Here is a 71,608-nt window from a genome sequence, read left to right as displayed (position 1 = left end):
AGAGGAGAACAGGGCAAAAGGGACTTAATAAGATGTCAAAGATTAGCAAAGTGAAGCTGGAGGGGTCTTTTTAAATTATACCAAGAACAAGTGCAAACTGGCCAAAAAACAAACACAATGTTGCAAATGAATACACATCAGAGAGACTTCGCATACTCTCTACACAGCACTCATAATGGCTTAAAAGAAATATTAACACGGGCATAAATGCTGGACTCATTAACAACAAGGGCTGCAGTGAAGAGAATACACAACAGCAAAGACATCTTACATTTAAGACCTGATGAAAAATGTGTTTTACTAATTTTTACAACATGCAGCATACGTGTGTTGTGAAAACCAAAAGCCTCAGTGCACATACACTACAGTGAGAATAGAACTCTCATTAAAGTAGGAAATATCTTGTGTTAAGCTGTTTTTAACAATGAAAAACGGAAAGTTTTGTTTTGTTTACGACCGCCTGCCTTCGATGTCGTGCATTTGGGTCTTCTCTTTTTATTTGAAAACACACAACACTGTGGAGTCAAAGGTGTGCAACCTCTCACTTCCCACCTCCAGCATGGTGCACAAACAATTAAAACTACCTTACTGTAGTTACTCAGAGTAAATACAGTGAACGGTATGAATAGTACCAATAATTAGGTTAAAAGAATATATCAGTAACTTTAAGGTATCTTCAACATTAAACTATTCAGTCGACCATCAGGTTATGTGACTGAATACACAGAGGGAGAGGGGATCCTGCATAATTTCATCTGCAGGATATGAATCCAACGCAGCTTTCAGCTGTTTTTCTATTTGACCTTTTGCCTATAGCTGAAAGTAATTTCCAGTGCAGGTCATTTATGTCAGAGTTGTGATGTGAAGACGTGAGAGGAGGTGAAAAGGTCATAGGTAGAGAGAGAGGACGGAGATAAGGAGGAGGATACAATTGTGATTTATTGATGTGTTGTCCCCACGGTAAAATAGACATGAGAATAACCATGGAAACCAACAAGCATATGAGCCAGGAGGAGCAACATTTGGATGGGGACTGGGCAAAGATTGGATGAGGTTTCAAATGTTATCAAAGGCTATAAAGCAAGCAAGAGGGAAATTATTGTTGTTTGAATCACCAGCGCAGGATTTATTTTCAAAATCGGAAGTTGGAAACCATGGTTCGATTATCATATTTCTTGTTATTTGCCAGATAAATATGTTTTAGTCAGAAGTGGGACTGAGGGAATTCAATTCTGATCTGCTCCTCTTTTTCATTTTTATTCCTGCTGAGTCAATTTCAATAAATAAACTAGTCCATGCTGACAAGTTGCAGGGAGATTGGATTTATTTTTATATTTTCTTAGTTTGAAGAATCAGTTTGTCTAAAACGACAACCTCTGGAGAGATTTTGACAAAATGCATGCTGGGAAATCTTGCTACTACTGAGTCTCAGCGTGAATGTACTATTCAGTCTTCTTCAAGCCAAAAGACACATTTATATAATTATGTTAGATTAGTTGAGTCAACAAACATCCTGTCCTGCTTGATCTTTCACAGAGTTCAGTTTTTTTTTAAAAACCCTACCATTGTTTAATGTTTAATGTAACGCTGAACGCACGTTTAACTGTCGTATTATCAGCAGTCAATGTTGGAAGAAGCTTCTCGTGTAGCATACACGTCTGGCATTTGACAGTGATGATGTCACTCTGGCATCACTTTATGACATGTGGAGTTCGAACTCAGAAAAGAGGAATGTTGTTGATATTTTCTTTGTCTGTTACAGCTGCCATTCACGACTAGATGACACGCTGAAGCATGCAATACATCATTTTTTGCTTTTGCTTAAATATAACCCAAACAATGAAATATGCACATAGATTGAAATAGTAATATACTGTGGAATATATATGTCAAACATACATTTATAAGGCAGCACTTTTAGAGATTAGACTGTATTTTAGAGATATTAAATTGTACACTTTACTTCTTTTCACAAAGGTGGATGTAAAATGTTGATATAAAATCTATAAATACACACCTGACAGCTGAAGTATGAAGCTAAGCACGGTGAGCAATAAAACCACTCTTCTTTCATTATTATGAAGGAGTCTTAGAACAGGATGTGACACACATCTGCTTAATCAGTTGATATTTACGTAATATAACAAGCCTCTAAGAAATGTCACATAAATAATAAATCAACTGCATCTTTAAAACACTTTGTGCACAGATAATCATATCCTTAATCAATTCCTTAAGGCACCATCCAGAAAAAAAAAACGTTCTCGTTTGCAGAAACTTAATCATCTTAATGAGAAACTTGCCAAGGATTTTTTTTTGGGTGGCAGAAAAGCTCTGCCGTAAACACTTGACCGAAACATTGTCCAATTTAAACCATCACAAACCAACATTTCAAGGAGACTGTAAATCCCGTCACCAAAACTACACAGAGGAAATGTTGCGTTTCACTGATACAACAGCTCAGTGTACATGCTGAGTCGGATGGACAATACCGGAAGATTTATCTGAAATATAACACAAATACTCACTGGCACACCAGTATTTCCTCCACTGTCATGTTCTTCTTTAGTGTATCTGGTTTCCTCTTGGAGAATAATTCCATCACTAAAATATATGGTACCAATAATCCAGCCAGGAGTGCTGCGGGAGGGCAAAAGATGAATGGCCCGATCCATATTTACAATGTGACAAAAAAGAATTCCTTGTAAAAACTTAAAGAGGTGTCAGTTTTTAGTATGTGACATTAAGTGAGGGATTGCAGTAGATAAAGCAATGTTATATTCCAATGGACTGGAGTCTAGCATCAATGCCATTTATTATAACCTGTATCTCTAAACTATTAATTCAAACGAAAAAATACCTCCACTCCTAAATTGAGAAACTGTTTCACTGTGAAGAGTTTCAGATAAATTGTAAAAGTTTGGGATGTTTGTAACACAAGTTTTTGGAGGATGCAGTTTTCAAACTCATGTCGAGCGCAATGGAAATAATTTTGTCAAAATTGACCTTCGGTGCTAACTGTAGCTGGCTATTGTGTTTTCAGGTCCCATTCTCACGTTATCTGAAGGACACCCTGATGGAATTCCTTCAAATTTGGCACAGACGTTCACTTGGTACTGAGGATGAACGGAATAGATTTCGGGGGTCAAAGGTCAATGTTACTGTGTCTCACATCCATCCCATCCCCCTGCTTCATATCCGTCCCATTCTGACAATCAAAATATACAACATAAAATATAACATGAAACAAAAACAAAAATCCACAGTAAAGCAGCTAATTAAACACTTTAGCCTCCCAAGAAAGACAACTACGTCTCATTCGCCACATTCTTTATGATACACTTCAAATTTTTCATTGGATATAAATGAATCTAATTTCAGATCTTTCTCCACATTATTCTAAAAGTAACCAGGAGCGTAACTTGTAATTACTCCAGCCAATGCAGAACAGTGTACAGTTTCAGGCTGGGGGTTTGTCTTATATCACTTGATAGATAAAAAAATAACTTAATATAAGCAGAATACCCATATCAGACTATTACATGAAATTGTTGTTTAAGAAAAGTTTTAAAGTTTCTGTCTTGCAGAGAGATATGCAGGAAAAGATGCTGAAAGACTCTAAATATGATATAATGATATGATAAAAAAAAAATAATATAAGACTTTAGAAAGTCCTTTTCTAAATGTGAATTTTCCATAAATGACCATATCTGACATTTTGCATCAGGAAAGAAAATTCTGACGTTTATCTCAAATGATCATCTTCTAAATTTGGTAATTAGCCACAAGCAGATTGGAAGCATCATTAATCTGGAAAACTGCTGTGGATTTTCAAGTGTCTCTCGTAGACTCAAAGAATGATGAATTTCATGCACAGCTTCGCAGCAATGAAAATAAATGATTTTATGTTGTTTTAAGGAGGAGACCCTAAGAGAGAGCTGGGAAAACAGAGGTAGTGTGAAAATGTGTGTGTGTGTGTGTGTGTGTGTGTGTGTGTGTGTGTGTGTGTGTGTGTGTGTGTGTGTGTGTGTGTGTGTGTGTGTGTGTGTGTGTGTGTGTGTGTGTGTCTGCTGATATTGATGCTGCTGCAGCACCCAAACAAGTGTTGACATTTCAATAATAAATGATGAGATGACAACTGCAAAGCACTGACCCGTCAAACTTTACTGCAAAACGTAGCTGTATATCACCGATGTCAAATGAAAAAATTTCCATCTTCAAAATGTCAAGTAAAAAAAAAAAAAAAGAAACGACGTATACCTTTAGGACCAAAACAAAAAACCCACACATCACTGAAGAGTTTGCATAAATGTCAACAACAACATTGTCCGGAAATAGAATTTGATGTATGTCTTTACATTTCAATGTTGGACTTTCCCTCCAGGCATAGCGTTCACCTGCCTGTTTTTTGTTATTGCACCAATTGTTTGGAAGTAAAGTTGCTTCACAATCTGCCTTTGTGTTGTTTCACCGTTGTGACAGCAGCCACTTTTATCTTTTGTTATTTGTGGGGTCTCTCTGCCCTCAGTCAGGTCTTCAGCCAGTGAAATGCAGTCCGAATAATATCCACTGACACGGCCAGTCTAAGATATTCCACCTGAATGTCAACAATCATTGTCCTGCTGTCTTATAAAACGTCATCCAAAGAGATTTGATGCGTTTGCACAAACTCTGAGCACCCAGAATCCTCCTGTATACGTCTAGATGAATTCATTTGCTTCTGTTAGCAGTAAAATCATCAACAGATAACCGTGTCTCAGTTGTATCGGCAGCCATACATGCCCATAACAGAAGCAGCATATTTGACAGACGAGCTGCTTTGGGTTTTTCCCTTTTTTTTTCCTCCACATCACGTCTCTCCATCATTTTGATAGAGATTGATCTTTGTTTCATCAGTTGGTAGAACTCTGTCAGTCATGAAGTCTTTTTGATCTTCGACAGGGGAACATGTATCCTGGAGAGAACTTTTGATTTGCTCTGCAGTCATTAAAAGGTTTGATTTTTCAATCATCCACAAGACCGCCAGTTTCTCTGTTCAAACCTGCTTTTTTTTTATTTTAGCCCTATGACTTTCACAACCAACTAACTTTACCTCGTTGATTTTTGCTCTTTTGAGCCTCATTAGTATCTTTTTTACTTGCACGGTCATGTCCTTAGTCTTCATATTGACACAGTCAACTCCACAACATTCAAACTCTTAATCAACTCTGAGCCTCGTGTATGCTCTTTTGTCCATCAGCACGCAGCGTTTAGCAACCTTAGTGTCCGATTAATTTTGAACCCTTGCAGGTTAGACACTGTTTGGTAAAAAAGCTCCATCTCACATATTGAAATAAACCCATTCAAATTCATGCTGAGACTCCCCCTCCACTCAAACATTTGTTTTTCATTTTTGTTTCCATACTTTGATGTTTAAGATTCTCTCTGCAGAATTATGTGCAGAGTTTAAAAGAGCTGAGTTGAAACACATTCATCTGCTGAGGGAGAAAGTTTCTCTGCGCTCACGGAAAATCCGATTTTAAGGGGCGGGCCTACAGTCATGATTTGTGACATCACAAATTGTTCGAAAGCCGATCCTGGTCCAATTTTCAATTTAAACAAGTATTATGTGGAAACCTGAAAGTTCCAGTGCACACACACACTGACAATGGATTTACATTGAAGTACGAGTCTTCCAGTATCCAGCAGTTAAACTTTAGTAATGGAATATATTTGCATATATATATTCAGGAAATTTGAATAAGTGAAAAGGACGAGCCTTTAACAACAGGATCTGTATAGTAGTTCTGTACTGTTCTAACAGTGATGCTGTTTTCACACAATGTGATGTGTGTCTTTCAGTTGATAATAGCTCTATATAAGTAAATGCTTAAATTCAATTAAATTTAGTTGATAATAAGACATATTGAACCTTCTGCTGAAGCTGTTCCAGGAGTCCTTTGTGTGCATCTCTGAATGTTTTGTCTACAGGTCACGTACCTGGTTGTTAATAAAGTTATATGTGCCGAGAGAAACACTTAATTTCAGGGCACGACTACCGGTCTGTTTTAATGGCTGTGGTGACTGAGAGCACGAGCCTTTAGAGAAATATGTCCAATTAAATGTGAAACACGGCGCACACAGTGGATTTATTTTCAAAAAAATCTGAACTTGAACTGTACCGGCCGAGGTCCATTTCCACAGAAACTCATTTCAAATTCTGACAGTGCTTTTTTTTCCCTCTTCCTTCCACTTCAGAGGCGAGTTGGGTGAAATATGCTGTATTCATCCTCAACACCTCTCAGAGTAAATCCAGTTCTCATGTGGGCTTACACTCTGACCGAGCACCTAATGTTTGGAGACTCACTTATCTTCCTGTGTGTTTCAGCCTGAAAAACAATTAACTTTTTATCGTATTACTGGAAATGCTGAGAAGGTCTTTGTTAATTCTATCAATTAGCCATATGTTCCAGTGAGATTTTGAAACACCATTAAAATAATAAGCCTTAGTTTTAGCATCGTAAAAACGTATTAATGACTTGTGTTTCGGTGGCACAGTGGTCAAGTGGTCAGCACTGTTGCCTCGCAGCGAGAAGGTTGAGGGTTCAATCATGGGTAAAATGGGTATAAATAATGGATATATTCTATATCTGCTTGCTGCTGCTTTATATTTTAAACCTCGAAATTTAACAATGCAGAAACCTTTCGTGGACGAATACTCACTGATATAGGACCCGTCAGATGCTTTTCCTATTTGAAAAATGCTTCAGGGTTGGAGATTATTTTTCTTTTGCACTAGATTCTCCTTCTTATCTCCCTCTGACTATCAGTCTCTCAGAAACATGCTGCACCTTTACTGTATCATTCGTAATACAATATTCATCATAGCTGCCTGCTCGAAGCAGAGAAAGAATAGGAAAACAAAGTATAATAAAAGAAGTTTGCGCTTATTTTCTAGCATCAATGATTCTTTAATAATCTCTCTTTGTTGCAAAGATCATCTACAGCAGATGTGCAGGCCATTCCCATGACTCTCACATACTGAAATGATACGCTCCTTATAATTAATAATACATTGATAATGTAAAGAAGACATAAAACAGCTGTATTAATGCACCTGTAGCCAGGCATGTTTTGATGAATCCGCTTTGACAGTCAGGCCTCAGGAAAGCAGTGGAGTGACAACAAAGTGATAAAAGAAGCCTTGTTTAAAACAAATTTTTAAAAAAGGGAATTTTTTTTTGTTAGTGACATATAGAGATTGCTGGATTTTATACTATTTGCTCCGAGCTAATCAACAAGGTCATATGTTATCGTGATGTTGCGAATTGTGTAGATTGTCACAAAAGTTTCACTTCTAAGATGATTTAAACCTTTGTGATGTTTTATAGTAGTTATTTTAACTATTTTGGTGCCTACATCTGAGGCAGTGTTCTCCGTATCCAAGTCAAATTTGAAAAATAACCGGCCTTCATTAAGTGAATGCTGATTCAGCATTTCTGACTTTTTCCACACGTTTTTTCTTTGGTCGCTAACTGCTTGTGCACACTCACTGATTTCAACCATTCAAATTTTTTTAAGTGTTCAACTCTTTCAGGACATTTATGCTAACACTCAACTTTTTCAAACATTTAGCATTTTCAAAATATTTAGCATTTCTTAACATATTTGTAACATTTGAGTGAATAAGGAGATTCTCCTCTAAAACTTTCTGTCATTGTCACAACAGCAGCACAGACATCATCTCGCTCAGATTCCTCATGTTTCCCGTTTCCGGTGTTTCTTTGTCTGACTCTGATTATTTGTCCAACGTGGGCCGGGCCGTCCTCTCCTGAGTCGCAGCTCCGCCTCACCGGCTCCTGATCACAAGTGACAAAACTGCAATCAGTGTACTCATCAGCTTCTCCTGCTGAAATTATCTGGTCCTTCAGCAACTCTATGCCAAATGAAGTCATGCTAGGTGGTAGTTTCAGTCTTTGTGTACCTTGCTTAACTTATTTTTTTGTTGTTGCATCCTGGATTGCAGCCTGTTCAGTCATCAACTCCTGTCTGCCTCACCTCATATGCGTCTTTTGTTAAGTTTGATTATAAAAATGCATTTCTTTTTGTTAAATCCCTGGTGTGCTTCGTCTTTGCTGTGGCCAAGAACCGGGCCATAACACAAAATATACAAAATTATATAAAATACTCGTCAAAACATTTCAACATTTTAGGTTTTGACATAAACAGCAACAGAATTCCTCATAATGCTTGTAGGTAAGATTGGAGGGATTTAATTTTAGAGCAAAACTTCTTTGTCATTTAAACTATCAGTAGTTGTAATGCTAATCCTTTCCTTCCAGTGTCCTTTTTACCATTAGTCACAGGTTGGTGTTGAAGTGACCTTTCACCACACTTTGCAGAACGCTTGCCCAAATCAGCTTCTGTGGACACGATCTTAACTCTCCTGTTTCCCAGCGAGTGATTTATCCCACCGCTATCTCACAAGGCCTTGAGTGAAGGGCTGAACCACAATCTTTGATTGGATTGTTTGGTGTTCTTGCTATCGTTTCATTAGATTAGAAGGAAAGGTTTTTTTTGTTGTTGTCATTTTTACATTTTCTAATACATTTTTACACTTTGTTGATTTTACTCAAATCCCACAAAGCACCAGAAAGGACTTAATGTCGCAGAGCAGGTTCCTGCTTTCAAGATGTTTACACCAGGAAATGAGGGCGTTGTTTTGGTCATCTGCATCATGTTGGCTGAGGTTGAGTGATGTGACTGACAGCTGTTCTCCAAGATTTGGTATCAGTGTCATCAAAGCATGTATTTAACCGATTGGTATCGGCTATACTAAACTGCACTCTGCTCCTTTGTTTTACGTCAAGTCTCATGAACAGAGAGCACAATTTGTGGCAGCATGCAGAAGTGTACTCTGCATTGTGACATGTTCAGCTAACGTGTGCAATGAAGGAAACTGATGTCTTAATGTCACTCTCATGCTTGTGGTGACTTAAGGTGGATTACTTACAGTTTACGGTTGCAAAATGCCATAATACAAAACGACATACGGTATATCCATTACTGTCCATTTAAAGTATAAGCACGACTGTGCAGAAGTGAACATTATAAACCTAATAACTGTTGAGATGTTTGCTGTTTCAGGTGTAAATCTCTGTGGTAAGGGTTTCAAGGTAAGATAAGAAAAGTGAGAGACAGAAGACTTGTGGGGAGTCCAGTGAAGCTGAACTGAAAAAAAAAAGCTGGAAAATGTAATAGCTCTGTAGTTGCTAGCTCTATATGTTCCAGTTGTGCTTTGACTGCTGTCATTAACTTGGTGACTTACAAAGATCTGTGTGCTCTGTGGTTGAAGGCTGACCTTCTTGACACAATACTCTAAATGTTTGCTAAACAGTGATTGCATGGACATTGTTTGATTCTGGGCCATTGCAGTATATATGCGGAGACTTGGTTCTTTGCAGACGAAACAGTCGTTTGATCATGGAGGCCTATTATCTTACGAACTGATATGAGATAAGACTGATATACTGATAAGAGGCGGGACAAAGGACACTTCCTGTGACCAATGGGGCCACCTGATTGATCGAAATCAGAAAAGGGGCAGGGCTTAGGATCATAAATCAATCAATGAAGTCATCAATCATCAATCTGACAGGTTGTAGGGCATACCTCTCTGTCTGCGCTGAAGCGAGCAGAAGCATAATGGAAACCTTCTTTATAAGAGAGCTAAAATTATATTTCCATTTCCCCGTGGAAATGAACGTATTGTATCTCTGAAAGACATGAATAGAACAAACTGTGCCTGTGATTCTAACATGATTCAGGATGCTATTTGAAGCGCAGCAGTTTGGAGATGGTCAGTAATGTAGAAGATTTTTCTCGAGGACGTTGAGACTGACTCAGATTTACTGAGACGTTCGTGCCTGTTCTTCAGGTGCAGATATGACACACTGTTTTTGTCAAACAGACACAAAAAGTTGTAGTTTGCATTACATTTGTTTGAGTGTCTGAAAAGTACATCTCTCTCCTTATTTTATACGCATATAAGGGAATCCAGGAAATAAGGAGGAGGTTGTCAGCGGGGAAAACATATTGTATTCTGCTGAAAGGTCCTGCAATTTTGAATACATTACATACCACAGAACCTTTGGCAAAGTACCCACAGATCTAATGGTACAATCATGTATTACACGGTGTTCTGCAGCAGAAAATCTTTGGAAATAAGAAATATCCTTTTACCACTCGCAGTTCAGAAGCAGAATGCAAAATGATCTGCTGTCCTTGTAAATCAGGAGCTAAATACACATAGATTGCAGTTATACATCCATTGAGAACCGCCATTTTCCCAAACACCATTTTCTTAGTAAATTTGGCCCTGCGTGTCTTAATAAACTGGATGTGTTTAACAGCTTGTCAAAATCTACTGTAAATGTCTGCTGGGTACGACGTGTGCATGCTGATGTCCAGCAGGTAATGTTTACCCCGTTCACCATCTTAGTTGAGCTTGTTAACATTTGCTGATTTCCTGATGTTGATGCTAAGTTATTAAAACAGCACAACATTTAATGGCAATTTATCTTATAGTTGTTGAGATAGTTCAGAACCAAAGTGGACTGACTGACACTTCAGTCCCCAGAAGCACACTGCTAGTTCCGCTAAGAAGAATCATTCACTTTTTGTAAAAATCTAGGTTTTGAGAGGTAAAAGAAGTCGAACTGAATAGGATGAGAAAATAAGTGTCGAAGAAGACGTTCAGCTACTGCAAGTCACCATGTTAAGGTGCTTGAAAGAGAGTCCAACCTTTGAAGCAGCATTGAAGTACATGTTATTGAAGATAAATAAAGTGCTGTGAATGCTGTTTGAAAAATATATAGCAGGCGTTATCATATATATTACATTTCTTAGCTCTTAATCTAGACCGAAATCAAATCTCCTTTGATCTTGTTTATGAACTCAACCAGGTAAAGTTGTTTTCCCCAGAGTGACCTGAGTGCGCACACACACAGGAGAAGCCAGACGCTCTTCTCCTGTTCTGAGCTATTGGTTTTACCAGGCCTGTTATGTTTGTGTAAATGTGCATTCAGCCCTCATTCTTTCTCTGTGAGACTCTCAGACTCTCAGACAGGTACCATAACTATGACTGCCGGCTCCGGCATCTGCCCCGCCACGAACGTCCATCTGTCATTCAGCTCCTCTCTTCCTCTCTTCGTCTCCCCGCTGACCCTCACACACACACACACACACACACACACACACACACACACACACACACACACACACACACACACACACAAACACACTCAGGATACATGCAGCAGTCAAACAAATTATCTCCAGAAGAGTCCCAGGTGGCTGTCTGGGCTCAGCTCGACAAATCACACAAAGCACACGATGACCACAGGGTGACAGATAAACTGCAGGTGCGTCCTGGAGTGGAGATGCTACTGGGGTCTGCAGGTTACGGTCTGGTTGAAAGTAAACAAATTGTCTTTTTTTTTTTTTTTTTAGCCTTGCTGGCTGAATGAGTCCATAGAAGGCAAAGTTGGCCTGCGGCTTCATCCAACACGGACTGAAATTAGACGAGGTTAGATTCACCTTCGTGGTCATCGCACAAGTGCTGAGACAAACACATGAAACTCGGTATCTAGCAAGAGGTGCAAATCGAAGCAAACGTTACCGCCTTGTTGTTTTCCCTCCGCCAACCAGTGAAGTTGCACGGGAGCAGCTTTGTGCCTTAGCTTAACTTTCACAGTGCTGCAGACATTGCTATGCATGCTGCTGGAAGGCGGGGTGAAAAGCGGGTCATCACAGAGAGAGGCAGACTTGACAATTGTTTAAATACGGGTGATACTGATGTTCATTTTCACACCTGGAAAATGTGCTTCTTTGTTCATGTTCACAGGCCCGGACAGTCGCCACATTATGTAGGTGTAAATGTCAAACTGCCCGCCTTGGAAAGTTGCTGAAATTTTTGCACACAGCCGTGCCCTGAAGGCAGTCTGACAGGCAGCTCTGTTGAAGCGCAGCGGGCTCCTTGATATCCCTCCACGGATAACTTGCACACTCACGTTTCGTCTCATCACAATCCATTACACCTAGAGCATATGACATTAAGATTCACAGACGCGTTTGTACATGCAGGTTCGTCTTAAACACACACTTGTCTGGGTTATTTTTTTTTTTTATTTCACTTTATTAATCCCCGAGGGGAAATTTCTTTATTTGACGCTGCTAGCTTTCTTCACTGCTGGATAATTTATACGCCTGTTTGAGAGCCGTGATGACGCAGAGTGGCGCTTTGGTAGCTCATCTTGACCTTTTCGCATGCAAATCAGGGCAGTCGTCCCCAGCATGAGAAGAAAACAGGAGTTGATCGAGGGCACTTTGGATCCTCATTAATGATCCGACAATGTCAAGGAACACACACATGTTCCATCTTGGCCTCCCTGACTTGCTCTTTTCATTATTCTCCCTCTAGAGAGTCCCAGTTCCTCATATCTAAATACTGATGCATGAAGATGGGTGACTGCCAGACAGTAAATCGATAAATCAAATGCATCCATTCCAGTCACATTTCCACGCAGCGCTCACGTCAGTATACTTCTTCTTTATGCGCTCTTGTGTTTTATTGTGGGAACATAAAGGGTGAGCTATGAGCCTCTAATTGTTAAGTGTTGTCATTTTTGTTCACAGGGTGTTAACAAGTAGACACACAGCTGCATCAAAAAAAGGCGTGTGTGTGTGTGTGTGTGTGTGTGTGTGTGTGTGTGTGTGTGTGTGTGTGTGTGTGTGTGTGTGAGAGAGAGAGAGAGAGAGAGAGAGAGAGAGAGCAGAGTTTTGGTGCCCCCCTGTGTTAACATCAGGAAAATATATTTACTGAGTCTCACTGGATTATGTGCTTCATGCTGCGGGATGGGCATTTATTGACTGAAACATCCAATAAAAAAAATAAAGTAAATCACCGAGAGACACCAAGAAGAATGCTTTGAGCAACGACTATTAAAAAGATGACAGAAGCTATAGAATAACTTGACTTAAGTCGTCTGGGTCTCTGATCCTATACAGCCGAGATAAATGAGTCAATGGGTCAGCGGAAACTGCATTCAGCTGTTTGTGATTTTCAAATTATAAGTGTAATTATCACCCTTCATCTGTCCCTGTTTCTCGTCGAGTTCTACATCAACTTCCCGCAAGCTGTGAAAAATAAGTTAGAGTCATTGCTGTTTGACCTCAAATAAAATGATTCCCTGTTTAAAATGCCTGAAGGAAAATGTGCTTTCATCTGTGGAGTGTCAATATGACATTATAACATTTTCGATTAAACACAGGTACAGTCTCAAACTGACTGGAGTTATTCGCAGTCCTCTGCAAGCTATTCTGTTGTATAGGTGGAGAAACCACGCAATTATTAAGAAGCCCTGAGGCTGTATACATCTGCTCATAAACGTCCACTAATCATAGACTGGCGATATGTGGTAAGAATACCAGATATATATGCATCACAAAGTCTAAAATCACTGTATTGCATTAACAATAGCCATCAGTAATAGTAAGCTGCACTGCATATTAAAACACAGATTTTTTTTTTTATTATTATTATTGATTCTATTAATTGATTTGATATGACATTTAAAAAAAAAAAAAAAAAAAGTTTTTGTAACATGACTGAAGTAACGATTTCAGACAGAAATTGCTGATAGGAAAGTTTAATTCTTTACAGGTTTGTAACCTGAGGATACATCTGGAAGAAAACTTACTGTGAGCGCCTTTCTTTAAGTGCACTCACTCACTCCTTGTAGTGTGCGCGTCTGTGCGCGCGCGCGTGCGTGGGCGTGTGTGTGTGTGTGTGTGTGTGTGTGTGTGTGCGTGCGCGCGTGGCAGTGCATCTTCTCACTAACTGCAGCCACAGAGCAACGGTGGCAGCGCGCCTGCGCAGTGCATCCAGGGGCTCGGCGGCGTTCGGTGCTGAAGTGGGGCGGATGGCAGAAAAACAGCGGCGATGGACGTTACACCGCGGGATCCCCGCGTACGATGTCGTTAAATGAGCATCGGGACATCGCGTTTTCACACCCGTCACCCTCGGACGCTGACAGCCCGACACAAAAGGGGTAAGACGCCGATTCTTTCTGGCGCTAAGTGCTCCGCACGGGGCTGGCTTAGCCGACGTTAGCACGGCGCTAGCTGTTGCTCGGCTGCCGCCGCCGCCGCCGCCTCTCGCAGCGGCAGATAGCGGATCTCCGGTTGTCGGCTAACGCTAGCGAGAAGAAAGTGGGTGGTGGTGTTTGATTTGTGGGGAGAGAGAGAGAGAGAAAAACAAACAAAAAAAAAATGTCTGCGCGACAGTTAGCACTGCGCAGCCCTCTTGTCTAATTGCGTTATCATCCCTCGGTGGTGTCAGCTGGGAGGGGATCCCCCCCCCCCCCCCCTCTCTCTCTCTCCCTCCCCCCCCCTCCCTCTCTCTCTCCCGGCTGGACGGACCTGCAGCAGCGGGCTCGGATGGTTCGGCCAGCTGCAGAAGAAACCATGCAACAACAACAAATAATAAAAAAAATAAAAATAAAAATAAAAAAAACCCACAAGCCCAGCCCGAGCAGTTAGCCAGCAGAGGCTAGTGTCTTTACTTCTTTATCTGGAGATACGCACGGGCCTTCGGGCAGATGCAACAGATCCAGTGTTTGCGGCAGTGCATCCACCATCTGACGACTTCCTCACTTTGAAGAGCACCCTGCATCTGCCGAGACTTTTTTTTGTTTGGTTTTTTGTTTGGGGGGGGGGGGAGCACCCTCACACTGCAGTCTCCCATGGGTGTGTTGAGTCAGAGGAGGGTCCAGGTTGTGTTGCAGCTACATCCTGGGAGACTTCCTGATTAATCGCATTAAAGCTGCTTCATACAAGGTGGTGGTGGGGGGGGGGGTTAACACGATAACAGCTGGTCTTATCAACATGGTGCTGATGGATGTTATCTGCTGGTTGGACGGAGGATGTTCAGTACACTTCAAGCAGCACCGGTTTGTACGTTTGAAGCAACATTTGAAAGACCCCTGTGAGCATTGAGTGATGTATTGTGGGCTCCCAGCTGCTTTTACATTTTTAAATAAACAATAACACCATTTGATTATCTACTTTTTAGTAAAAAAAATAAAATTCTCTGGTTCAATCTAAGCCTGCAAATAAAAATGACTTCCGTTACCGATTATCAGCCAACTATTGTCTCGATTAATTGATCAGCATTTTAGCCAATTCATTGTTAGACATTTGTAAAAAAAAAAAAAAAAATCCAGCTTTAAGTCTTCAAATATCTTGTATTGTGTGTTCAACCGTTACAAACCCAAATAAATAACATTTTCATTGATTTAAAGCTGATAAAGACTCGATAACTTGCTTAAAATTAACTTGACAGATATATTCCTTTTCAATATAGTTAAAGATTAGTTTGCCTCCAGTTGACCAATCGATTAATCAGCATGACAGGCGTCCGAAAGATGCCACTTTCATGCCAATCCTGTAATCATTTTCTTTTTTTTTTAATTTTAGGAGGCACTTTATTAAAGTTACTGCGTGGCCGTCTCAGTCCTGGGAAGAGGCAGCGGAAAATCTCCCAAGTACAACGCAAAAGCCTTATCTTTGCACACAGCTACGCAAAATCATTTTTCATAGCAGTTTGATATACAAGGGAAACTTTTGTTTTCAGACCAGTTTAAACTGGCACGATCCGATGCTGGTGCTCTCCCTCACCGAGTGACTAGTTTTACAGCAGCGCAGCGCTGAGCCGAGCCAGTGTGTTGGGTCATATGGGGAGGGATGGTCACGACACGTGAACTCTCGGTTTTGTTTCGCGCTGCGATTTGTCTCGTTCGACGGCAACAGGGTGGAAATGAGCTGCAGCGTGTTGAGACAGAAATGAAGGATAATTCAAACAGGGCATTACACAAACATAAGTGGCTGCAAATCGACTATCTACAAGGATGTTTGAGGCAGCTGTAATAGATTTGATTAGTTGATTTAGAGAATATCTGTTGCTCTTCTGTTTTTTTAACTTGCTAATTTGAGTGTCTTAAGCTGCAACAGACTAGTGATGGCTCGCAACATAAAGAGTCTCCAGGGTTGAGGTCAGCATGTGAACACTTCTAAGCTCGCTGTTATGAGTAAGCACTTTGTTGGAACAGTAATTCCTGTATGAAAAACAGGCAGCGTGAGGGCAACCAGGGAGGCTCTGCAGCCATGAAGCTTCCTTCAGGGACACAATCCAGCATACGGCATCTGACTGTAAATGAGTGTTTCCGTAAGCAGCTCCAATGATGAGCCGGATACTTTCCAGGATGAATGTTTAAACTAAATGTATTGATGATCCGTTGTTTTCTGCATTCTGTTCATTTCCTGGTTTTTGTTTTTGTTTTCTCGTCTTATTTTGACCACATCCCTTTGCTTATCACAGTTCAATATCCGTGTGGATTTTGGCTGCTGAAGTGTCGAAAATATGTTTGAGGTACTCGGATGATTTAAAAAAAAAAATATTATTATTATTATTATTATTGATTAATACTGTGTCAGTTTTCAAATACATTCACTATTGATTTAGTTTGGAGATAGTTTTCCAAAGCATATGGAAATGTCTTAAATTAACTTAAATGTATCCAATTTCCAAAGATATAAAACTACCAAATCTTCAAATTTTTACCAGAAATAAATGGAGAAATAACTTTAATATTTAACTGATGACGACTTTGTCCACAATAATGTTTTTGTCAATCAACTACTCGATTAATCAGCAATTTATTTTAGCCCTTAAACAGTGTGCCTTCTGCACAGTTAGTCCACTAGAGAGCATTTTGTTTGAAAAGTCGGTACATACAGTATCTCTATCACAATTCTGGTGAAAGAAAAGATATTATGGGATTCTCATCCAAAATGTTTTTAATACGTGATATTTGGCTGTTACATTATTATTAGTTTGTTTTAAACTGTTGAATATTTAAATAATATAAATTAAAAAAAAAAAAAACACTGTTGTTGGAGCTATAAATCTCACTTTATAAATCTGGTCAGATGACATTAAGTTTTTCGAAACTCACTGTAGCATTTGCCACTGTGCGCTTGTGTTATTATGTAAGATGTATTTCTCACCAAAGATAATAATCTTTGTTACTTTGCGTATAAATTGATTCTGTTCTCTGACCGTGAAGCCTGTTTTTCTTCGCCCTGTGTGTTTTTCAGATGCTGTACTTTCACTGCACCCTGTACACTGAAGTCCATAAATGACCCTTTCACCGAGACCCGAGAAAGCCTAGGAGGCCACAGCGAGAGAAGCAACAGGAGCGAGTGAATTAAGGAAACGAGGGAAGGAAGTAATTTCATCTCACCTCAGCTCTCTGGTCCCTTTCTGTGCCAGTCGGTCAGGGATGGTGACAGCAGTAACCTCTCTTCCCTGTGGTGAAAACAACCTCCTCGCCTTGTCCTGCTTCTCCAGCACGCCAACAGTCAGTCCGTCAGCCAAACAGACACTCGGACAGTCCACCAGTCAGTCACCTCGTCAACCAGCCTGCACTCATCCAGCAACCTATTACCTCACACCATGACTGCTTTGTCTGACCTGTGTTTAGGAACTCACTAATTCATGGTAAGTTTGACGTCCATCCAGTATGATTGTTGTCAATACCCGTGTGCCTTAAGGTGCAATACCACTGATGGTCACTAGGGGCTGTCATTCACTAAGTGTTCTGGTGGTCCGTCGGAAAATAATTCCACAATTACATATTAGGCCTCAAAGAGAGGTATGTTTGAGGGCGTGTGTGGTCTGACTGACATGCTTGGGATGCAGTCAGGTTTCGGGTACATTCAATTCAATTTATTTGTATTAATATAGCCCCAAAGCACAACATGAGTCATTTCAGGGCACTTAACACAGTAAGGTCCTTTACAACAAATTCTTACATGAGCAACAGCCGTAAGGAAAAACTTCCTTTAATCAGCAAGAAACCTCAGACCGAACCAGATTCAGAGGGAGGGTTGGGTTGAGGGGAGAGCAGAGAGAGAAAAGAACAGCATAGAGAGACAACAAACTGTGTCGTGGCCGTAGGGTTCTCTGTCAGATTTAGTCTGACAGATCCAGCGGTTCAAGTCGCAGCTTGCATGTTGCAAAGCTCATAAAACGAACCCCTACGGGCCGGGGGCGGTTTTGCACTATGAGGCACTTCTGCATTGGTTTAACTTTTCAGACCCGAAAACTACATCCACTTTTATATACAGTCTATGGATCGTATGCAAACTTGAGAGAGGCTGTTGAACTTGCAAACGTGTCTACAACTTGCTATTTTTGAAATGAAACATTTGATGGTGAGGCGAAGTGAAGTCTTCAACGTAGAGCCAGTGATTGGATGACATCCTTTAAGTTGGTAGCTTAAATCTTACGTTACTCTCCACATGAAACATGAAGGAGGTCATCTGAATACTTTACAAAACCACTGGATGTATGGCAGATGTTGTCGCTCTCTTTTTCCTTATGTCTTTTTGTTCCCTGTCATCTCATTGTGTTTGTATTTCCACTCCATATTTGCATGTCCTGTCAATGCGGCCTCCTTCTCTGGGTTTAGAACAAAGCCGTACCCTCGCTGTCGTTTTGCATCTAGCTGCCCTTTTTTTTTTTTTTTTTTTTTCCGCCGGTACGACCTATTTGCTGAATAACTGACGTGCCGATCCGCTGGTCAGGCGTCAACATTTGCATACCATGTGCGTCCTTACCCTGCCATGTGTCATCATTGTAGAAAATAACTACATGTGTGACAGAGTAGGACATAAAAGAACGAGCGCTCCTCTGATGGTACTGAAGCGCAGTTATTTTCATTTTACATTTTTTTGTTCTTAAATGAGACTTTTAATTTGAACCATGACTGTACAGGTAAGAGTTCTGTTTCATTAATTCTACTTAGTTATACCAAGACTGCAATTAATCAGGGCATTTTTCATGCTACAACCCTCGGTGAAATAAAAGCTGAAATGCCCCAAACTGTGGAGTGCAGTCTGTGGTAACAAAAGAAGAATTTGTTCTGATACGGCGTCCTCGTCTCAGCTGATCTTTGAAGTGTTTCCTGGTGTAGATTTTGGCTGTTGAAGGAGCTGGTATAGTTTCAGCCTATACTGCACTGTGGGATACAGGTTTTCCCGGCCTGTTAAGCTCATGAGAAGCGTGATTAGAGGAAGATGATAAAGGGCACTGCTAGACTCTACTGTATGTTACTGTTTCAGGCATCAGAATGAGTTCTTAGAGAGTGGTGTTTTTATTTAGACTAGCCTAAATGGTTTTAAAGCACTATGAAAGACTGGTGTGTTGGTAAAGTGTTTCTTCTCACCGCTTCTACCGACAAGGGCGACGCTACTGGTACGTTCACCGTCAAACTGTCTCTAAAGGCTTAGATGACCAGCTCAGGATTGTCCATGATGACTTTAAGGCAGAAAAAGATGGTACTGTGTAGTTATTGGTGCACAGTTCTGCTACCCGAGGTTGAGAAGTACAACTGCAATGGCAGAGAAAGAAGTCTTGCATGGTTTGTACCCAGGTTTGTTGAAACTTAGTAGCCGAGTGATATTTTATGAAATCATAACAAATAGTTTTTCCCTGCTCACATTTTAGAACGATATTGGTCCTCTCTTTTTATTCAGTAACATTATTGATCTTTTAGGTAGAAAAGTGTCCTAATGAAATATGGTGAGAGTGAGGTTTAAAGTTGAGATGAGTCGTCAACCAACTGAAAATGTATTTGCCTACTATTCTGATAATCAATTGATCATTTTAGTCATTTTCAAGTAATTGTTATTTTTTTTTTACTATATTTTGATATTTTATTGACCAAACAATTCATGGATTCATCGAGAAAATAACTGGCAGGTTAACAACAGCAGACTCGGAGGATTCGATTCAGTCAAATCATAAGATTCAACAATCAAAAGTCATTTTAAGCAGACCAGCAGTGTGGATCGGCATTAAATTCAGTCATTTGGACGCTTATGATCCCAAGACGATGTATCTTTAATGATTTTGGTGTACACCAGAGAGTCGTGAGTGTGAGCGTTTTCTAAACTGACATGTCCCATCAATTATTTATATGGATGCATTGTCATGAAACACGGTGCCTACATTTATGTTCCTCTCAGGGTGGCTTGTAATAACTTTGGTGATAATGCATGTAGCCCCACCATCAGGTCAAACTTTTAGTTTGTCTAATACTTTGCTCTAGGATCAGAGGGTGAACATAGTAAACATTATACTTGCTCAACAGCATAATGCTTACGATGACTTGCTGTTGACTAAAGTGGTTTTTTTTTTAAATTTTATCTATGTTTCACTCTATAAAGAGAAAATTTAAGAAACAAACATCAAAGTGTTAGCAGAAAACGACACGATGCTTTGGTGTCACTTAAAACAAGTCCGTCAGACTTCAGCATTAAATTCAACGTGACGACCGGGTCGCTGTTAAAAAGATGCAGCACATTATTTAAATTTGTATGATCTATCCCTGTTTAAATCTTTTATCTCCTGCTTGTGGATGCTGGTTGTTCCACATTCTGAGGCAGCAACCAACCAGACAGAAGATACATGTAGAAAGAGCTGAAAAGCTTAATATGTATGTATGCGTGCATGAATGTGTATTTATTGTGCATGTGTGACTGTTTGTGTATGTGATCTGTAGATCCTGTTTTTCTCTCTTGTGTGTGCACCCATTGAAATGCATGTGTACAGTCTGTCAAAGATGAGTGAAAGACTTGACTTCGTGCCAGAAACCCTCGTACCGTACAAGGAAGGGAATCCTCTCTGTCCTGCCTGAGTGCTCCCTCTCAATCACTCTCACACTCTCTCACACACACACACACACGCGCACTCGCGCACTCACTCATCACACAAGTTTCTTTGATTTTTTTTTTTTTGATTTTTTTTTTTTTTTTTTCCCCTCCCTCTAGTATAATGTACTGCTGGTAGGTAAAAATGTAAAACACAGAGTCCAAATTTCCAACCGTGTTCTCCGTTCTGGTGTTGTTCGTAGTATTTAGCTGTGTTTATTCTCTTTGTGTATCCACCGTGAAGCCCCGCAGTGTGAGTGGAGTGGAGATGAGAAAAAGGCAGGCGGCTCATATTGAGGCCCCACCCCAGGCCCCTGGACAACCCCGGCCCAACACCTGCTGCCTCTGCTGGTGCGGCTGCTGCAAGTGTCTCTGGTAAGAAAGCGCTATACTTTAGCACACTACACAGTGGTACTACTGCAGGCGGTTCCGAGACGGTTCCTGTTGCATGCGAACGGTGCGCAGCATCGTGACGTGCATGCAGCAGGGGGGAAGCTCTGACCTTTGTCAGTCACTATTCCAAGTTTCATCACTTCATTGAAAACAGCACCCGAGTCGCACGTTGTTGTTTTTTTTGGTGACCGTCGGTCCGTGCGTATCTGCGATTTCTCCATGCATCTGAAACTTCAGCAGAGAGCCGCATCACATTTTGTGTCGACGTTTTGGGGAACCGAGAGAAGTTGCAGGGAGTCTCCTGTTCAGTGAGTAGGGGTGGTGGAGAGGGACGTTTATGTTGTTGCTGGTAAGAAACTCGTGCGTTTGTCACGTTTGTAAATCCAAGTGCCGTCGCACCATTTAGGTTGTTTGCACCCAATGTTTTCCCTCAGACGCCTCAGAATGTCACAGTGGAACTCGGTGTTGACGGTCTGACCCCGGGGGGACGAATTAACGGTGACACAACCCGGGAATACCAAAGAAAACTCACCTGGTAGCGCTTCTGACTGCATGCCGTTGTTTCGGCCTTGGACAGTAACGTTCTTCCCATCTGAAACGCGAAGGTCACTCAAAATACCTCGCCCGGCTCATTGATTCATCCCCGTAGACCTTATGAAGCATTTCAAGGGTCTCTGTTGCTAAGAGTCAAAATAGTGCACGTCAAAATCTGATTTGGTCAAAGAGACATCTAATAGGTAATTATGATGAGCGGGTGTTTTTGTGTAATAGTTGGTTGTTTATTTTTTTACCACAGCCGCAAAAACGCCGTGCACACGGACTTTCATTTAAAGCAGCAGTCTTTTGGGCTTTTGCGGAGGAATGAAAAGAAACTGTAAAAATGTGTTTGTTAAGAGATGGGATTCAACCCAGTGTCTTAAGTTCAGCGATGGCCAGTCCCCTTCCCACAGCACCATGCGGCCACAGACACACACACACACAGAGCAGATGAGATGGTATCAAAGGCAAGGCCGTGGCAGCTCGACTACAATTAATACCAGAACTGAAAGAACCAACTAGTAGGTTGACAAAAAAATAAATGGACAGTTTTGGTAATTATTCTTTCAACAAAAAGATCAAAAATTCTCAAAATAGGAATATTTGCTGCTTTTTGTTTTGTCCCGTATTAATGTGAACTGAACGAGCCCTTTCAAAATGTCAACTTTGGTAAATATTTCAGTGGCGCCCGGATCATTTTTGAAACATTCAACAAGCAAAAATGAATTGTTTCATTAGTGAAGAAAATGATGGAAATATGAGTTGATATTGAAATGAGAATTTGCTGCGGCTTTAATTTCTACCTTCTTCTGAAGCGCATTTAAACGGCCTCAAATTAAAGAGCGCGCGCCGGCACAACGAAAAGCGTGGCGGTATCCCAACGCGTAGAGACTGCACGGTAGGTCAGAGACTCGCACAAAGACCTCGCCGCACCACATCGCCCCTGAGCAAGGCACCAAAACCAGGAGCCGGTATGTAACTCCCACAGCTGCCTCGCTGTGGCTCCACTGTGGCCGGGAGAGAGGAGTGAATGAAACATTGTTTACAGGCAGTGAATGGTGAATGCGCTGCTTCTTTCACACCACTTCATCTGAAGTGGTGGCAGCTTGTGGACTGTGACTCCGCTGTGTGTTTCTCAGTCAGATGCTGGTGTCGGATCTCCAGAAAGAGCCTGGAAAATTGTCCTCGGTGCCCTAGATGTTTATTTATTTTAGTGTTTAGGGCTGGAAAGGATACTTTGTCCGGCTTATGTGACACAGTTAAGACTTTTGTACGAGCTACATGTAAATCGCTGAATGCCGTCTTTGTCAGTTTTCTTTTTTTTTTTTTTTTTTTTTACTATCACGCCAAGTCAAGTTGAAGAGATGTGTGTGTATCGGAGATCTCGATGTCTGACGCTGTGGTGAAGTCTTAGGACTTGGGAGTGAGTGTGTGCAAAAGTACCAACGGGTCACAGCCCATTTTACATTTTGTTCCCCGCCCCTCCCAAGGCCCTTATCTGGTTGGGGTTCCTTTTATTTCCATCCACACATCACATGCAAAACAGCTGTGAAGAACAGCCTGTATATTTAGCTGTATTGTGAGTGCGCCGGGGGGGGCTGTGGCTAGCTTAGCCCATTACTGCCGCACAATGGGGACTTTGACAAGAGACAGCAAGAGGAAGGAAAGATCTTCCATGGTGGGACAAAAATAGACAGCTCAGTGTGTGTTGCATTGTGGACTCGGCGAGTGTGACTGAGCTACGATAGACAGAGAGGCTGCCGTGTGTGTTTGGAGTGTTTGCATAAAGACTTTAACTGAAGCCTTATTGTTTCACCCCACTGCGATTAACAGCTGAAAGACTTGAACGGAGTAAAACTTAACGACTGACGGCGGCTTTTATTATTGATTTATCTGTCCGCTATTTTCTTGAGCAATAGTTTGATTTCCTACAGCTTGTTTTGTCTTGACGGATATTTAAAAACCAAAGATTTTCAGATTACTGTGACATTAATGAGAAGCTGTTACTCAATAATGTTTGCGTCTTTGCTTGGGAAAAAAAATTACTTTATATTGATCACATAATCAACGAAGGTAATCGGGTGGCAATTTTAGCTATAGACTGGAGATCAAAACTTGGATCATAGCCCTTTATTAATACTAGGCTGCACATGGCGGTGCACGATTTCAGGATCCTACAGTTCCCACAATCAATAGCTGTAAAACTCCTTCAGAGCCGCGAAAGACATAATTATGCAACAAATTTTCACAGTATTAGTCTTCGTAACAAGCCGACTAAACTTCATGTGTAAAGTCAGTAAATCTAATCGAAGAAGAATCAGTAGTCTCAAGGCTCTAACATGGAAAAGTAGAACTTATACCTGTGCAAACATTTTGAAGATGAAATAAGTTTGAGAGCGAGATCTTCAGCTTTACTAGTATACGCGTTATACGTCATAGTCTAAAATATGAAGGGGTTATATGCTCGTACACTTCTTGCTGTAACCTCTCCAAGGATATCTGTGAATGCATTTCTCTGTGCGTTTCTGATCGTCAGGATTGTGGGGCCTTTCTTTATCTGCTGATGCTCAGTCCCGGCCCTATATTTAAACCACATATCTCCCTTATCTATTCGCTTCCACACGAAGCGGCTGCACAGCACAAATTTAGTTTAATGCGGGCCTGCATGAAAGACCAATCTACTGCTGAACAGCAGTGCACAAAGCGAACTGCATCACAGGTTTCGTTTAATGGTTTCGGGTGGCGTCTTGTGTTTCGCCCTGTAGTGTTTTGAATTATATCTGTGGAGAGTGAAGTTACGAAATCTTCGTGGAGGACGGTTGAGACCGTTTCAGATGCTGGGAAACTGAAATGTAGAAAGTGTTTATTGACCCAGAGGTGCTATGCTCGCTGACAGTTGCTGGTGCGTGCTGTCAGTTTAGATAGAATTGATTTGAAACTCCCGGCTGCCGTCTATGCGCCCGTTCAGCTGCATGATTCACCTGCTCATGACGCTGCACATTATAAAGGTTTAACAGAGTTCAATGGGGTATTTTGGCAGCTGGTAAAGTGGACCGAAACGTATTCAGATGTAACTTGAACCCTCTTATCTACACATTGATCTTACAATAACTCAAATCAGATCCGTTTTAACTGACGGAAACATGACCGGGCTTTTGTTTTGGCAAGCGTAATCATTTCCAGTCTCTCCTCCAGGAATGACGACAGGATTGAGAGGAGTGAACGACAGACCTGCACCAAGATGGACAGTATTGAAGCTGCTGAAGAACAGTAAGTACAGCCGTCGTCCCTCCGGCGTTGCCTGTCGGCGTGATTGTGTTGGTGTGCCTCTGTTAATCTCACGCCACGGGTGTGTGTGTGTGTGTGTGTTCACTTGTAGACACCCCAGTCTAGAAGAGTTGCTATCGTGGGCGCGGAGCTTTGAGATGATGCTGTGCTCGTTGGAGGGCCGGGAGGTCTTCCGGGAGTTCCTGCGCTCCGAGTACAGCGAGGACAACCTGCTGTTCTGGCTGGCCTGTGAAGAGTTGAAAAAGGAGGCGAATCCCTCGGTGGTGGATGAGAAGGCCAGGATCATATACGAAGATTACGTGTCCATATTATCGCCCAAAGAGGTGAGCCGCACAGAAATGGATCTTGAAAGTTGAAACGTGAAATCAAGAACCTTTCGCAGTAGCATGCGAGCGGCAGGGCTGTCGAGTCGGTCTTTGGTCCAGACTGACGTATCTCAGCAACTCCTTGATGAATTGCTGCGAAATTTGGTGCGGATGTTTATTGTCCCCAGCGGATTAATTCTACAGACACTCTTCTGACTTTTCTTCGATAGCTGTAGATTCTTGGTCTTGTTCAGAATAACGATGTCCCAATCTGGTTTTTTTTTTTTTTTTTTTTTTATAAACAAAGTGCCAATCCGAGACTTGTCCAGCTGCCTGGTTCACCCTTATACTTCATTGAAACTATTCAAATTCATCCATTGTATGTGGTTGATCGCAGCTCTGTTACTACCGTCTTGCCAAATGCTCATAAAAAAAAAATTTCCCCTCGGGGATTAATAAAGTAAATACCTACCTACCTACCTATTGCAGACAGGAGGCTGTTGTGCTGTTTCTGCATGCATTTTTATCTCAGAATTTACATCCCGCCACAAATTGTACTCTCGGTTTATGACACCTGCACGACAGCTGACGAAAAACAATGAATTGGGTTAAATGTAGGTCAGCGATACCAATCAGTTAAAAACGCCTCCATTGACCCTGATACTGATTCTCTTGGGACATCCCTAAATCAAATGTTCTGCACATCTTCCTGTGGACTCTTGTGTCATGTCTCGATAAAGCCACGAACACACCAGTTACTAAATGACTTTTGTTCACTTCGTCTAGGTGAGTCTAGACTCGCGGGTAAGAGAAGGAATAAACCTGAGCCTGGCGGAGCCCAGCAACGTGATGTACGAGGAGGCCCAGCTCCAGATCTACACCCTGATGCACCGCGACTCCTTCCCCCGTTTCCTCAACTCCTCCGTTTACAGAGACCTCCTGGCCAGCAGGAGGCGCACCTGCCTCGACCCCTAGGCCCCGCCACCCTCCGTCATTGCCATCGTACGCCAACAAGACTACTACTTAAACTTCAAATACTACTATGGTGCCAGAAGTCGGGTTTGAAAAATCTCTCCCTCTTTTTTGATTGAAAAGACTGAATGACATCCGAGATAGCTGGTTGGTTTTTTTATTTATATTTTTTAAGCAATTTGTATCCAGTTCTCCACTGGAGCCAGGTCGGCCTTTGCTGGTTGGTTATTGGTCAGTTTGAGACCATTAATGCTGGCCAGTGATTGTTTTAATAGCAATTTGTGCTGTTTGTTTCGGGTGACTGGCCGACCCACGTGTCAGCTATCGGTTGAAAACGGCCGACCTAATGGCCGGATGTTGGTTAACTGTGGACAAGGACTCCTCAGGCGGTGGGGACAGAAAGAGAGAGAGAGACACAAAGGACAAGCCCACTGTTCCTGTACTGTAATATTTAGACCTCATGATTTTTACCCTCACTTTAATATTCTCTGTCTTTACTCATTCTCGTTCACATTTTATTTCTTGTTTTTCTACGTCTGCCCAAATTCCTCAGATGTGCTGAATTCTGTTCTGCTTTTAATTTCTTCACTGTCCAAACGTGACGCCCAGTTGTTTGGTGGGAGTTGGGGGCGTCTCTGCCCATTTTAACCAGTAGAAGCACTGGCTCTGCATGCAACTCTCTCTCGACAGTAGCTTGACGATTTAAGCCGCGGACTGCAACCGGGTTTTTTTGGTTTTTTTTGAATATCGGGAGTTATTAAGGCGGGGAGGTCGTCTCTCTGTCGGGCTGTCTGTGTTCAGTGAAGGGAAAGAAAAGAAAAAAAAAAAAAAAAAAGTACACTTTTTCACGATTTTGAGCTTACCGCAGTTTTTTATTGAGGAGATTTGAAGGCGTCTGCAGCACAGGCAGCAGCGCCCGTCCGTCCGTCCGTCCGTCCGTCCAAGCACTTTCCTTCTTTAGGATTCTTTAACTGGGAGAAGTAAGGGCTAGAATTGTGGTTGGGCAGCTACATCTATTATTATTACTCATGAACTTGTAAACAAACAAAAAAAAATCTCCTACTGAGAAAATCACAATGCCTTTACACGTAAGGAAAGGCAGCACAAGCGCTGCTGGAGTTCTTCTGGAAAGCAACCACAGTTTGTCCAATGATCCCTGCCTCCCATCTTTTTTTCCCCCCTCCCTCCCTCCCTCCCTCCCCCTCCGACCATCACAGCCTGACAAGCACAGGTGCACAGTGTGTGGGGGGGGGGGGGGGAAGAAAAAAAAACACAGCTGGAGAAAATATAGAGACCCAAACTGACTCCAGATAGTCACCTACGTTGTAAATTCTTGAGCAGAAAATGAGGGTTTTACTTTTTAGCGTTTCCCAACGAATTAAGCATTACGGAAAGCTTGGTAGAAACGGTAGCAGACGCCGCGGGCGCCGATGTAATGCCGAGGTTTACCGCGCCCTGGCCTCTGTCTGTAAGGCTTCAGCTTCAGATGCTGCAGATGACACGATAGTTCTTTGTTCCCGGACGTCCAGTGCGAGCAGATGTGTTAGTCGGGTGCCAAACATGATGTCAAAGATGCTGTGAAAAGATATTCGATGTGACTTGTCGCCAAGCTGTAGTCTCGGTCATTTCGGCGCGTGGTAGTCCTTCAGTCAGCTACTGCCTGTTCAAGACACACGTTTGTTTTTGTTTTTTACCAGAGCTAGTGAAGAGGGTTGGTATTATAATGCTAACGTGCTACCGTGCCAGGCGGGCAAAAAAAAAAAAAAAAGTAGTCCTGCTACACACTAGCCTTTTTTTTTTTACAAAGCCAACTAGGTTTCAGCATGCTGTAGGCAAGTTAGCATGGTTGTGCTAATCCTCCACCCCACACTGCCAGCCCTCACGCACTCTGCTTTGTTTTTCTAATCTGACTTTGACAGCATGCATTGATGGTGTGTGTGTGTGCGTGCGTGCGTGTGTGCGTGCGTGTGTGCGTGCGTGCGGTACAGTTACACACTTAACAGAAAACAGTTTAAAGGGGGTTCTTGCCAAATGTCCCGTTAACATTTTTAGTATATAAAAGGACATTTTTTTTTATTTTTTTTTTTTTTTATACGACGTGAACATTTGAACTTCGTTCCTGGCCTGTTGATGTGCAGGAGAAAGTGCATGAGTGCAGTATGTGCTATTTGTTTTTTAATTAACTGAGCCTCCAAGTACGTTCATCTTGTCATTTGATGCACAGCTTGACCTCCCGGTTTGGTTGGTCGTTCGTGCAGTCTTAAAAGTGTCAACGTCAACGGTGCCATTCCTCACCGGTAAACGCAGGCGTCCCGTGTTTGCCGCCTCATTCGACTACCTGAAGTTCACGTGCCAAGCTCGGTCGAAATCAAATTTTAAGATCGGATGGCGCAGGGTGTTTTGGCAGGCTACTGAAGTGCGATTGGATGCGGTCGGTGACGACAGCTCGGAGTCGATTTGAGACCGCGTCTCACCGCGCTGGATTGGTTTTGAATTGTCAGAAAGTTCGACATTTCTATCCGCGAGACCTTCAGGATATGAAAATGCCGACGTAGGGTTGTTTAAGAAATTGGCTATCTCCAGTTAGCGCTCGCGAGTTTTCCTCGAGGAAATAAACAAGGAAACGGATAATTCAGTTTTATCTTTTTCAAAACAGAAGTCCGGGGTCCTTTCCTCCAGATTTATTTTTCACTTGCGATGTTCAAAATGCTAACTCGCCGCAGATGAAACCGCCAGCTCAGCCGTCACATCGCCGCACGAGCTGTCGATTTGTGATTTTATTCAGTTGTAAATCAATAACGATCAACAATTATTCATATTTACTCCAGTTAACCTTTTGGCAATACAGTACTCACACGCAGACTGCATTATTATCCACAAAGGGCTCGACTGACGCTGCTCGACCGCTTCAACGACGAGCTGCGCGCGCCCGGCCGATCGGAAGCGGAGGGATGCGGAGTCATCGAACCGGTTCTGGAGAGCTTTCCGCTCTTTTCTTTCCCAGGAAACGCAAAGAATTTTCCACGTCGCATCCGGACCAACTCCGGAGCTCTTCGACTCGGCGGAGAACGCCCGTCACTCGCGGAGCCCCCTCGCAGACAAAAAAAAAAAAAAAAAAATCCCCCCCCCCCCCTCCCCTCTGCGCAGTACAGCTGTGTTTTCCTTGTCGCTGAAGTCCACACAGTACGCAAATTAACACCAGAATGTTTTCACCGAGAACCGGATAATTAAATCAAGGTGCAATCAAACCAAGTTTACATTTATAAATTGTGAGATGTGTGTACCTTTTTATTAAATACTCGCAACCAGCGGGGGAGCTGACAGCCGGCAGGTTTGGAGCTGGCGTGCGTGTCTGCCCAGTGCTAACAGACAAGTCTTTGAGTTTAAAACTGGGAGCGTTTTACAGGGAGGACAGACACTTTCGTCCTTTCCTCTTAATTTATTGTGACTTTCACGCAGTGTGGCGGGCGGGATGGGGGGGGGGGAGGGGGGAGGGGGGGGGGTAAAGTACATGGTTGTTTGTTTTTAATAATTTTCACAAGCAATGACGATGATGTGAAGTGATGTAGTGTCATCGCAGAGTTTTGATTTTTGGTCTTTTAAATCTCCGCGGATTCCAAGTGAGCGAGCGGGTCTTTTGAAACGCGGCTGTAGTTTTATTGACTGAAACGAAGGTTGAGAGCTGAAGTGTCCTGACGGGATGGAGGAGGTTTGCGAAGCTTTAGCCTTACTGACACGTTTTTTTTTTCCTTTGTATTAAAAAAAAAAAAAAGAAGTAAAAAAAAAAAAAAAGAGAGAAAACGACAAACGTCTCTGTAGGCTTTTCACTACCTCTCATGTTGGTTAATTTATTTCACATCTAGTTGTCAATGTACAAGTTGTTTTTAGATCTACTTGAAGCCTAACACTGTAAACAAAAATGTGCACAGAAAATGACTATGTATATGACCAGAGGGGGTTAAAGAGAGCTTGGCCTAATCGACATTATTATTTTTTTTGTTGTTGTTTTTTTTTTGTTTGTATGTATGTTTATTTTTAATTGTATTGAGCTGAAGTAGATTTTGCATCTCTATAAAGAATTCAGGAATCCACTGTCTAAGGGCTAAACCCATTTTTGCCTATGCAAATCTGTTACTGTGGGTGAGTTGGGAAAGGGCGAGCTATCGCACCTTTCACCTGTTTTAGATGGACCATGGTTTACATTGCCCTCTGCTGATATTCTTCAATCTTATTCAGCAAAAATGTACACTTATTTTTGTTTCTATAGAAATATTATATATATATATATATATATATATATATATATATATATATATATATATATATATATATATTTATATTTATATATATAATTTTATATATATATACATGTATATATATATATATATTTATACATATATATATATGTATATATACACATATATATATCTCTAAACAAGTAATATACAGAGAAAATAGTATATGCCTTCGTGATGATAAAAAAAAAACCTTGCTGAAAACAAATAAATGTGTTGTCTGACATTATGTGGCTGTGTGCTGGAGTCTTGCTAAGATAGATGACTGGAAGTCTACTGACAGTTGAATGACTGTCAGGAAAACTCTCATTACTCAGCCTACGACAGTAGCAGCTGACCCCGTGCAGTATTTCCTATCTGAGGGGGAAGAAAATCTTCTGTGTTTATTGAAGGAGCAACCACATCACAAGTTTCTGTGACTAACAGTGTTACCCAGCCCCAACCTGTGAGGTGGAAGAAAAAAAAAAAAAAAAAAGGCATTCGGGCCACCCAGGACTTCACTGTATTTCATCAATTTAAAGCAAGACTATGTAACTTTTTGCTGAAGAAAGATCGCTGTCGCCACACGTGAAACGACGAGAAGCGTCGCGCAGAAGTAGCACAGGCAGAGTCAAAGGATTGGTGCGTAAGGATTTAAGGGATCTATTGGCAGAAATGGAATATAATTATCCTGATTTAAGTTTTCAGGGCAATCAAAAAGTTCAGAGACCGCTCCTGTTGTGCACCAACGGAGGAGCTGTAACCTTTTGTGAGTAAGTACTCCAAGTCCCGTCGCTCCATCAAAATCGACACCCGAGTTGCGCACGGTTTTGCAACCGCTGGTCCCCGAGCGCATCTGTTATTTCACCGCGGACCTCGGCAGAGAGCGAACGTCCGGCGTTGGGTCAAACCCTGGAAATGAGCAAAAAGCGCCGGAGACGGGAGGTTTATCCGAACGAAGGGGGCAGAACTTGACTTTCTAAAACCGCTTGTTTCTCAGTACGGAGTACCGCTGGGGATCGGGCAAGTTTGATAACTCCCAGGTTGGTCGCGCACCGTGAATTCGTCCCGCGTGGTCGGACCGTCGACGCCGAGTTCATCAAAAGCAATCTAAGGCTCAAACCGCCTGAACTGTGGCGCGACGGCGCTCGAAGTTATCCGAGACGCCAGCGTCCTCGCTCTTAAGCTCGTCGCCCGCGACAACGCCGCCGTCGCCAATTCGCCGCTACTCGCCGGATTTGACACCCCCCCCCCCCCCCCGTGAAATCCTTTTGGTCTACGAACAATTTAAATTAAAAAAAATCTGATGAAGTTTCAGGTCCGTGGTGAAATCGCAAATGTGCACGTACCCGCGGTCACTTATGACGAAGTAGCTGATTTTAATAAAGTGAGGAAACTTGGGGAGTACTTTCTGACGAAGGTTATTGCTTCTCTGCCTAATGCTCGTCACAGCGCTGCGCATCTGTTTGTACACGGTCAGGAACACTTTTTGATTGCCCCCCCCCCCCCTTGTATCACCTGAAACAATGAATTGTGTTTGTTTGTTTGTTTGTTTGTTTGTTTGTTTGTTTTCCACAGCTGTTTCTGTTGTAGCCCAGAGCAGACAAACCAAACAGAAACTCTAGAGAAGGCCCTCTGCGTTTTTCGTGAGTTTTCGCAACCACCGTCTTGCGCACTTGGAAAGGGAGGGCGGTGCAATCTTAAACTTCACCAGTAGAGGCCACTAAACCCTACACGCTGCTCCCTCTAGTCACAAACGCAGCAAACAAGACCCCCCGCCCCCCCCCCCGTCCCCCCCCCGTCCCAAAAACAAAAAAAGCCTGTGAGTACGCTGAACTGAGCAGAGGGTTTTCCTTGCTGCATATTTTATTTGTAAAAGTGGGACTGGTATTTCTTCACTCCAAAGTTACATCGTCTCACTTTGAAGGGTTGAGTTGGAGCAAACCTGGAAACGAGCTAGCCAAGTCATAAATGGTACCTGCCTTTTGAGATGTGCACTGTCCATACATACTTCACATTCACTCATGAATAAAAGAAAAAAATTCCACTCCTCATGAAACAATTAACATTTTTACTGCGATTTATGTTTTTGTTGTCGGTGGACACGGCACAACCGTTGTGAATTTGTGATTTTAAATGAGTGCAGCGCCGCGTTATCGGGGAAAACAACGGCAACTTATTTTTCTATTTCGCAACTATCTCGGTTCTTTTTGTAGCCTCATCCAGTCAGACTATCACTGTGTTTATACAGTAGCGTTGATGTGCAGCAGAAGTGGGTTCAATGCTCCACCGACGCAGGGTGTAAAACAAGTCAGAAATAAGTTACTCAGCTCTCACGGGTCACTTTTAGCTTTGAGTTTAGGTCTCATAATTTATTTTTAAACTTTCTTTTTGTACAAAAAAAATGTAAAAAAAAAAAAAAAAGTACCCTCTGATGGTAAGGAATAGAGAACGACCGTTGATGTTGTATAGATATATATATATATATATTTTTTTTTTTTTTTTTTTTTTTTCCCCACAGTGCAACATGGCTAAAGAAAGACGGTTTTTATTGACCGATGTTGGTTTGTCTGTTCCCTCGGTTGGACTCGGTGCCTCTTTAAGCTTCACAACAGACCTCAAGATCTCTTTCTCTGTCTGTCTCCCTCTCCCTCTCTCGGGCTCTCACTTCCTCTCTCTTGTAACATCACACTTACGACGGTCATTAGCAGTCGGAGCGGACACGGCCCCCGTTTTACAGCAAAAATCACACCGGTGGTTTTTTTGTTTTTTTTATTCCTCCTACGTGACGCCCTCATATCGTCTCTTTCGTACCTCTTCCGGAGGCGTTTGTGCTACTTTGGGAAAGAGATCATGTTTGTGCAGGTTACTGCGTGAAGTTGGTACTCAACAGTTTTAGGCAATCACTTTTCTCTTCATTGATTTAGATGCCTAATCCTCTGGGTTGTTTTTTTTGTTTTTTTGTCATGCCTTTGTAGATAGATCACAGTTGTTGAGAAATTATCTGCAGGTGAAAATAAAAAATACTTTTACTGTCACTTTGGGCGATTTAAAAAAAAAAAAAAAAAAAAGAAAAAGAAAAAAAAAAGTGACATTTTTTTCTATTCAGCATGCTTTGTGCTAAATAAATGAAATAATTCAGTTATTTGCTATAAACGATACTGTATGAGTATGTATTCAAGTACTGCAGTATGCAGACAATTAAAAATATGAGAAACTCTTTTGAGAGATTCATATTTTTCTTCTAGTATGTTTGACTAATATTGACGGTTATGGGTACTTAATTCTTGTTTTGAGTGTCTCATGAATTGCCAGAGTTACTAAATGACCCTCTTTGTATAAACAATTATAGACTATGGTTGGTCATTTCCACATGCATGACTTGCAGTGAAATTTTACCTGGACAGAGCTTTTAAATCAAGAGTTTGGTCAACTTTTCACTATTTTCCACTGGTTGCCAGACAACTTTTGACGATGACCGATATCTTGATTGTTTCATTCGCATCGAGACAGGAGAAATGTTATCTAAATGGTCAACAAGGAGGTGTAGAGTGAAATGTAATTTCCCTTGCGAAGCCTCATCTCGCCACACAAAGCAGATGCGACCTCCATTTTAAAGATCTAAAGTGCAGAGATGAGGAAAAACGACCGTTGAGCTTTAAACAGTAGCTGGATTAAGGGTGAACTCATGAGTCCAATAGAAAACAGAGCACCGTGTCCCTATCCTTCCTTCAGGGTCGTGGTGCCCAAGAATATGATTGCTTTTCATCAAGATATTGAAATTTAGCAGACGAAATCCATAACCGTAGCAGTGAAAATACCTTCCTACCTTCTTAGTTGATGAAAAACCACAGTAGCACAGGAGGGTCTCATCTCATTCAGCCTCATTTTACAGCAATGTTAATCTGAACATTAGTGAATTTGTACTTTGGGGAAAAACCTCAAATTATTGCCAAGAATTGCCGATTCTCTGCACGTAGGCTAGGTCGTGTTAAAGAAATACCTGCACCCGATTCTGATTTGACAACGTCGACGCAAGTGGATTTCTTGCATTTGCATAAATGTGCGAAATTGCGGCGAAAGGTGTGATGGGTTTTAAACGTAAGGAAACACCGAGTCCCTTTTTGCAGAGTTAGAAAGATCATGTGAACTATGAAGCTCCAGCCAAAAGCCAGTTAACTTGGCTTGCTAAGGCGTGAACGTGTTCGCTTGGCTATAAGCTATTTAATTTATATAATAGATACAAATAAAAAAACACATGAAACAAATATAAAAACAAATATTTGTGCTTTTATGGCCGATAAAGTGTCAAAATATGAAATGACAGGTCGAGACGTGGGCTGGCTAAGCTAACCAGCTGCTGGCTCTGGCTTCGCGCTTATAGTCTTGCGTGTCATCGAGAAAATCTAATATTTGCCAAATATCCATCATTTAAAACGATTAATAAAAAAAAAAGAAGAAGAAAAACACTTGGAAACATTTTGAAACAAAAGTGGGGAAAATCAAGGTTGAATTTTCTGACACAGTGCAGCTGTCCAAATACTGTAAGTACAACCACGTCTCTTTGTTGGATAAAATGTGCCAAAACTATAATCTATATTTATTTTTGTTTAAATGTAAAGAGGTCAAAGCAGTTTTTTTGGAATATAAAAATCACATGTTCTGTTGGATGCAAAATGTTCCCGGTGAAACACATTTTGTGACCCGTCTTTTCATCTTGCTGTCGTGGGTTTGAATCATCTTCACATAATCTGCTTACGAAACATGTAACCAACAAACCTTTTGTAAACGGGCACTGGACATTTTGGCGACGTGACCGATGTCGATCTCGAGCAACCGCGTCAGATCTCATCCCGCTGAAATTGTAACCCCGTCAACAAAAGAAGCCGATCACCTTATTTTCTATTTGTTTTGTACCGTTTATTGCAGCCGGAGGTTTATATTTCCGTCACTGTTTTTTGTTTGTTTGTTTGTTTTATCTCAAAAGACGCAAAAAAAAAACTGTTGTTCATCAGCCTTTGACTTCATGAGTCAGCGTCACGTTAACAAAGTGCTGTGGTACATTTTTAATCTACGGTTCTGTTTACACGATGACATCTTGCATTAAAAGAAAACTCCAACCTATGTTAACTGCCCTTGAATATCTGTAATTTAAATAGTGCTGCTAGAGAAAGAAATCTAAATGTAACAACTTACAATAAATACTTAATAGATTTTTGCCAAATGTGTTGTGTCTTTCTTTGACAAGAGTGTGTGGGAGATGACCAGCAGCTACAACCTGCAGATTTTGTTGCAAACACTAATTGTGAGTGTTTTATTTTTTTATTATTATTATTATTTGGATTTTTGAAAAGCATTTTAGGCAATCAAAAGATAGTGATGTTTCTGTATGGGATGGCGATATTCGTCCCTTCATCGGTCCACCAATTTGGTCCAGATTGTTAACCCAATTGCCTGGTAATGTGATTTTCTGTACGTTCACCTGGATCACCTAACGGCTAAGTTGAAGGCGGAGCTTAACCGTCCAAGTGAAGCTCACGCTTTGGGCTTCGGACACTCACCGAGAAGGGTCTGGGTACAACCGTGTATTATTTTGGTACAAGGGAAACAAAAACCGTCCGGCTTGTGTGTACTTCTTCAGACCAGTCACTATCGTCTCGGGCAGTATTAAACCCAGATTGCAGGGACCGTAAAATGGTGTCATTTTGCTGAAAAGGAGACAATAAGTGGGGGGAAAACTTGAGTTAAATAAGTATGGTGAACATGAGTGAAGTAACTAAGGTAAACTTGAGTTAAGTGAGTATGGTCAACTTGATTTGAAAAAGGTCAGGTAATCGTCGGGGCGGGCTTGACCGCATTTTTTTTAAATTGAGTGGTTTTACTTCAGTCGTCACGTCTTACTTTGTTGTTTAGTGCTAATTACCCATTCTAGATGGCTGACAGATTAAAGTAATATGCTGAATATGAACAATACACCCTCTTACCGTCACCGTAAGCACGATCATTATGAACTAACAGCCTTTTTCATAGCGGGTACTAAGTGACTGTCATGACCTATATTTAGAGTTGTTCAGTTGTACTTTATGTACTTTAATTCTAAGAAGAAGGTCTGAGTGCCATTTCAAAGTTGCCTCCACACTATACATTTCTGGAGAAAAATGCTGAAACGTTTATTCGTTTGTTTGCCTAAGAGTAGACAAATTTACACAAACTGAATTAAAAAAATCTGAAAGCTCATAAAATATGCCCCATGCAGTCAGCCAACACCCCTGGCTTAATACCACAGGCCTGCCGGAGCCATTCTAGGAATCAGAATCCTCCACCATGTATATATTATTTTCAGTTTCAGTCCGCTATAGCGTAAAAACTATTCATCACAAGTATGCACAGTGAAGTCCTCAGTACTGTTTCCTTTGCCCCGCGGAAGGTCAGGAATCACATGCTGGCTTCAAACAATATGCCCTTGCCTTCGCATCTTTGGAAACAATACAAGACGGTTTCAAGTGAAATGTTTAAATACAAAAAAGGTTAATAAAATAAGTACGTTTACCATTTAAAACCACAAAATGTCCCTTTCCAAACACAGATGTAAAGGAAGACTGTTACCTGTACAGAAAGGCCGCCTCATTTAAAAACGTCTTTTATTTCGTCAACCGGATCCGAGATCTTGTTTTCAGACTTTACATTCAAACAAACAGGGTGAGACCACATGCTGAGGACAACGAGAGGAGGCAGGTTTGTGTGCATGGGTGCTCTCATACAATCCTCTGTATGTACGTGTGTATGTATAACTTTTCATACAGTCCTCTCTGTGTACGGGCAGAAGTATGGGCTCTCTCGTGTGTGTGTGTGTGTGTGTGTGTGTGTGTGTGTGTGTGTGTGTGAGTGTGAGTGTGTCTGTCTGTCTGTCTGTCTCCCTTTCTCAGACAGTCTTTTGATCAGTCGGCTCTGGAGCCGTTGAGGCAGATACCGAGTCGTCCTGGGTCTTGTCTAATCCCTGGCTGCAGACTCGGTCACTCGACTGCGTGCCGTCTTTCACCGTGACGGCGGCGTTGGAATCGGTCGCGTCTATACTCTCATATGGCTCTGATGTCCACTGAGGAAGAACGCAAGAGAGAGGAGGTGAGAATCAGACGCAGCGGGGGGGTGGGGGGAACATTAGAGCAATATTCTTTGTTTACCGGACACAATAAGCACTTTTTAATTTACCACAGAACTTAAATATCCTTATTATCGGTGACGGTTTGAGAAGATTTCTGATCAACACTTTTGCCGTACTGTTTTTTTTTTTTTTTTCCAGCAAATTTTGAAATGAATACAATGTACATGTGATTAACATACAGGTCCTGTGATGTCTAATTGACAAGACTAAGCCCCACCGGCGACCCTTAAAGGCTGCAACGCTCACTGCACCTCAAAATTCAAAGAACAAACGATGCACTATTTCTGTGTCTTTTGCGTGGATCCAATTGCTTATAGTGACACGTGAGTGCTTATTCACTTTCTGGGTGAGATGATCGAAACCACTCTCACTCTCCCTCTACGTGCTCATTATAAAGCTACAGCCGGGAGACGGTTATCTTAGCTCGGTGAAAAGAATGGAAACCGAGTGATAAAACATCCAGCTCCCTTGAACCGAATTAATTAACGCGTCAAATGTTGTTTGTTTAAAACGCGTTTTACGAAGGCTGTAGGCCAGAGCGTTTCTTGGTAGACGGCAGATATGAGAGTGATGTTGATCTTTGTAAACCTCACCAAGAAAGAAAAATTCCCGTAACACTGAGTAGAAAGCACTTTGCATGTCTGCCTGTTAATCTGTTCCCTACCTGTGTGGCTCTGCTGCTGGACCTGTGTGAGGGCCCGACAGCAATGTTGACGCTGGACGAGGATTGCGTGTCGGTGGTGTTTCCCCCTTCGGCAGCGGACAGCCCGGAGATGACCAGGCCGCTGGAGAAGCTCCGCTTCCCAAACAGCAGGCTGAGCGTGGATGAAGAGGAGGAGACCTGGAACCGCAAAGGGAATAATGCACTTCGGGTATTGTACAGGAAACACCGAGATGGTCTGTGAGTGCACGAAAACGCAATTTCTTTGTCATGAACCTCCATTTTTCAGACCTCCCACCTGACAGCCGTGTGTCGCTGTCTGCTGTCCCGCACGTACAGAGGAGTACCAACCTGGCTGGAGCGCTGCTGATGCTGCGCCGCCTGGAGCTGCGAGCTGATCCCGCCTGCTCCGGAGAGACGAGGGACCTGAACACAGAAACACATCCTCTTTACTGTATTAGTAAGGACTCTAAAGACTTTACGAGGTAGGTCATTTAATAAGGTGTGTGTTCACCTGGGAGAATATCGAGGCTATGGAAGTGTTAAAGGACAGCTGACTGTTGGACAGACGCTGGACGAAGCCGTGGGTGGAGCCCGAGTCCAGGATCGGCCCTGATTGGCTGGTGACGGGGGGACGTTGACTCTGAGGCTGCACTGACCGACTGCGGTACTCTCTCCTCGCTGAAGAAACAACCAGACATGAACAGTCAACCAGAGAAATACATACTTCTATAACCGAATATACAAATAATAATTTTAAAAAAAACATACTTTAAGGAGAAAAAAAAATTGCGTAAACTCGCTTTTAAAAATAAATAAAACCTGTTCGACCCATCAAAACGAATAAAAACACCAGTTGTATGTGGTTCTGATTCGGGTTAGTCCACGGAGATTTCCCTCAAAAACACAGACACACGTGTGAGAGTGTGTTGATTTGCACCTGCGTTGTGATGTCTGTGGCTGTGTGTCGTCCGGGCTCGGTGCTGGTAGAGACTCAGGCTGTTGGACGTGACGGAGGACGGACGGTTGTGGCTCAGCGAGGACGAACCACCGGCACCGCAGTCCACGTCCTCCATGTTCACGCCGCTGTTACAGCTGGTCAGGTTGTCCTTACGCACTCTGCAGAGTACACACACACACACACACACGCACACACACACACACACACACACACACACACAGCTCTGATTTATTTATCTATGTCCACATCAGTGCCATCAAAAATTCAGTAAGCCCCGACTCTCCCAGATGGTAAACCACACACACATACACACACACACACACACACACACACACACACACACACACTCAGAGAGAGGGAGATGTTTTATAACTGCTAGCATATGTGACACACAATTTCTCTTAAATTAGTTAAATGTGTTTCGGCTGACGAGGCACAATCCACCTCCTCAGCTCCTTTACTACTTAGTGAAATCAAGACAACGCCTTTTAACTCAAAGCCAAGGAAACAGGATTAACAATCTAATCTAATCTGAAAGGGAAACTCGGCTCCTAAGAAGCTTAAGAGAGCCGCACAGTCAGACACACAAACACACACACACATTCCCGCACGAACCATGAGCTGACCTGCAGAGGGTAAAGCAGAGCCTCTACGATAAATTATGCTGAAGGTAATGTGTAAAAGAGGGATTGAGAAACAAAAGGAAGGTTATAGAGAGGGAAGCAACGTTGCAGCAACGGCAGAAAGTCTGAGCTGTTGGCCGCCCTCCCACTCTCTCATCCAGCCGTCTCTTTCTTTCGAGCCTCCCTGTATTTAAAACTATATTAGGTTGGCAGAGAAGTCTCTCCCCGGCACTGACTTCCACCAAGTCAATATCTGTAAATCCACAGAGAAGCACTCACTCAGCTGGCAGCCGCAGCATTACACTGCAGGTTGCATCTTATCCACAGTGATTTATACCAAATTCAAGCAGCTGAACGACTGATCGTTAGAAAGTTAACGTAATCTCGCCTCTTGAGACCCGAAGCCTTCTTTAAGGGCTCAGAAACACATTTACCAGAGTGATACTTCACGACTTTGACTTACTTACAAACACAGCTTTTAAATGATAATATGTTTCATGAATCTGCTGCAGGAAAACGGGAGATGTTGGCTCTTTTGGAGTACTGGCAATGCTTTATGCAAATTACTGTATTCAGACACCATTAAATGTGCAGTTTGTGGCAAAGAGAAGGGTTACCATTTTAATGCTTTTCTACATTTTGGGTTTTATTAAGCTCAGTGGAAAAGAAAATATGATTAAAGAGAAAAATTAAAAAACAAATTAAAAAATTCTTGATTCTTTTTGAATAAATACAGCTTTTACCTGAAACAATGTGGAATGAATCCAGTGCTGACAAAACAGGAGTGAAACAAGAGCGGAAGAGACAGAAATGTCCCAAAGAACCTGAAAAATGACTTCACGCATAAATTCTGCGACAAAGCTGAGTCACATCAGGTTCGGTGACAGTTCGAGGCATTTGTCAGTGAACTAAAACTATGTTTTTAGTTGTTGTTTTTTCATGAATCAAAACTTAATATGTGGAGGGGAATATTCTCAAAAATGGTAACATCTGCCGGTGATGCACATGAAGAGACTGAAAACAGCAGCCACAAACTGAAACTATCCGCTCAGCCTGAGAGGAGGTGAGGGACACGGTCAAATATACACTGTGTGCTCCAAATACAACTTTCTTTGCAGCAGTGTTTGTAACAGTTATTTAGCAATTTCAAAATCAAAATCTTCTCTCTTGATGTGATATTTTGTCCACAGAGTGAGGCTGAGACTAGGTGATTGAGAGAAGCGTGAAAGTATTTACTGTATGCGTGTCCTCCAAATAATGGCAAATAAATTAAACGGAGCCTCTTATCTAAAGTGTCTTATTCAAGACTGAACCCATGACCTTTCAGTTACAGCATCATCATCTTACCCACCAGACTGAACTCAATGGAGTCTGTTTTCTGTTTATTTTTAGCCCGTGAAGATTCCTAACCATGGAGCTCAGTCACAGGGAGAGTTTATAGGAAGGTTGAGCCTGAGGAAGTGCAGGACGAAAAGATTCACAGACTGCGCTGGAGACCAAAAAAAAAAAAGTACTGACCGTAACCATTTAGAGCAGAGCCAGGAACGAATGGCGTCCAGGCTTAAAGCTCCGCCTCCAATGCTGCGGAGAGTACGGTGTGTTCCTGCGTATGACGTCGTCAGCGGTGACACATACCTTAAAAAAAAATTAAAAAAAAAAAAAAAAAAGGAAACAAATATCTTATGAAAGGGAGTAAAATACCTGAATAGGATTTTTCAAAACCATACCAGCTGCATGGTGAAGCGAGCGCAGGTTTCCCTTCAGTGTAAACTATTAATTCAGGGTTGTGAAGGACACGTACATGGGGTAGCCCAACGGCTGGTCGCAGGACGAGTTGACCATGTTCCTCAGCGCCTGCTTTGAGTTCTGGATGCTGCCACGCTCCGGGTTTCGGTTCCGTAAAAACACCAGTTCTTGCTGCTGTCCCGCCCACAGGCCTCGCACACACTCCTTATTGATCTGCAGAGAGAGATGAGGGAAGACAGGAAATCATATGGGAGGGAAGAGGAAAGACCTGGAGAACATTAATTTACACGGAACATCTTGCTCTGTATAGAAAGTGATGTGATAATCAGTGACCTTCAGAGGTGCTTACGGGAGGATTTTGTTTAATTTAGTTGGCTACTCTCAGGAGCTTTTCTGTGTTGTACAAATTTAACTGGACTTGTCTGAGGCTCTCGAAGATGTTTCACCTCTTTCACCTCATTTCAGAGGCTTCCAGGATCCGGGTTTTTAAACTTTTTGTTGTTAACACTTTGAGAAACACCTCAACAACTCTCAAGTTGCTAACGACTCCACGAGAGGCTAAAAACCTGAATCTACCCACCAGTCTGAGGGAACTGTATTTGTGTCTTTAAGGCGATGATATGAATGAGCCTCTCTTCTGATTGGCTGACTCTTTTCTAAATGACACACGCCCCGGCCAACTACGGGGTTGCGTCGGTGTTTTAGAGTGAAATTCAGTGTTTTCTTTCACATTGAGGGTGAACAGTGGGCCGTGTTGCAGCGGACTTATTACATTAGTTTAAGTTTGTGACATCACAAACTTAAGGAAGTCTGCTCCGTCAAACAGCTCAGTTGCTGAATACAGAGTTCAGTCTTCATGGACTAAACGTTTTGACACTTTCACAGCATTTATGTAGCAATTAGACCTGCTTTATAATCCAAAAACAAATCTGAAGTTATACAATATGGGATCTTTAAGGCATCTTTAATGTTAAGAAATTCGACTTTTCAAGCCGGTGTTTTTCTGGCGTGGGTCTCTGTTGACCATTTGTGATCTTATTTTTATGTTCTGATTTGATTTGTTAAAAATGAAACTGCAGCTGCTTTTAAACAGATATTCACGTTTGTGTTCAGTCATACAGCTAGAAAATCATCTGTTGTGGTTGTTTGGTGCCCGACGAGCAGGGGGAACCCGTCCCAGGTGGCAAGTTTGTCATGCTGTGTACATACTACAAAGCTGACTAAACAAACCGCACAGGCAGTCCGACACATCTGAATTCAAACCGCATGCATGCGATCTCTGGCATTTGTCACGTCCTCACATTACTCGGGCACCCAACACATTCTAACTCCGAGCCGTAGCTGGAGTCTGAAAGTTGAAAAACTCTTCGCTTATACGAATCACCTCATCTCCCTTTACCTTGATGACCTTGAAGCTGAGGTGGCGTTTGTACAGCATGATGATCTTATACTCATCCGTGCCGTCATCGATCATGTGCCTCAGGGTGAGCAGCGTGTCGCGGCTGGAAAGCACCGCCTTGCGCCAGGCGGGGTCGCTCTCGTGGCAGATCACCAGGCTGCTGCGGTAGTTTGTGATGGCTTCGTACAAGATAGATGCCTCCTCGGTCTCCTCCAGACAAGTAAAGTGATCCTGAAAAGGCAGAGAGGTCGTCGTGAAGCACTTCACCAGACTTTAGGACAACGGGATGGTGAAAATATTATTAGGAACTCTAAATGATGCACAAATGTCGACAATAGAGTTACAGAGACATATAGAGGACTCTGAGCAAGAGGACAAAAATCAAGATAAAAACACACGAGCGGAGAGAGACAGGGTCCTGTGTTACAGCATGAGTGCACAGCAGCAGCCATTTAAAGCGCAGGCCTCTTTACCTGATGCAGCTTGAGGCTCATTCTGACCGCAGGAGCCACCACCTTCTGCAGGAGGTCCAGATCAGTGAAAACCCACTCGTCTTTCGTGGCGATGCGGAAGTCCCCTTTAAACAGGGTGTTGAAACCGTACAGAAAAGATTCCAGGCTTTAAGGTGGGAGGCAGGGGATTGTGGGGAAAAGAGAAATAAAGGGAGGATTATTATGAAACTGTGCAGTATTTTTAGACTATAAACCACATAAAACTTACAAGTCATTTGACTGCAGACACAAAAAAAAAAAAATCTGTTTCAAAAAATGTGGATGTTTAAAGATTAAGTTTCTGGCGCCCCCTTCTGGTGTATCTGTCTAGCTGCAGGTAAATATCGACTGCTACTGGAATCTAATGCAACCTATTCTTCAACACAATTTATAAAAATAACATGAAACAGACAATCTAAACTATTTCTCCATGAAAACCTTAATCCATAAAAAAAACATTTTTTTCTGAATTTTAGAGTACTTGCTTTTCAGCGGCATGTTGTCATTTTCCTGGCGTTAAATAAACACAAAATACAGTTAAAAATAGTGTACATCTTCCTGGAAACAACACGCCTGAACAAATCACAAGCACTAATCTCTCTTTACGCATCTACAACTAAGCACCCAGCAGGAATTGTCCTTCAGTCATCTCACTGCAGCCCTTCACTTTGGTCTGTTCGTAGTTTTATCTGATAAAAGATCAACTTCATATGGTCTTCCACACTAAACACATAATATTCTAATATTCTAATTTTTCCCACAACACTCTTCAGAGAGTGATGCCCGTTGGCTCATAAATGTGTTTGAAGCTGGTTTACCTGTTGGACATGTTGTGTGACGCCGTGCCGAGGGACCTCCTCCCCAGGACCGAGAGAGCGTAAGACAGGGTCACCAGAGAAGAATCTTCATCACTGTCCAAGGGCTGGACACACATACAGAAACAAAGATGAAGATATTAGTTTACAGGTCAAACATAAAAGTAAGGACAGATTCAGAATTTTCCAATGTGCATTTATGGTGAAAAAATGTTGCGTCGCTCTTTGTATGAGTTTATAAGACTAGCGTGACAATTTGCAACTGGGAATTGTGGTTTAATTTTTACTGTAATGCAACTATTGCAAAAAATTATTATTATTTATTTTATTTTTTTTTACAGAAGAAAAACGTAAATTCAGTTTCCAGCTTCGCAAATGCGAATTATTTGCTATTTTTCCACCTCTATCAGTGTTTTACACTTTTGTCCTGTTTGTGTGGTTGATCATCTAATTAAATCTAAGTTGCATCCACGATAAACAGCAGTAGAAAATCACACTTATAGTCAACATATCTACAAAGTGCTGTACCGTCTCCATCTTCCCAGCACAGTGCTGGATCCACTCCAGGTAGACGTTGCAGAAGCTGGCGCGCGTCACCCCCTGCAGGCAGTGCACGTAGTCTTCATCGATCTTCACGCTGAAGACCTGAGGGTCCCGCTCGATGTGGTGCCACTTGGTGTAGGACTGGAGCGCCTCCTGAATGGTGGCATCCTTGAGCCAGGTGGACAGTTTAGGCGAGTGGACCAGGTAGTAGATGATACTCTGAGAGGAGACACGGAGGGACCGGGGGGGCGTCAGACAAATACTAAATGCAAAGAAAACAAAAGAGTAAGATAGTGCACTTTATATTTAATATTTTTAACTGTTATTTTATTTCTTTCCTGTATCTATAAATGCTGCTGCAGTGAAATAATTTCCCCTTGGGGATTAATAAAGTAACTATCTATCTATCTATCTATCTATCTATCTATCTATCTATCTATCTATCTATCTATCTATCTATCTATCTATCTATCTATCTATCTATCTATCTATCTTATACATGCTGATGTGTTGTAGCTGCTGGCCACATCTGGACTCAAGCTGCCGTTTGTAATTATGATTAATGCATAAGATCCCAGTTTATTTGCCAATTAAACTACTTAACCTTTAGGCAGGCAAATCTTTAAGAGCCTGTCGAGACAAGTTGAATATTCAATTTTCAGTTTGCCACTGAAGAGAGGCTGATTGAATGAATCGGGACTGAATGACTTATTAAATAGCAACGGCTCGCTTGAATTTATCTTAAGATAACAAAACCTGTTTCATGATGATCCGTCCAGTAGTTATTGTGATATTTCTGTCAGGGTCTGAAAGTGGTGGAGTTCAACATCCCAACACCAAACATATTTCTGGTAGCTCTGGATGTGTTTGTTTTTATTTAGGCTGAAGAAAGCGGCGTACTTCACTTGCACAAAGCTCTAATTTTTGTTTCACTGCATTTAGACAAGTGTGTTTGCTTTTCTGCCCACGACCAGCATCCAACTTCCAAGTCCTTACCGAAAAAAACAAATGATTTTCCATTGTTTTCCACACATATGACACATATGTTGCAACATGTGATAACTTGGGGGGGGGGGGGGGGGGGGGGGGGGGGGGGGGGAGATATGTGGAAAAGTTTTGACATGAGAATCTAAACGGGCTCTAAACATCACATGTTCCAAAGCCACGTTTCCCGTGGGCATTTGATCACGTGAGTTTTTGCACATGTGAAATTCATGTGTTTTTTTCTCTAAAGAAATGCAGCAGGGTTCAGCAATATGTCAAAGATGCATTAAAAAAAATCAAGTAGTATACAAATATGAATGTAGTAAATGCATTACATTTTGAGAGAGAGTGAATTTGCTCATCACAATAAAGGAAAGTCAAACATGAGCATTTGTTTTCTATTCTTTCTTCTTCAAAAATATACACATGATGAATATCCATGTGTTGCCAAGACACAGTAAGCTGGAAATACACTCTAACAACCGGCTGGTGTTTGAGATGGGAGCGTACCTTCAGGTAGTAGGTGATGAGCAGCTTTCGAAGGTCGTACACTTGCAGCATGGTGGCGGCGTTGTTCTCACTGATGCTGTAGCCCTCCAGCAGGTACTTGGTGGCCATCACCTCCCAGGCCAGCCAGCGCAGGTTGAAGGCAGCGTTGCACGACAGCATGTGAGGCAGGTGGCCCGGCTCGCAGCAGCAGCAGGCGTCGTCCTCCTCCACGCCCTCCGTGATGGCCTCCACCTCCCGCTGCTGGCAGTACGTACCTGGGACGGAGGAGACACGGAGGTGATCAGCGAGACGGCCTGTTATGTTGTCGGGGACGGGATGAGCGGTGAAGCTGTACCTCGGAACTCCAGACCCCTCAGCTGAAACGTGACCAACCCGTTGCCGATCTCGATGAGGTGGACCAGGGCGTTGAGGTAGTCAGAGGCCAGAATGAAACAGTCCCCGGCGCTGTAGTTGCCCCATCGGCCCAGCATGAGGTCGCCGCAAAGGGAGTTCTGCAGCGAGCGCGTCAGGTACTCGTAAAAGATGGAGTTCAGGTTGTTATCGTCGCAACCTGCGAGAGGAAGGAGGGACAGCTTACGGTCAGATCGATGGACGTGTGTCGGGAAAGAACAGAAATGGTGCCAAAACACAAAATAAATGTGTCTGCTGATTCTAAACTTCACAAGCAATCTTTCAGATGTGTGACAGCATGTAAATGATGTAACGGACTCACCTGTCTCCTTGTCCACCTGAGACACCAGTCTGCTGTTGGAGTTGTCAATACGTTTTGTGCTGCAAGGGATAAAGAGACAGAAACAAGTTGATACAATATATCCTCTTGATATCCTTCGAGGACAGAATTACTGGATTGTATCTCATTTGGTGCAGCTTGAGAGGCAAAACAGATCAATCTGCAGCCTCCACAGCCAGCCGACACACTTGAAACTGAATATTTCAGGGCTGACCCGTTCTGTTGAGTCAGTTTGTTGAACTTTTTGTTGTCATGTTGTCTTGGTGTTTGGCTGGTTTTCACAACAACAACTGCTGCCTAAAGATGTGACTCCAGCTGAGATGATGCTGTCAGTGATTTCAAAGTCATGAGTTTTACTTCCAATACTGACAACGACGTCTCTAAATATAATCACATGCCGAGTTTGCACGACGGAGCGGTGGGAGTATTTCTGGAGTGCTTTCAGGGAGTTGAAGTGCCCACAGTCTCTCACATCAATAAGTCAGAGGGAGCAAAGAGGTGAGGTTGTGTAAGTGAGTGAAACACGGGGGGGCTCAGCTCAGAGGGATGGGAATAATTCCTCCCTCAGTAAATAAAACTTTGAAAAAGTTCATAAATTACATGAAAAAAAAAGTCCTAATGCAATATTTTCTAACAATGGAGCTGGAGGGAACAGAGAAATAAGTTATGTGAGGCCAGCGAACAACACCTGATCATATGATGAACTAATTCATGTTTGTTTTTTTTATGGGATTTGTTGACAATTCAACCTGTTCTTTAAATAGGAGCTTTTCCAGACTGGACTCTGGACTCACATGTTCACACACCTATATGCTGTTTAATAAACTGACTCCACACGGTCTCTCTCTCTTTGTCAGGGCCTTACTTGTAGTTTCGCTCCCAGAACTTGATGGGCCGCGGATAAGAGGAGATGAATATGGCACTGCCCAGGAAGGGCGCCAGCGGGGTGTAGAAGACGGTGGTGAGCAGAGTCTGGAGCAGCAGCATGGCTGAATCTAAACACACACACACACACCAGTGAAGGAACAAAAAAGCAAGTAGTGATGCACTCTCTCACACACACACACACACACAGAGGCCTCAGAGAAAGGATACGAGGCACGGCAAACGGCTGAGCGAAGGCATGGAAAGCGCTGCCCCAGGCGATCTGCCAGGGAGCGATGTAAACCAGGATGAAATGGAGTTTCAGCAACAACTCGCGCATCTGGACAGAAACAGATTCAAACAGTCAGTCCGCTGTAAACACAGCTCAAAAGAACAGTGCTTGTATTAAAGGGAGGCTGAAACCTTTGACGTTAGTCATTTAACTCATTGAACCCTCTGTGATCAACTGAAATTCATTTATTCAGCCGGGTTTGTGAGAAAATGTGAAATTTCAGCAACATATCAGTCCAGATCTTTAATGTCTGTCACGAAAAAAAACTGAAAAATTGAACCAATCCAATTGCTTTCATAAACGATCATTTTTTAAAGGGCATGTTCACGTATTTAGTGACTGCACTTATATAAAGTTGAGGTCAATAATGAAGTCACAGAGGTCGAGACATTCTGGCTTTTCATCAGCGATATTTTCTTAGATTTAATGAAGCTCCTTCAGAGCAACAGAAACAACAAAGAACTGCTTCTACAAAGTAAAACTCCCTGTGATGTAACGTGAACTTTACAGTGAACTTTTCTGTTTCCACTCATCACTGTGTGTGAGATAACTGTCTTCTGTATCTCTGAATGAACTCTCATACACAGCATGTCATTTTAGAGACAAAAACACACACAGATGTCGTCAAATTGAACTAACTAATGAACTAAACTTTTCTTTTACCTTGTGGAAAACGATAGACATGATGAAGAAGTCCAGCAGGAAGCTCTCGGAGGCGTGAGGACAGTCGAAGTGGAAAAAAACGAGCGTGAACAGCAGAGTGAGGAACTGAAAGCTCGGGTCGCAGAAGGACGAACGCAGGAGTTTCAGTCCGGCAACCGTCGTCAGGAGGACGTCACAGCTGGAGGCAACACAAGCACGGGGTTAAACAGGTAGTTCACACTGCCCGACACTCTGGAGGTGATGTGTGGTGCTGCGTTTTTATGTGTCCACTCACTGCATTCCCAGCTTCTTGCGGTGACTGAGGGCAAAGCCGTCATTGGTGAGCGCGCTCAGCACGATGGCGGGGTACACCACGTACTTCTCAAAGCACAGGAGCCCCACGTACAGACGCTCAAACCACATGAGCACAGCGTCCTCTGTAACACAAGCAGGAATAACAAAAGTTACAAAAGCAGATCAGACTTTTCTTGCTCAGTAAGTAACTGATACTTCATATTTTTGATGAAAAGACTGCAGAGTGTCCAGGATTCATCATCCGGGGACTGTGAAGGTCAATAATACATTTTTACCGACGCATCCTGTAGATGTCCAGATATTTTTCTTGATAACTGAAAACTTTGACTTGCTGGAGTTACAGAAAAAAATCACGAGGTCACCAGAATTACAGATATTTACAGCAAATTTCATGGCCAACCAACAGACTCTGACATCCCCTGAGCCCCTTCGCAAACAAAACCATATCTGTCAATCACCATGCAGACTGCAGAAGATTAATTATAAAGTCTGGACTACTGACCTCTGGGTTCAAATTGGTGGTACTCCTTGGTCTTGAGGACCGGATGGGAGATCCACAACCACGGGTGATGCTTCCTCAGCTGGGGGATCAGGTAGTGGGTTACAAACCCCACCGTTCCCGCCAGAGCGTACAGCACGATGGTCACAAAGGGCTGCATACGAGTAGGTGTATAAAACAAGAAGATGAATAATTAGATAAACCTCCTGTATTCCTGGAAATTTGACAGAAACCAAAAGTAAAAGACGGTGTGTGAATATAGGCAACAAGGTAGACTCTCACCTTGAGAGACAGAAACACGGTGCTGGCTGTGATGGCGAAGGTTAGGATGTAAGCAACAGAGCACACGATGACATCCGACAACAGAATCTCCTTCTGCGGAGCACGAAAGAGAGCGAGAGCGTCAATCACTCATAATCCATGTGAAAAAGTGTACATTTGTCAGGCTCATTTAGGTGCGTGATTATTTCTGTGTAATCGTTCTGAGCCCTCCGTTTTTGGAGATCAAAGACACTGGCAGCTTCAGGAGAGTTAAGAGCTTCACAATCCCCATTAATACTGTAAAAGGCGGTGGGAGGCTTGTGTTCTCTGATGCATAATTCCCTGTAATCACACAATGATCGACGGCGAGCGTTGTTTCATTATCTCGCTCGCAACATCGCGTTTAGTGCAGTCTGCTTCCTCACATCCAGCATGTATGGAGTCGCAGGCGCACTGTTAATGAGTAGTGATTGTCTGATGGTCATTATTATGAGCTCTGGGCTGGATTGTTTTTATTAACGCTCACGGGAGACACTGGAAAGAGCTGCAATCCAGTAATAACCTGAACCTAGTCTTCCTCCACTCACATAACTGATTAATGCTTAGTTACCATGGAGTTCTGCAGCTTCTCAGGCAGCGGGTCTTTACTCTCCGTATCTTCCTCCTCCTCTTCGTCACTCTCCACCAGCACAGGCATTATCTTTGACTTGATCAGAGATCTGTAAAACAAAAATGTGTTGGGATGGGACATTATAAACGACATGCTTTTATATGTCGAACAGCGTGAGCAGATTTTTGTTACAAAACATAAAGCGATTGAGAGCAGAAAAACAATTTAAAACTCAATATTTACAAATGTTTGAATATTCGCTTGTAAAATATTTACATTTTACATGGTATGTGTACCAAATTCAAATGTACCTTTGTTATTTCTGATATAATCTTCGTTTGGCTTTTAACAGCTTGAAATAAAATGACTGAGAATCATGTTTGTATTCACACTTAACTGCCAGTGGGAGTGAAAAATACTCAACAAATGTATCAACATTTTTCATCAGATTTTTGTCAATACATAAACCGTCCGCTTTAATTTCTCAGTGCTATTGATTTCATGCTTATTTCCCAACGTGTGCATGCAAACCTCACACACACAGTGTTACTTACAGCAGTACGCAGGGGTCGCTGCTTTGTCGACTGAGGTGGTAGGAGAACACCACCAGAAGGCCACAGAAACCAGAGAACAGGGCCGGCGTGTGCTGCTCATCCCATGGCTCCTGTAATCCCACACAAACACACTTAACAAACACACTTACACTGCTGTGAATCATACCATCTTGTTTTTTTGTTTTTGTTTTGTTTTTTAAAGCTGCTGCTTTTAGATCTTTCACTGTGTAAAAGCTTTTTCACCCAGCTTCAGTCTTATAGTCACTTGTGAAGGATGATTAGCGGCACTTTGTATTTCACTGCAGCTCCTCTTCATCACTGAAACTCCTTCTTGCTGCAGGTTATTAATAACTGAGCTACGCACCTTTATCTATTTCTTTAAACCAGGAGAATGACCGTGAACACAAATTCAATTCAACACTGAAGACTATAGGAGGAGAGGAGATGAAGAGTGAATGTATTTACATCCCCTACCTCCTCTTCCGCTGTTTGTGTTTTGTTTCCTACCTTGAGAGCGCCGAAGCAGAAACCGTAGAGCAGAGACAGAGCGATCAGACTGCGTAGGATGCTGTAGATCGCAGAGATGAGACTCGTAGCAGCTGAGAGACGCAGAATAGAATGAGGATGAAAATGCCTGTCGCCATCTTGAACACTTAAAACTCAGCAGATTCACATTTACTTAAAGAAGCTGAGAACTCATCACGCACCAATCAGGATTTAGACACATAAGCATAATCTGATGACAACATGTAGGTTGTTTGGTCACTGTCAATCAAATCTGATTAAGCCACGCCCACACGGTATTGATAAAGCAGGTTAGCTGAGATCAGGAATACTTTCATTTACCTGTTCCTCCAAAAAAGTGCATGTCAATCTGCTCCAGCAGGTAGATGGTGAAGGTGTTGACCTGAGGGAAAAAGCCCACCAGGAAGGTGATGGGGAAGCAGTAGGTAAAACCTGTTCAATGCATAAAACATAAGATAAATCTCAGTATATGTCAAGGACAGATCATTGTTTTGAACAGGAAATAAAATGAATAATTAACACATAAACAGGTGCTGTGTGAAAACAGCTGTTTCATTGCACGTCTCTCCTTTATATTTGTCCGTACCCACTAGCATGTCTCGTAAGAAGTGCAGTACATCGTAGCAGACGATGGTGACTCCGTAAAGGGTGGAAACAGGGAGGTCCTTAATCCTCAGAAGCTGCTCCAGCAGCCAGATCAGAGCACAGAAAATGCAGAAGTAGGCCGCGCGGCTGTAGGCCACCATCTGGTTGTGACCCTGGAGACAAACACACATGAACGCTCACAGATAAGATACACGGGTTCACCCTGATTTCCATGACAACGAGATAATACCGTTCACGTTAACAAGCTCTGAGACAAAATTCTGGCAGGCACTCTAGGTTCATGTCCATATTCCTTTCACTTTAGCGTGTTTTCACAATAACATTACACAACTAACGAGGTCAGATCCTCTGCAAACACATTGCTGGTGCATCTGTCAAAAAACAGCAAAATTATTCATATGGGAAAAGGAACTGTGTTGAAATCTATGACAGTAACAGTAACGGTAACAACATGCATCAGTAAAGAGGAAGACCCGTCACACGCAGGGACATATTGAATGTACATGTGTTTGAAAAATATCTATAATCATCATGCAACCTAATGTGATCTTATAAAAAAAACAGTTTGTTTAGAGAAAGACACAAACTCACGTGTGTTGGGGAAGCTGCATCTGGTTGAACACTCTGGAAAACAAACCCACAGAAGTCGGCACTGAACCGCCATTCATTTAACCCCAAAACAACTGAAAACTGTGATGAAAGCAGGTTTATCAGAGAGGAAGTGAGTGGCAGCAAACAGGAGCTGGTAGGTATAAATAAGGTCACCATTACTTTTAGTCTTCATTAGATCACCATGGCACACATTTTGAGCTCACACCTTTGAGCTCCTCAAACGCAAAATGAACTGCCGGATGGTTACGTGTTCACTCAGCCTATAGTAAACAAACAATCATCCACTGCCTTCCATAGACGTTTACCTTCAGTAATGAATACTGGCAGCTGGCGATGACCAGGCAGAACTGGAAGATCCAAAAGTCTTTAAAACAGCCGTGGTTGAGCAGCACAAAACCCAGAAAGGAAACCAGGAAGGCCATAAAGACTGCAACTAGATTCTCCAGAACATCTTGGTTTCTATACAAAAACAGCACAAAGGACGAGACGGGTTACAGGAGTGCATCCGGTAGCTTATTCGGCATATAACGCTGCTCATGAAGAACATCATGCACAAAATATGACTCACTGGACAGCGGAGAATAACAATAAAGGGCTGAATTGCTGCTGAACTGATGTTTACGTTAGGAAAACATTTAAATCATTAGCTAAATTAGCCAAAGCAGAGTGATATTAACGGAAGGGACAACGCTGCAAGACCCATGAAAGGCCCAACAGTGTTTTAGATTTAAAGACACAAGACAACAAACATCCAGTGAGCGACATCCTAATGGGTGAAATCAGATGGTTAATCAGTTACTGAACGCTGCAGGAGAGAATCACGCTAACAACATACACATAAAGTGGCAAGTGACGCAAAACAATGCAGCATTTTTACGTACAAACATCTGTCAAAACTGTGTTTAAATTAGATTTTGTTTTTAGAGTATGTAGTTCAACAGTAGAAAGAGTTTGCAGGCAGCTTTTTTTTTTTTTTAGGGTTACCTGTCCAAAAGGGCGAGCAGGGTGAGCCGGTCGTATAAAATGTCGATCCACTTCCCAGGGAACAGTTTGAGTTTATAATATATTTTCCTGGTCGGCTTCTCCTGAGTGGAAGTCTCTGATGACTCGTCCAAGGAGTCTTCTTCCTGACACACACACATGCAAACAAACACAAACAATTTACACCAGCATGAATTCAACAGCAATAACACAGGAAATCAAAAACAGTCTGCTTTTGGAAACCTACAGGATTCCCCAAACACGGTGAGTTCATTGCAGATACACAGAGCAACATCTTTTTCACCATGTAAAACACACACACAGAAAGTGGTGCAGTAATGATTCAGCGGAGAGTCTGTGTTGTTTCCAACAACTGATCCAAACAGCTTATGTCACCCCTGCTGGTCTGCATCCAGCAGGGATGCAGGCTGATTCAGGACTGATCTTGTGGCCAGTGATTCAAACAGCAGCAGCAACTATTGATGTCAACACAGTTGATCACAGTTTGACAAAGAAAACACTAATTACATTTTGTAGAAATGCAGACTAAAAAAAGGAATCACTTTCGGGAATCTAATTAATTTTTTCTTGACCTAATTTGGAATTATTTTAAGTGTTCATTTCTGAATGTTTTTTTTTTTTTTTCATATAACCTATTTATTGATGAATTCATGAATTAATTTGGTGATTCTTTTAATTATTTATTTAAAGGTACACTGTTAAGTTTTTTTTTTGTTTTTTTTTTTTTTAAGAAACAGATGTGGTTTCATTCTTCCATCATGTTTAAAGGTCCAATATTCTATAAATTCAGATTTAAATAATTTTTTAATTAAAACGTAAGCATAGGTGCCATATAGATAATGTTACTGTGTTGAAACCCTCAATCCACATATATATGCACACAGCTCGTATTTAACTGTGACGTTTAGACTTCTGGAAGTTCGTGATGTCATATGCCCACCGTCAGCACGGCCCACTGTCCAACCTGTTATGCCAAAGAAAACAATCAGTGGTCATTCTATTGCGAAGTTGTACCCTAAAAGACCTGTGATTGGCCCGGATGTGCATAGCTGAAAAAAGAGTCAGCCAATCAGAGGTTATCACTGATATCAACACATCTTGAAGACACAGACACAGAACATGCTGTTCTTGGTCAAGCTCCGGAGAGAAGCTTAAGAATTGAGATGGAAAACTATATGAAGACGGTTTTTGGTACTTAATGGTACTCTTATGGGTACCAATACTGCAAATAAAACCGCAGAAAAGTGTAAAATATGGGACCTTTAAACCGGTATGTCCGGTATGCAGTCTTCTGGTTGACTCCCTTTACTACATTTGTTGCCACTCGTCAGTGAAGGAGCATACCGCCATGCACATTCTGTAAAGCTTTAAAAGCATGCATACAGTTTATTTATCATCCTGTCTTTAGTCTTAACATATCTAGTTTAGTAGATAACATTGATACTGTTGTCTTGCAGAATAAAAACAAAAAGTGACGGGCACCTGGAAGATCTCGGGGTGCGTCCTTCGTGGCCGAAGCCTGTGTGCGGGGATGATGCGTCGCTGGAAAGGGCAGTCAGTGTGACCGCCCGCTGGACCGTCCTGACACTCCGAGTTGGAGGAAGTTGACAGCAGGTCACTGAATATACACACACACACACACACACACACACACACACACACACACACACACACACACACACACACAGAGCAGGCTGATGTTAATATGTGGAATAACCTTGGTTAAACACAGACAGAGATTATAGTTTAGAAAAAGATGGAAAAAGGCATGTAGAGATAAGCACGTCGAAGCAGGTGAGGAGAACATACAGGAAAAATAACAGGATTTTTTTTTTTTTAAATGGTAACTTCTTGCAGGTAAAGGAGGAGATGATGAAGAGGGGAAGAAAAAAAGGTGAAATGAAGGTTTGACAGCAGTACCACATGTTGCCTGTAATGAGCTCTGCTCCGAGGGGCAGGTTGAGAGCTCTCTCTGCATACAGCTTACGAGGCCTGTCTCCTGGTGAGGCAATCAGATACATGAAACTCGTCAGACATTTTCTGTTTGGATAAGGAGCATGCAATAACTGATATGCGTGATTTGTTTAGCATTACAGACAGACTGAACAGCTGAAACATCTTGGAGCCATTCCAGAAAAATGTCATTTAATCTGAGCTGTTTCAAAAAGTCAAGCTGTCAGCTTCTGGCAGTGCCTCCCAAATACACTGTGTAACTGTGCAAAAGATGAAAATATTAAACCGTCCCAGCACACTGATTGAGAGTATCAACAGCACACTTTTGTTATCTTTGACTATATATGACTCTCAGTTTGTCTCTTGCACAAAAAACATCACATTTCTAAGAACTAATAGAAGAATGAGGAGCTGCTTACTGTGTACAGTGTGGAAGGTGTAGGCATCTTCTTTGTTGGTGGCCTCTGGTCTGCAGATGACCTGCAGCATGGAGCTCTCAGACTGAGACGTTTGTGAGGGCAGGGAATCATAGTCTGGATCCTTTTCTCTGTCTGTCTGTGGACTGGAGACAGGAAACAAAATCAACAGGAGATCATGGGTGCTAGAGGCTTAAATCTATTAGAGTGTGTAAGAGCTATAAATATGTGTGTGTGTGTGTGTGTGTGTGTGTGTGTGTGTGTGTGTGTGTGTGTGTGTGTGTGTGTGTGTGTGTGTGCGTGCGTGCGTGTGTGCGTGCGTGTGTGTGTGTGCGTGCGCACGTGTGTGTGTGCATGAGTGAGTGAGTGAGTGAGGGAATTCAGCTAGATTTTTTTACTGAAACCTGTAATTCCACAGGCATGCGTACCTGTCAGGAGAGACTATTGGGATGTGTGTGGGTAGTATGGCCCGTAGTGTGTTGGTAGGCAGACTGGTGGGTGGTTTGGGTCTCTCCAGTTTGTTGTCAGTGTTGGTCTCTGTTATCGTTTCATCTGGTCTGGACGTTGCGCTCTGATTCTCTGTACACAGACAAAACGGAAATGCTTTTTTATCAAATTAACTCGCTTATATAAAATGTCGAAAACACAAATCCCCATTATGTTGAGGCAATTCATATTTAGTTTCTCCAATGTAAAGACTGGAATATTCAATCATTTCAACAATCCTTAAATTTTTTTTAAGGAGCAAATGGACAAACCCAAGAAACATGACTTCTAAACAAATTATAATGCTGCTCAGTGGCTTCGGTTGCTACCAAATGGTCAGAAAATATGTTAAGTCATGTTTAAATAACACAAAAACAATCACCATTTTAACTTGATTCAAAGCCTCTACAAGCTGGGCTGTTTGCTCAGTGTCTGACTGTCCAACATGATTATCCTCAGAGTCTAGTGGGTCTCAAAAGCACCACATTCATATAAACAGCTGAAACTCACACTTTAAACATGTAAATAAATAAAGTGGAGTCACCTTCCTCTGCAGCTTCCCGTTCCTCCTTGCGCTCTGGCCCCTCCTCTTCCTGTGTGATGGCACCTCCCCCTCTCGTACTGAGGGACCCCAACAAGGAAACAAACTCCAGGAAGTTGGATTCATTGGGAATCTGTCCCTCCTTCGCCTCCAGGTCTGACTTGGAACTGGTCATGGTGGTCTGATAGGCAAACAGACATTTGTACGTGTGTATCGTCAGACGGATGGAGATTACCAGAACACAGAGACAGAAATAGAAACGGAGTAAAACTGCCAACATACTGTGTTATGTGAGCGGTCTGAAAGCAGAACGGCATCTTTCCCACTGTCCATGCTCAGCCCTCGGATGTGAGTCCTTCCACCAGGCCCGCAGCGGTTCAGAGTCTGAGGCAGACGCAGGAAGCCTTGTGAATCCACATTAGGATCCAGAGGGTCCGTGTCATCATGGTGGGAGTGGACGTCGATACCTGACGAGCTGTTATCGTTTGTCACCTGTGGGCTCGGCGTGCTGTCAGAAGTGATTTGCAGACCGAGATGTTCCTGGTCGGGATTTGGACGGTCCAGTGTGGTGGACTCAGAACTGGTTGTCTCTCGACATAAGTGAAACTCTTCACTTTGGCTTGTGATCTTTTGCTGTTTGGGTGTGGGGTCGTCCTCGGAGCAGGTCGCCTCTTCTCCCTCCTCCGACTCAAGCTTCTCCTCCTCCGGGGAGTCGAAGGTGATGACGGGGATCTTGATGTGACATTCTCCTGCGTCCTTCTGAGCCTTGCAGGACAAACACGGACATGTCACAAACTCTATCCCTTAAATGTTACAGCACCTCAGACATACATCTGTGTATTATTTAACAGCAGTGTTGCCGTCAGTAGCAGCACAGAGACAAAAGTTATAGTATAAAACTAATATGTTAAGCTGTTTTAACATTTAATAGCAAAATCTGGCCACCCAGAATTAACTACGGATATCAACAATGCCATTTTGACTCTTCGTAATTACATCGTGACAAGCCAGAACTTGTATTCAAGATATTCTGACTAGTTAAAATGTAATTTAAACATGTGAAAAGGACAAAGTAGATATGTTGAACTGAGGAGGATTAACGATATCTTGAAGAAGAATTCAGATTTATCTAAATGTAATAACAGATATCTTTAATTACAGTTTTGAGCAGGCAAAATGACGATGCAGATATCGGTAATGAGAATTCACATGAATGGCAAAAGTGACGCCATTTGTCCTCGGAAGAATTACAGATATCTGCAAAACATATTAAGTCTAGCTATCAAATGTTAAAACAGCCAAACCATAACACAGGCAGAAACCAGAACCAGCACTTCCACATACATTTGGTGCCTTTACAGAGATGTTCGATTGTCTAGTGCTGCTTCTGCTATTCTGTTATTTTTCAAGTCTAATGAAGACTTGTTGCAGTCTGTTTCGCATTTGTTCTTAGACTAAGTGTAACACCACAGATATTTATGTATGGGAAAAGTCAAGATTTGTAAGTAGATTCTAATCAATAGTTCTACTGTAGGAGCTTTAATCTCATACATATATTCATAAATATAGAAGAAAAAGTGAACTATCATTGAATCAGTTATTGGAAAGTTGTTCCACCACCAGAAATCTATATTCAGCCTAAGTGGAGATCGCAATGTTTCTTTGCATAGAAAATATGTCTGGGGTTGATTTTAGAATGCTTCGATTTGATGGGAAAATGCAGTCATAAAAACATGGAGTCTTGGATTTGAATATTTCAATTACTTCAAAAATGATATAGATTCAATGTTACACAGTTTACTGTTGGGCAGTGGAATGAGATCATTTTAAGAGGTTGAAAGCTATTTAAAGGGGAGCCACATGGGCTAACAGTAGATATTAGGAGGTTAAAAGTATTTCATAGAGAAGATTTAAACTGACGTCTGACCTGTGCATTCTCCAAAAGGCTCTGCTTGACGCTCTCCTCCAACTGAGCTGCCATCTGAGGGTCACAGCTCATGGTGATGATGATCTTAACCGTGTCGCTGTCGTCCAGGTGAACCAACGCAGGACCGGGCCCAGAGTTATCCACCAGAACCACCTCTATCTCATCAGAGCAGTACATCTCCTCCACCGGCTCTGCCTGAGAGACATAACACGAAACGAGACATAAAACACTCACAAATCAGTGATCATTTATTTGATTTCTCTCAAACACAACAACCTTCTCCTCTGTCCATGTCTGCAGATAGGCCTACCTGTGCAGGAGGTTCTGGGATGTCGATGAAATCATCCTGGTCGTTCTGGGGAGTCTCCAGCGAGTTATTGTTGGCATCTGACGGCTCTTTTTGTCCCTCACTCTCCTCACTCTCGTCTTCACTTCCCTTGGAAGGAGGTAAGCCTTCATCCACTGTTTCCCTGTCGGCACTGTCTATATCCTCGCAGTCTTTTTCCTCTGCTCTGACCTGCTCCGGGTCTTTCTCCGTAGTCCTGTCCCGCTCTGTCTGGTCTCTGTCTGCCGCTGTCAAAGAGCTCTGAATATCCATTCCTTCTCTCACGGCCTCAGTTTCAATTATTTCTGTATCCATTTTCGCCGTCCCACCAGCAGATCCAGGCCGCGTCTCTTCTCTCTCAGCTCGGGATGGGGGCCTCTGCTGGGCCTGCAGCAGGGGGGCGGCCTGGTCTGGATTGGGGCTGGAGAGATCATCCGGGGAGGGCTCTGGGCTCGGGTGCAGGCCTCTCCCCAAAGGCTTGTCCTCTGTAGTCGTCTCACCCTGTCCTAGAATGAAATCAAAATGCAAATTCAAATGGTAACTTTTAAGTGTAATATTAGTAAAAGGGCTCTAATCCTAAAATATAGAATTATTGTCGTCTTTTATTTTGCAGATGTAACACACAGATAGAAATCTTCCCCCTGCAATAAAAGGAACTACAGACGGATGATCGATCCATCTACTTTTAAAATGGAATTTAAAAAAATACCAACATATTGTAAAATTGTGCAATCATCTGATGTAATGCACCACAGTGTTTATATCCTTTTTTTTTCGATTAGCTGACTTTGCTCTGACTAATCACCAGCGCATTAGGTCATAAATTTACTGGAAGCAGTCAGCTGGTCTTGTTGGCCGGCTAACTGCATGGCCGGCTGCTAGTTCTGTGCTTGTCTGAGCATATTTACAACAGTGATGTGTTTGCAGAAAAGGAAGTTGTTGGTCTGGATTGTCTAAGGAGCCATCCAGTGCATTAGGGAAGAGGAACAGAGCTCGCTTCCAGCACACACTAATTCGGATAATACGTGTAAGAGGACGCTTGTTCCTCCGAAGCACGTGTACCTCATTTCCTATCAATTGATGATAAAGATTAAATGTTAGACTGCAGTTCCTGCTTTTCTTGTCTTTTCTTTTCTACATCCTGTCCTCATTATGTAAGTGCATACTTATGACTTAGTCATTTTTAACATCCCACAGAATCAGTAGGAAGTCATCCTTCAAAAAATGTAACAACTAATTTGTGTGCTATTCACGCTGCGGATTATCGGGAATGTCAGCTGCCAAACTGGGTCCACAGTTTGAAACACAAATGGAAAAAACAACCCGGTGCCCCCATTTCTGTTGACTCCACTATTCCAAAATAAAACTGCGCAAAATCAAGCGAGATGTTTTTTCCTGCCAGTCAGAAGTTACTTTAAACCTCAGATGTGTTCGCGTGTTTCTAAAATTCAAACCCCTTTGTTTGTTTTGTTTTTGTTTTTAGTTCTGAGATCATTGCCTCTGATCTACAACATGCTACTGATCAACATTCGATCATTTGAATTAATAGTAAATTTGACTACAGCTCAGAAACATCCTTTCCTGTTTGCTCATTACAGCAAAAAAAAAAAAAAAAACATGAATACACACATATCACAAGAAAACTACTGTATCAATTAAGATCCTACATGTGTAATGCTTTAAAACCAAATTCTTTCAATCTGATGGAATTTGGCAAAACCGAATTAAGTTGCTAAAAGCTTGAAACTGAAGGAGATATTCAGAGTGTAATATTTCGGAGCTTTAACAGTTAAATATATACAGCTCTCAAAAACCTCCCACTATCTTTGTAGGATGTTTCTACTTTGATGTGTGTTCAGGTGCATTTTCACACTCTGAGAACTGAGAAGTGTCCCACTTCCCAGTTGCTCATGAACGCACCATAAGACCAGCATTTCCATGGTAACACTCGGTGACACCTGCAGACCAAAGGCTCCGAAGCACAAAAGAGAGGAAAATGTGGCTCATAATTAAGGTTTAAATAAAAGTTATAGAATTACTAATGAGAAGATAAAGAGACGGCAGAAACCTCTTTGAAATATACATCAATGTCGATCAGATTCCTTTTCCCAGGGAAACTGTCCTCAGCCTCAATGGTGAATTAGCAGAAGTACCCTGCTGCATAAAGAGACCACAGCATCTCAACTCTACTGTACATCTGCACTGTGTCAGCATTAAGGTTTTTTTTTTAATGAATTTTCACGGTAAAATGTCCACGTAACTGTAACTGACCGATATACTGTAATGTCTCCTGCTCGGTCAGCCATGATTTTTATTTTAAATAAAATCTTATTTTACCCAAAATTCACTGAAAATGTATCAGTCCTGCTTAAGATAGTTAAGAACAAAGAACGGCTTTGTGAATTTAGACGTATATCTGAAGTGTGACTGGTAGTTATCTTTGTGAAATTGACCAAACTCAGAGGTCAAAGCATATCATTGAAAGCCTTTGACTCCTCCTTACACATATGGAAGCATCTGCATTTATGTTTCTAATTTATCCAGATTTTTCCTTTAATAGTTGATCACTTGTATCCTAGTCAGAGCTACAGAAAGATCAGCCTCACCTTCCACAGTCTTCACCTCATCTGACTTTGAGCAGTCCTGCATGGAAGAGAAACCCCAAACACAGGATTAAAATGTGGACACACTGAAGGTCAACACAGTGTTTTCATACTGACAGGTGTTCATCTGTTAACCTTCACTCACCACTCCAATCAGTCCCGGGTCTGTTTCAGTCTGTTTCACCGTCACCTGGATCACCGGGCTCGGACGCTTCCGAGCCAACATCGTCATGGCAACACTGTCAGGGACTGTGCTGCTCTTCCTATTGGACAAAAGACGAAAGACGGAGGAGAAATTAAATGATGAAGACACATGGATGGAGGCATTTGGGAGTCTCTGGAAGTCCACACATCAATACATCACTTTCACATTAAATCATCTCAACTTCATAGCGGCCTCTCATGTTTTGAATACTTATATACACTGATGTATAGAGCTGAGAGAGAAGGAAAGTGCATGTGTCTGGACTTTCTGTTTCATCTCATCTCAATTAAAAGAAATGCAGCTGCACAGAGAGCAGGAAGTGACGGATTTTCTTTTATCAGTCTCAGCGCAGATCGAGTGTGTCGTGGCGGCTGGGCCGACTGAAGATCACTGACCTCCCTCATTAGCTCGCTCATTCACCAAAGCTGCACTGAGTCTTTCAAATGAAGTAGAGTCTGTTTCCCACTCTGAGACACTTGATCACGAAACCAATGTGATCTCAAAGAAAGAGCGGACTGAGAAAAATAGACCCATTCAGAGGGAGAAAGTGAAGACTAAAAATGGAAGCTCATACTTACTTATACTTCGCTTTAATGGCATTGTTCTAAAAGGAGGTCTCAGGCCTAAATGTACAATTTAATGTTATTAATTAAGTTGTATCATTGGGGATTTAGTCCTCTGGCCTAGATTTTGTGACAACTAACCTGGCAGAGAAGAAACTCGAGGCGCAAGGAGCAAAAATATTTTGTCAGCTACTTTGAATTGATGTCCTTGACTGGATTTTCAGCATTACAAGTGTGTTTCACCTGATGTTGGCGGGCAGGCAGGAGTCCGAGGCGTTACTTTTTTTCTCCGGAGCCTTGCTGAGGTCAGAGAGGCTGCTGCGGACCACCGCCTCGCCCTCGTCGAACATCAGGTGCAGCCGGTAGTTGGCCATCTTGATGAGGATGAAGAAGACGGTGATGGAGGTACAGTAGATGCTCAGAGCCATGGTGGTCGGAGGCAGGGCCTGCGGAGAAGAGAGGAGGAGAGCTGCATCATATTCAAATCAACATCTCCAGGGTCTCCTGACTCCACCGGGACTGTGTTTGAGTTAATGCTTCAGGCTCCAGCACCACCTATCTGCTCTCATGCGGTTGGCCACTCGGATGTATTACAGGTTCAGTGAACCACAAGATCTGGTTTGATATACTGGTGGATTGATGAAGTTTAGTGATCCCCGAGGGAGAAATGGCCCATCGCAAAGAACGGGAAGATTACAGACGAAGCAACTGCATCATGCTGATACATGAGTCATGCTGTTCTGGAGAGAGCTCTTCCTCACTGTATGTCGGAAGGTGAAGATTTACAGCCTAAATTTACAGCCTTGTAGCATTTGTGCTCATACTTGATTGGGCTTTCTTTCATCGTTTGTCCTGTGCTGTGTGCCCCCTTCAGAGAAAATGTCAGTAGACTTGAAATTTGAAACATCTGTGTCAGGAAGCCTGTGTTGTTTTTGCAGGGGAAGCAGTGGATGTTTTAACACAAACTGCAAACCGTCAGTAACAACAGTTTAGGGGAGATTTAGTGTCAAAGCGCTTAAACATCTGAGGTGTCACTCACACATCAAAATGTGTTACTTTGCCTTATTGGATGGCATAGTTTAGGGTTATCTGCACCTACAACGTAGTCACATAATCTGCATTATCTCATCTGGGTACGACTGAAAAATGCACAGGATACGGAAGTTATTTCACATACAATAACAGAAAGCTGCCATTGTACAGCGTGCACTGTCAGATCACATTCACCCTTACAGTACATGTCAACGGCTGCCATTATATCTTTATTTTAAGAAGTATAAGACTCCTTTATACATCATCACAGCTAAGGTCAAGGTGTTCCACCTGCTCAGGAAGTCTACTGTATCCGTGCAGCCCTCCTTACTGTATGAAAGAAGGGCAAAGGTCATCTGGACTCTGATCCTTCAGTTGAGGTTGGGTAGTAAGAAAAAAAAAGTCAGGAATACTTCTATCATTTAGAAACATGGGTTTTCTTACTCCGTGTATCTCCAACAGTCCACTTGACAAATGGTCCCGTACATTGTTTTATCATGTGGAGTAATGCAGCCTGTTTTTCACCTACTACAAAGGCCACAGCATGAAAATATCAGTGAACCACAGTTTCACGCTTCCTGGCACCATCACATCCAGGAGCAGCCATGCGTTCCGTCACTGCATGCGCGGGGGAAAAAAAAAAAAAAAAAATACTGCGACAGTGCCCCCTTTTTTTTTTTTTTTTTTTTTTTTCAGCCTATGTATTTCTCACAGCGGTAACAACCGGGCAGGAATAATGTGATTCTCGCTGAGCTGCTCGTTGTTTATCCAAGGAAAGGTAAACAGGGCGCACGAATAAAATGTTACCTCGGTACCGTGGCCACCTCACACCCCCTTCGCGGCCTTGAACGTCACGTTCCCCAAGAAAAACTCACCAGATGGAGAGATAGGGGAAACATCAGGAGAAATATCCACAGATAGAGGTGGCACGAGTTGTTGAATTTGTTCTGGTCCGGGTCGTGGTACCAGCCCCCGGTCAGAGATGCCCACACTCCCTGACGCAGGGTCTGCACGACCTGGGAGCCCATCTCTCCTCCTCTCTCCTCCTCTCCGCTCAGGTTGGATGGACAGATGATGATGATGATGATGATGATGATGCTGCTGCTAGGCTACAATGAAATGATCTCCTCTAAAGCATGCTACTATCGCTACGCCTCCATGTTGGAGCGGTGCAGCGCGTCTCGCGAGCCTTCTCCTTCATGCCTCATCGGTCTTCTCCGGTGTTGTCCTCTCGTCTACCTTCTCCCATCCCAATGTCGCTTCGTGCATTTCTGCTGCCGCGGTCCTCATCTTGTCCTGTTCGTCTCTCTCCTTCCTCCCTCCCTCTCTCTCTCTCCTCTCTATAGCTGCCTGTACAGATGCGCAGCTCTGACCGCCCCTCCCTTCCCACTCCGCCTCATCCATCCTTTCCTATTATGCGAGTCCCACCTTCAGCATTCAGGATTTGTGCGCACAGCCAAGCGGTGAGCAGGGGACAATCAAGACATGCAATCAAGCCACATTGTTCATTACATGCAGGCTGTGCGTTGACGACATGTGTACACAGTATTTATAGGTAGCTTACGTGTACAAGAGTAAAGCAGGCTGCACCAAGTATGCATACATGGTTGGAATGAGAGTTATGTTATATTATATAAAGAATATTTTTTTAATTAAAAAAAAAAATAAGATAAAAATCTACAATACATTTTTGGAACTGTTACTCCTCACATGTTCTCTCCACCCTCAGTATATTATATTATACCATATTATATTATGTAGCTATATATAGCCCTCATATTGGTAGAAGCGTGTGCGTGTGTGTGTGTGTGTGTGTGTGTCATTATATGGTCCACTATTCCCATAATTTCCCTGAAGGCGCGCGGGCTCTCCTCACACATTCCTACGGTAGCTCCTCCCCCCCCTCCTCCCCTCCCCCTTTTTTTTTTTTTTTTTACTGCTGCGGCGGTCACGTGTCACGCAGTCCCTCCAATCAGAGCGCGTCCCAGTCGGCAGCGAGAGCAGCAAGCAGCGTCCCGAGCTCCTCGTCCGGCCACTGCGAGGTCCGACTCCGTCTGGCGACGACGACGGCAGCGGGGGGCTTGTTTTGATTAAAGTATTCCATGTTTTTTTTTTTTTTCTTTTTTTTTTTTTTCTTTTCCACCCCCAACCAACCAACCAACCAACCAACCCTCTCTCTTGCGTCGAAATCCGGGATGTTCGTCCCTCGAAGGAGACATAAAACTTTGGGAGTAAACTATCTTAAAGCGGAGAGGAGCAACTTTTTTTTTTTTTTTTTTTTTTTTTCCAACTGCCGTACTTAGTCAAAACGGGCTGACCTATGCTAAGCTAACCCGCTAGCACCACCTCCTCCTCCACCTCCTCCTCCACACACACACACACAAAAAAAAGTCTGGAATTACAGTTGAAACTCCGATTAAAAAGTCCACAAACGAGCAGGCGGACTTTGCGTTTCGCGTTTTTTTTCGGGTACCGTATGAGTGTTTACCGGCTTCCACCTTTCGAAGCGAAAGCGAGTCCCGCGGAGCTTCTCCTCCCCGTGTCCGGTCGGAGGGGGGACGGTGCAGGTGCACTTCTTCTGGCACCTGCGGGGGAAACTTGTTCATCGGCAGAGAGCTAACTTTAGCCTGTTCAGGTTCGCTTTTTTTTTTTTTTTTTTTTTTATTTAATCATAGTTTTAATTGTTTAGGATAATATTTGTTTATTTCTAGTTTTATATTTAACACGTAAAAGCGGTGGTATTAGCTGAACCTTATTTCGGCTAACCTTAGACCTCGCTAGCTTGTTATTGACCCTCACTTTTACCGGAGTGGCGACGTGGATGAAGGGTTGTAGACTCTTGTCTCTGTGTCTCTGTCTGTCTCTGTCTGTCTCTGTCTCCCACAGGACGTTACTCTGCCGCAGGGAAATCCGCTTCTACTCGTATCGGATAGTCTTAGTAGATGTGACAGTATGAGGATTTCAAAAAGTTACATTTCACCGTTTTAAAGTTGTTGTTTTTTTTATTTATTGTTGTTTTTTTTTCCATTTTGATCTAAAAAAAAAAAAAAAAAAAAAAAAAAAGCTCCGCACCCTATGGTGCCGCTACGGCCACCGAGAAATGGATGTCTCGCAGGCCGCTTTCCCAAACGGTGAAGGGCGGCCGGGCGGCGGCGGTGGTGGTGGTGGTGGTGGTGGGGGGACCGGGGAGCACGCATGGACGGAGTCCCCCGCTGTTCGGGCGTGGGCTCACTCTGCCCCGCTGTGCTCGACGCGATCCCTGTGGACAGCCGCGTATGACTACGAGGCAAGCGGCGAGGACGAGCTCAGTCTCAGACGAGGGGACGTGGTAGAGGTCCTGTCCAAGGACGCTGCGATCTCCGGGGATGAGGGGTGGTGGACAGGCAAAATCAACCACCGGGTCGGGATTTTCCCCTCCAATTATGTCACCTACCAGCCCGCTATTTACCGTCTCCCCGCTACGAGCGGGTCGGTGGGGGAACGAGAGACGGTCCCGGGCTCCCCCGTCCAGATTCCCTTCAGTGAACTGGTATTAGAGGAGATCATAGGCGTGGGTGGATTTGGCAAAGTTTACCGGGGCACATGGAAAGATCAGGAGGTCGCCGTGAAGGCTGCTCGGCAAGACCCAGATGAAGACATAACAGCCACCGCCGGCAGTGTTAAACAAGAAGCGAAGCTTTTCTCCATGCTGCAGCACCCCAACATTATTAAACTGGAAGGGCATTGTTTGGAGGAGCCCAACCTGTGCCTGGTCATGGAATATGCCCGTGGCGGGACACTGAACCGGGTGTTGACCGGAAGGCGCATCCCTCCGCACATCCTGGTCAACTGGGCCGTGCAGATCGCACGCGGGATGCACTATCTGCACGAGGAGGCCGTGGTACCCATCATCCATCGTGACCTGAAGTCCAGCAACAGTAAGTAAAGATTAAAGTCTACGTATTTAAAAAAAAAAAAAGAGAAACTGAGATAACTTTCGAAAGTCCTCGTGGGGACCGAGGAGGGCCACGCACCTGTTGCACATGCAGCTCACCACCTCCTGTTAGTTATAGTAATGTTTTATGTCTGCTGTAACTATGATAGTGTTAACTAACTTCCCAGCCTCTTTTAAAGCAATTGTTATGTTATGTCTACTTCTCCAAATCTCTCAATTCTGTTTGGCAAATCCACATCATGTATCAGCAAGTCCCACAAACAGTGATTCACTAATAACATTGGGAAATGTTTACCTTGTGCTTATAAGTTATTCGGAAAACAATCTGTCATTACAGAATAAAGCGGGTTTGATGAAAATTTATAATCCACTTATAGCTCCCCCCCCCCAACCTGGTGCAGTACTGGACCACACTCAGGATAGATTTAAAACAGTGTACTGTGTGTGTGCGAGAGAGAGAGAGAGAGAGAGAGAGAGAGAGAGAGAGAGAGTGTGTTTGTGTGTGGGGGTGGGGGGGTGCGCCATTGAGAGGATGTGAAATAGAGTCAGAGTTTGCTCAGCTGGCCCCCCATGCACTCACTCTCCCTCACCCTTTAACACACACACACCTCCCCAGCCCCCTCTCCACCAAAAGCTGAAATGTTGTTCAAATAAAGTCAGTGATTTACCAAACACATAAGGAGTCACACTCGGTACACACTGTCAGGCCATGTGCTCAACCAACCACAGCTCATACCACAGTTCAGAGAGGAAAAACAAGTCAGTCAGAGTACCTGCCTGGATATATAAATACAGAGATTAGGATTTGCTTATGGACTTAATGCAGTGCAAGAATGATGACTTATTCAGCAGGCAATGTCTGCATAGTTTTACAATTGCCAAGTCTGAAGAAATAACTCCGATTAAGAGTCTTCAGTACTTTTAAATCTCAAGATTTGAGAGTCTCTGTAACATAGCAGGCTCATGTAGCTGAACTTGGTTCTGTGCTGTCGACCGACTGTGCTCCTCCGTGGACCGGTAGTTGACAACAGGCCAGCAAACTTTAGTTTCCCAGGACTGAATAATGAATGGAAAAGGACTCGATGAGAAAAGGGCTCCGAGTCATATACCCATCGACACAGGCTACTCGGCTCAACTCGGCTATATTTATGTCTGTAATAAAGACTCCAAACACTATTTCTCCCTTTTGTGACCAGAGACTGTTATCCACCTGGGGCCATGTGGGGAGCACCTCTGGCATACTGATGTCTGGTTATCTCCAGCTGAGAGTGTCAACGTGTGAATGTTGGGCCAAAACATGTGAAATGTACACGGACCAGATCCTCCACGATCACCAGGTTCATACATTTTCATTGGATTGTAAAAGATACTGTTGTACAGATGTGGAAGGTCCATTGACTACAAAATCTGTGCATGCAGCTCAAATATACATATAGTCATAAGTCCAAACATGACAAAAAGTCCACATTGTATCTTTATATTCAGAAGAAAATAGTAAAAATATATTGTGGTAACTGAAAAAAACAACACCCAAAACGAATACCAGTATTTTAGAATATATATATATATACATATATATAATACAGTATATCTTTTAGAAATAATGTAAAGTTCATAGGTTAGTTTTTCCAACAGAATAATGAAACTAATTCACTCTATGAAATGTAAACACAACTTTATTTTGAAATGTGTCAGGGCTTTTCAAACAGTTGTGTTTTTGTGCCCTCGATGAAACGTCAGCGCAACGTTGTCTTATTTAAGATGAAGATTTGTGTTAATTACAGGGCAGATGGAGAGAAAGGATTTAACTGCTGTTTAGACTGCTTCAGCTAATCGGATGTTTGGTGAACATACAACAAACAGACTCCCCCGAACAGGCACAGTGCTGCTAACACAAGTCGGTGTGTTTGTCCTGCCACTTCACTGTGACCTAGAGGGGGAATTTAAAGCCAGAATTAGGAGAGCTCCTTCACAGTGAGCTTATTGCAGTACTGAGCTGGGATAAAAAATTTAAAAAAAAAACGGGAACACAAAATTCCCAACCAAACATGTTTTTCTGAATTCGCTCAAAATCTAGAGCTCAATGCTAAACTTTTCCCACAAATTGAGACAAACCAGACTCAGTTTTACCAACGGTGCTGTTACTAGTTGCGTGCAGTGGATCGTCCCAGGGTCAGAAGTCTGAACATCTGTAGTCGATATACAGCATTATCTAAATAAAGAGCGAATGAAAGAAGCTGTACGTGTTTGCTTAGAACCAGGGCAGTGAGTTCACAAAAGACTTTCTCCTGCACACAAACACACAAACGGCACCCTGTGGCGTTTTGGGTTGTTTTCCCAGTAAAAAAAAAAAAACTAGAATAATGCAGCTTAGAGAAGTTGTTGCATCTGCTAGTGTGGGCCTGTTGTCTGTTTGTCTTGGCATTATGTTTGCGTTGGTCAGTCTAAAAGGATGAAAGGAGGGAGAATTATCTACACAGGGGGTAAAAGGAAAATTGATACACTGCAATAAGGGGTTGTTAATCAGCAATCTGTCATTATTTTCAATATTTAATGAGGCAACATTGTTGGTGTGGCTTTTTCTCGTCTCTATTTCTGTCAAGTTGTGTCACCGGAGTATGTTTCCTCTCGGTGTAAACCAGGACATACACAGAGGAAGAACAACAAAACTTGTCCAACTTCACTCAACTACTCTGCCTGTCATTTATCAACTTCCAGTGTACACATATCCTCCACGCAGACAAACATACAGCTATTTGATCAATGATTAGCCTGTAAAGTAATATGTTGGAAGTCAGCAAGATTTGTCCAATCTCTTTTGTGTTTTTCAACCTAATCTGTAAAATCCCAGCCTGCAGGGAGGAATGTTGCTAATGAGGGATAAAAGCTTAACATACGTTTACACAATGGACTGGTCAAGCAGCGGTTGCTAGGCTACTGTGGCCAGAAGAATGGCTAGGACTCGGAGGGTCTCAAAGCCCTCGTTTTGTTTTGTTCTGTTCATATTTAATCTCCCAGAGAGCAGCGGTACTCTTTTATTGCCACAAACTGAGGGGGTTTCCCTTCTTACTTTGTTATTTTTCTCCTTCCTTCCCTTGTTCCAACCTGCTCCCACTTGCTTATTATTTTTCATGTCTACTTTTCGGCCTGTGCAATTTTCAGACTTTAAAGGATAATGATTTTAACGTCAAGTTCTTGAAAGAAATCCAAACTAACAAAGGAATTATCCTGCTAACCAGTATTGTCTGGCTGAATGTAGCCTGATGTAGCGTACGTTTTTGTGCATCAGAGCTCCACTGTCAACCAAAACTATTGTTTACTGATACTGCTGTAATGGCATTTATTCAGTGAAATAAATATGTATATAATATACTTTGTTCTGAAACAACTCTGCAACTGCTTTTGTAATTTCTGAAGAGTTGCTCGATGTTAGGCAGATGTCAATTAGCGTGCTCAGAGATTGTAAATGTAAGGGTAAAGAAAATATACAGTGTGTCCCCTAAATACAATAACATATTTCTTACGTTTTTAATTGGTTTAAATTTCTGCGGAAGACAGATCGCATAAGTTATATCAACTCCAGCGATGTCAGCAGCGTGTGTTACATAGATTAATTTATTGCTAATTTGGATT

General features: G+C 42.5%; 3 protein-coding genes across 4 annotated transcripts in view; 2 read left to right on the top strand and 1 right to left on the bottom strand.

The window, feature by feature from the left end:
* The first annotated feature begins 13,930 nt into the window (after positions 1-13,930).
* On the top strand, positions 13,931-27,564 carry rgs17 (regulator of G protein signaling 17). The gene is made up of 6 exons (XM_069144428.1): positions 13,931-14,090; positions 17,197-17,599; positions 21,059-21,189; positions 24,940-25,014; positions 25,124-25,355; positions 26,124-27,564. The coding sequence occupies exons 2-6, from the start codon at positions 17,597-17,599 to the stop codon at positions 26,310-26,312; spliced, it is 630 nt and encodes a 209-aa protein (XP_069000529.1). The 5' UTR covers positions 13,931-14,090; positions 17,197-17,596; the 3' UTR covers positions 26,313-27,564.
* A 9,643-nt stretch (positions 27,565-37,207) lies between these two features.
* On the bottom strand, positions 37,208-65,390 carry pcnx2 (pecanex 2). 2 transcript variants are annotated; one of them, XM_069144426.1, is made up of 40 exons: positions 64,917-65,390; positions 63,253-63,455; positions 62,387-62,504; positions 62,245-62,281; positions 59,624-60,144; positions 59,314-59,508; positions 57,669-58,151; positions 57,390-57,567; positions 56,788-56,938; positions 56,363-56,505; positions 55,911-55,989; positions 55,473-55,608; positions 53,973-54,115; positions 53,294-53,447; positions 52,968-53,000; positions 52,357-52,528; positions 52,092-52,202; positions 51,753-51,844; positions 51,246-51,355; positions 50,692-50,800; positions 50,103-50,195; positions 49,824-49,974; positions 49,302-49,443; positions 49,028-49,205; positions 48,304-48,412; positions 48,074-48,203; positions 47,191-47,249; positions 46,813-47,028; positions 46,479-46,732; positions 44,970-45,203; positions 44,445-44,548; positions 43,609-43,753; positions 43,136-43,366; positions 41,792-41,949; positions 41,509-41,625; positions 39,347-39,525; positions 38,921-39,087; positions 38,758-38,832; positions 38,410-38,586; positions 37,208-37,679 (listed from the first exon to the last, which is right to left on the bottom strand). In XM_069144426.1, exons 1-40 carry the CDS (start codon positions 65,067-65,069, stop codon positions 37,506-37,508), a joined length of 6,414 nt encoding a protein of 2,137 aa, XP_069000527.1. In that variant the 5' UTR covers positions 65,070-65,390; the 3' UTR covers positions 37,208-37,505. The 2 variants fall into 2 exon arrangements, with proteins under 2 accessions (XP_069000527.1, XP_069000528.1); XM_069144427.1 differs by having other exon boundaries at positions 57,669-58,145.
* A 1,713-nt stretch (positions 65,391-67,103) lies between these two features.
* Positions 67,104-71,608, top strand: part of map3k21 (mitogen-activated protein kinase kinase kinase 21) — a 20,716-nt gene continuing 16,211 nt past the window's right edge. The window contains exon 1 of the mRNA XM_069144425.1: positions 67,104-67,958. Within this exon, the coding sequence (XP_069000526.1) occupies positions 67,142-67,958 (817 nt within the window). The 5' untranslated portion in view covers positions 67,104-67,141. The remainder of the gene's footprint in view (positions 67,959-71,608) is intronic.

This window comes from Embiotoca jacksoni, unplaced genomic scaffold (assembly GCF_022577435.1).
Source record: "Embiotoca jacksoni isolate LCO1_2020_lvr unplaced genomic scaffold, fEmbJac1.0.p SCAF_12, whole genome shotgun sequence".
NCBI classification, from domain to species: Eukaryota; Metazoa; Chordata; class Actinopteri; family Embiotocidae; genus Embiotoca; species Embiotoca jacksoni.
Note: the sequence above shows the minus strand (reverse complement) of the source record. Positions and strands in the feature narration are given on the sequence as shown.

What these genes read in the sequence shown, in the direction of transcription:
- rgs17 (XM_069144428.1), top strand. An exon ending in GGCTGCTGCAAGTGTCTCTG is followed by an intron (nt 21,190 to 24,939) that starts GTAAGAAAGCGC and finishes TCTCTCCTCCAG; the next exon opens with GAATGACGACAGGATTGAGA. An exon ending in ATTGAAGCTGCTGAAGAACA is followed by an intron (nt 25,015 to 25,123) that starts GTAAGTACAGCC and finishes GTTCACTTGTAG; the next exon opens with ACACCCCAGTCTAGAAGAGT.
- pcnx2 (XM_069144426.1), bottom strand. Translation starts at nt 65,069, where the DNA reads ATGGGCTCCCAGGTCGTGCAGACCCTGCGTCAGGGAGTGTGGGCATCT. An exon ending in ATGCAGCTTCCCCAACACAC is followed by an intron (nt 52,529 to 52,967) that starts GTGAGTTTGTGT and finishes GTTTGTCTCCAG; the next exon opens with GGTCACAACCAGATGGTGGC. An exon ending in TCACACAACATGTCCAACAG is followed by an intron (nt 43,754 to 44,444) that starts GTAAACCAGCTT and finishes CCCACCTTAAAG; the next exon opens with CCTGGAATCTTTTCTGTACG.